The sequence below is a fragment of the Triticum aestivum genome, chromosome 6D (genome assembly GCF_018294505.1).
Source record: "Triticum aestivum cultivar Chinese Spring chromosome 6D, IWGSC CS RefSeq v2.1, whole genome shotgun sequence".
In the NCBI taxonomy this organism is placed as follows: domain Eukaryota; kingdom Viridiplantae; phylum Streptophyta; class Magnoliopsida; order Poales; family Poaceae; genus Triticum; species Triticum aestivum.
The window spans coordinates 369,965,374-370,037,117 of NC_057811.1; the positions used below are offsets into that span (position 1 = coordinate 369,965,374).

General features: G+C 45.2%; 3 protein-coding genes across 6 annotated transcripts; all 3 read right to left on the minus strand.

The window, feature by feature from the left end:
* Positions 1–6,431: 6,431 nt before the first annotated feature.
* On the minus strand, positions 6,432–13,383 carry LOC123145153 (C2 and GRAM domain-containing protein At1g03370). The gene is made up of 9 exons (XM_044564487.1): positions 12,279–13,383; positions 10,671–12,038; positions 10,177–10,359; positions 9,743–10,026; positions 9,541–9,657; positions 8,533–8,789; positions 8,158–8,335; positions 7,788–8,060; positions 6,432–7,077 (listed from the first exon to the last, which is right to left on the minus strand). Exons 1-9 carry the CDS (start codon positions 12,625–12,627, stop codon positions 6,883–6,885), a joined length of 3,204 nt encoding a protein of 1,067 aa, XP_044420422.1. The 5' UTR covers positions 12,628–13,383; the 3' UTR covers positions 6,432–6,882.
* Positions 13,384–44,295: 30,912 nt separating this feature from the next.
* LOC123145154 (uncharacterized) lies at positions 44,296–47,887 on the minus strand. 4 transcript variants are annotated; one of them, XR_006472135.1, is made up of 12 exons: positions 47,605–47,887; positions 46,779–46,907; positions 46,631–46,688; positions 46,173–46,253; positions 45,991–46,062; positions 45,684–45,919; positions 45,519–45,590; positions 45,329–45,439; positions 45,147–45,253; positions 45,002–45,048; positions 44,734–44,815; positions 44,296–44,573 (listed from the first exon to the last, which is right to left on the minus strand). XR_006472135.1 is itself a non-coding variant. In XM_044564489.1 (12 exons), the coding sequence occupies exons 1-12, from the start codon at positions 47,772–47,774 to the stop codon at positions 44,490–44,492; spliced, it is 1,224 nt and encodes a 407-aa protein (XP_044420424.1). In that variant the 5' UTR covers positions 47,775–47,887; the 3' UTR covers positions 44,296–44,489. The 4 variants fall into 4 exon arrangements, 2 of the variants coding, with proteins under 2 accessions (XP_044420424.1, XP_044420423.1); XR_006472136.1 differs by having other exon boundaries at positions 44,978–45,048; XM_044564489.1 differs by having other exon boundaries at positions 45,172–45,253.
* A 2,802-nt stretch (positions 47,888–50,689) lies between these two features.
* Positions 50,690–52,371, minus strand: LOC123141667 (myb-related protein Zm1). The gene is made up of 2 exons (XM_044560755.1): positions 52,035–52,371; positions 50,690–51,941 (listed from the first exon to the last, which is right to left on the minus strand). The coding sequence occupies exons 1-2, from the start codon at positions 52,301–52,303 to the stop codon at positions 51,200–51,202; spliced, it is 1,011 nt and encodes a 336-aa protein (XP_044416690.1). The 5' UTR covers positions 52,304–52,371; the 3' UTR covers positions 50,690–51,199.
* Between the last annotated feature and the right edge of the window lie 19,373 nt (positions 52,372–71,744).

Sequence of the window (71,744 nt, forward strand, 5' to 3'; positions counted from 1 at the left end):
AAGAGTCAAGACCTTGGAGACCACAAGAGCGGGACTTGAGTCTTCGTCACAAAAGATGTGATCATCTTCTTCTTCCTTGTTCACTTGTCGGTGCATGGCCACGTGCTCAAGAGCTTCCATTTCTCCTTCACTCATGGAGTCGTAGGTGCCGTCGTTGTTGAGGATCATGGTGCGCTTGTTTGTGCACTCGAAGGACTTGTGGCCTCGGCCTCCGCATGTGAAACATTTGATGGAACTTGTCTTGATGGTCTCATCGGTTGGAGTAGATGATGATGAAGCTTTCGGCTTGAAGTTTCTTGTAGTAGGAGGACGACTTGAGCTTGTCGAAGCTTTCTTGTAACTTGACTTGTCGCCATTTCTCGTGGTGGGAGTCGTCGAAGCTTGATTGTTGGAGAGGCCATAGGACTTGGATGAGAACTTGGCATACTTGAAGTCGTCTTGTACTTGCCGTTCCGCTTTGGTAGCTTGATGCACTAGCTCGATGAGGTTCGAGTATGGTTGGAAGTCGGCAATCTTCTTGATAGGGTGATTGAGTCCATTCAAGAAACGTGCCATAGTTTGCTCATCATCTTCTTTGACATTGGCTCGTATCATGGCAATCTCCATTTCCTTGTAGTACTCTTCAACGCTCTTGGTTCCTTGCTTGAGTTGTTGGAGTTTCTTGAAGAGGTCGCGGTTGTAGTAGTTTGGCACGAATCGTGCTCTCATGACATCCTTCATTTGTGCCCAAGTGGTGATGGGTGGTTCACCTCTTGCCGCATGGCGCTCAATGACTTGTTCCCACCAAATGAGGACGTAGTCTTGGAATTCGAGGGATGCCATTGCAATCTTCTTCTCTTCTTCGTAGTTGTGCAAGCGGAAGATTTTGTCAACCTTCAATGCCCATGATATGTACTCTTCGGGGTCATTGCTTCCGGTAAACTTGGGCATGGTGAACTTTAGCTTGCCATATCGTTGCTCTTCATTGCGTTGGGGTCGGGGATGATGACGCCCATGTCGTTGAGGATTGGCAATCTCATGTCGCTCTTGGCGAGGAGGGTTGTCTTCCTCATGTTGCTCTTGGTGAGGAGGGTTGTCTATCTCATGTTGCTCTTGGCGAGGAGGTTTGTCTTCCTCATGATGCTCTTGGCGAGGAGGTGGTCCATTGTCTTCTTGCTCTCGATGGACTTGACGTTCTTGTCTCGCATGAGGAGGAGCTTGTCGATCTTGACGAGGAACTTGTCGATCATGTCGAGGAGCTTGTCGATGCACACGTGCTTCGTAAATCCTTTCTTGAGCTTCGTCGCGAAGTGCTTCTTGATGTAGTCGAGCTTGTCGGCCTCGATTGGCTATGGCACGACTTGAGTCTTGAAGAGCACGTTGCGCCTCAAGTGCTTGAGCTTCACGTAGTTGTCGTTCTTGACGTTGCGCCTCGGCGTCTTGTGCATCTTGATGTTGTCGCGCTCGCTCCTCTTGTTCTTGTTGTCGTTGGCGTTGCCGTTCTTGTGCTTGTGCGAAAGCAGCTTGGTTGTGACGATGTCGATGCTCTTGAGAGTCGCTGTCGTGTAGAGGATTGCGGTTAGCTTGACGGTCTTGACGCGCGGCACGACGAAGAGTGTTCGATGTCGGTGTACTTGAACCGGAGATGGTGTCATCGTAGTGTCGACTTGAGCGGCTCCGTCTTGACGAGGACGAAGTTGTAGAAGAGCGGACCATCATGGTTCGGATATCTTCTTTGAGGGAACTCATGGATGTGTCGAAGTAGTCTCTTGTATGTTGCTCAGATTGTCGTAGATCGGTGGTGAGGTTGTCGATGCGATCGCCCAAAGCAAGTTGTTCTTGATGCAAAGCTCGGTGTGCACCAAATAGTTGAGTCTTGGTGACGTAGGATGACATGTCGTCGTCTTGCTCCAAGAAGAGTGGATTGGTAGAAGTACTTGGCCTATCCATCATTTCAAACAAAGATATGTGAGTGGGAGAAAGAGAAGAACCAATACCAAATGTACCTTGACCGATGTTGAAAATGGATCAAAGATCACTCCAATGTGTATCAAGGGAATAGCACAATTGGTACCGTTTCTTGTCGGTTCTCACACCTACACAAGTAAAAGCTTATGGTGGAGCTTGGTTAGGATGGTGGCACAAAATTTGATGCAATTGTAAGTGAGACTCAATAATGTTGGAAAAGATTCACAAATTTGCAAATGCAACAAGTAGACCAATAGCAAGATATGGTACACGGAAACACACACGCAAATAGATAAGTGGGGTTGGGCAACCAAGGGTGAGCCAAAATGTGGAATCCACCAAGATGCTCTTGTTGCACAACACTAGAGAGACGCTAGCACGATTGCACAATAGGCGGATACGAACTTGTGCACAACCTACTAAGCCAAAAATGCAACGACTTCTATCCCAAGTATGCTATATGTATGATGTTTCTATGCTTTGATCCAAGATGATGGAGTATGACAATCTTAATGTTGTATGATGCTATGGTTCTTGCTTAAACTCTTTGCTTATCTTTCCCTTTTGCTTAAAAGCTTGTTTGGCTCTTTGTTGTTTGAGCTCTTTTCTTATGCAATGCTTCACGAACCAAGATAGCAATTGTGTATGCGAAGACAACTTTGTGACACAAGAGATGATACCAAGATATGCAACACGATGATGGTATGTATGCTATGGGAAGTATGAACACTAATGTGCACAAGTCACGTTGCCGGCAATACTCAAAGGCTAGTCTCGATGGGTAAGCTACGCGAAAGTGAGGCTATGGGGTTATCAATGCAAATGCAAGAGAGTATGATAATATCACGATACCAAGATGATATGAAGGTGAAGGTGATACCAAAGTAATGTAGCCGTTCGTAGTAGTCCTTGGCGAAGATGAGCGGTGGTGATGTTGTTGCCGAACCGTACCTAGATAGCCGAAACACAATAGGATACGGAAACCACAACTCAAATTCTCAAAACAAAATGGGTCAAAATTGTCGGAGTTGGTAGCGGGAAAGGCTATGGTGGTGCTATGCGGAAGTGTATGTGGGCTCCGGAACAAAATTGGACGAAAGTTAGGCGGTAAACGGAGTGGAGGATGGAGTTGATGCTGTCAGAGGCCGGATGTCCGGGCCGGGCTGGATGTCCGGGCTGGTCGGGCCGGATGTCCGGGCTCGGGATCCGTGGATGAACACCGCGTGGAGAGGTCAAATCCGGGGCGAAATTCGGAAGATTTTGTGGATGGAAATTGGGGAAAAGACGGGGAAAAGTTAGATCTACCTGCAACACACGAAATCCGTGGATCAAATCCAACAAAACTTCATCACACCAACAAATCACAAAAAAAAATTGGGGCTATTTTTGTGGGGCAATTTTCGGGTTAGGACGAAAAACAAAAAAATCAAGCTAGAAAACAAAGAGAGGGGGCTCCGAAATCGTGATCAACGTGGCTCATGATACCAAGATATCATGAGACAAGCTGGCTCTGATCCAAGATGATGTAGGGTGGAACCCTAGATGGCCGATCTTTCACGAAAGGAGCGGATCCCTACAAGGAACGTGATGAACACGAGGGGAAACACGAGAGGAACACGAGAGAAATCACACAACCAACAAGAATAGATCACACATGCGCTAGATCGATGAACACAAAGGTAAGATACAAGATCCAAAGTCAACAACGGACGATACAAACGGTAACCGGTTCTTCTCCGTGAGGAGGCCTTGAATCCACGAGGGGATCTTCCCGTGAGGGGTCTTGAATCTAAGGTGGATCTTCTCCGTAGAGGGGCCGCAGTCTTTCTCGTGGAGTAGATCCGATATGGATGAGCAAAGCTCTATCTCTAAATGAGCTAATCCTTTGCTAACCCTAGAAAGATGGAGGAGAAGGAGTATATATAGTCTAGGGGGTCGAAGGGGTACACGGGCCTCGGCCCTTACTGTGCGCAGACAGGGGTGGCCGGATGTCCGGGCGACGGGCCCGATGTCCGGGGCTTCAGGAGGGGCCGGATGTCCGGGCTGGGGACCGAATGTCCGGGCTGGAGGGCAAAACTTCTGGATGTTCAGTAGCGTGGCGCCGGATGTCCGGGCTTTTGGCCAGATTTCCGGGCTGGGGCCGGATGTCCGGGCTGGACGCCGGATGTCCGGGCCCTGTAGGCTTGGGCGTCTGGGCTGCTGCTGCTGTGGTTGCTCCAGGGGCCGGATGTCCGGGACCTTGGCCGGATGTCCGGGGCCTGGAAGGTGAACTTGCCCGTTTCCGTTGGTTCTCTTCATCCGTGAACTTGGCGGCTTGTCCGTCTTCATGTGCATCCTCGGGAGGCTCCTCTTGACACCTAATCATGCATAGCATATCAGACTTAGGTAGTAGCCATGTCTCGAGTGGATCATATATGATATCACTAAGGAAGGAAGTCACCTCGTTCTCGAGAGCTCTAGCCCGTGCTCGTGTCATAGGTCCTCTTGGCTCTTGATGAGACGATGGTAGGTCCATGGGGATGACCGTAGGATGCTCCGCATCATCGAGAAGAACCGGTTACCGTTTGTATCGTCCGTTGTTGACTTTGGATCTTGTATCTTACCTTTGTGTTCATCGATCTAGCGCATGTGTGATCTATTCTTGTTGGTTGTGTGATTTCTCTCGTGTTCCTCTCGTGTTTCCCTCGTGTTTCCCCTCGTGTTCATCACGTTCCTCGTAGGGATCCGCTCCTTTCGTGAAAAATCGGCCATCTAGGGTTCCTCCCTACATCATCTTGGATCAGAGCATTGGTTTAGCTCATAGTTGAGATAGAGCTTTGCTCATCCATTACGGAGCTTCATCTTGCCTGGAAATTTTGTCGCTACCAGCTTCTCAGCCATGAACGCAGATACATATATATTAAAGGCAATCACTTTTGTGTATCTGTGATTGTATCATGAATAATTGATCATGTACTGTAGCACTATGGCAATGATGAAGGTGGCAATCGGGATCAAGTTGAGGAAGATGGAAGAGTGTGCCGTGCTGGTAGCCTGAAGCCCATAGAAGTACAAGCCTATAGCAAGGACGTCTCTGCAATACAACAAGACACAACATTACTATCTAATTAAAACAGATACTAGATATGTATATGCAAATGAAGCCGTAACATGTTTGTATAGAAAGGGATGGATGTCTCACAATAAATGAAAATATACAATCGATTATCAATTGTATATAATTGAAACAAAAACTAAGAGAGGCAGTGCATCCTTGTAATGCACGAGTGAAATCTAAAATCAGCTAATAATGAAACTGATTCATTATTAAAGATGGTATAAAGTATGGAAGATAACAAAGAATACAATCATATGGATTAACAAGCCAAGGGTTACATGTATATAAGCCTATACTAGATTTGGATAGCAAGCAAACCGAGGAAAGTCACCTTCTCAGCCCGAGCTCAAATGAGGGGTGAACAGTAAAATAATAATAAAAATTCTTTTTTGTGACAAACATTGACAAATGTTCTAAGATCTTGCAAAATTTTATCATGAAATCACATTTGTGAAAGTGTGGCAAAAAAGAAACAAAATCAGTGCTCCAAAATGCTTTCGAAAGTAGCATTCTCAGAGTAGTAGCATAACATTTATTATGACACGGTATCTACCTATATGGCCGAAGACACCGATTGTACATGCAACAATGATCTCATAATTAGTATGTCACTACGTACAACGAACTAACAATTAAAAGTTTACATCCATTACATAACGTATTACACAAATAGGACCATCATGGCCAAGTCTTGCATAAATAAAGCCATGGAGGCTAGTCTTCAACAAAACATAAGCAGCGGAAATCATCTTGATGCACTCTGTCCAAAACCTGATCCAGAAGACCGCGGACATATGTCGTTTCTATGTGACCGGGCAACGGAGGTGTGGACCGCCCTTGGCCTGGGAGAAATGGTGGCGTCCGTTGCCACTTTGCACCTTTCTCGCACGGCTGTGTTGGAGGAGCTTCTGTGCTCCGATAGAGCTTTGCCACACCTACGTGAGATTACGGGGTCAAGGGGGTTAGGGGGTGGTTTGATTAGTGGGAAAGGTAATTACGTAGGTTTATGTATAAATAAACCTTTCGTAAGCCTAGCATTTTTGGCTCCGATATACCTGGAGGAATTCCACTCCCGAGAGAGGACCCAGTTGAGCTTGTAATGGTTGCAGCACATGGTTTATTTGGTAGGAACGTAGGAAGGTCACACATGATCACCTCAGCGTGCCACAATGAGCATCAGGGCCATGGTAGCCAATAGTTTGGCCAGAAGATTACAAGTTTACAACCGCCAATTACTCCCTCTGTACCGAAATACTTGTCGTCGGGGAAAACCAGTACAGGTTCCCCTAACGACAAGTATTGTGGTACAGAGGGGATAGAGAGCAACCATGGTCATACGGCTAGTGTCACATAAAAATGTATGAAAAACTTTTGGCCATACGTCTAGTGTCATATAAAAATCCAATTTTATTTATCACCGGATCACTTTTTATTTTCCTTCTGTATCAACATGTGTGTGATCAATGAAACAGGGAGTTGAAGTGGCCCAATTCCAACGTACAGAGAACAACACTGCTATCCTATGTATACAAGACAAACACTACTGTCTACAGATCAACAAATTGCAGGCCATGGCTTCAGTGTAAATCATAACTGGTTGTATGATGCTGCTATCATATGTCTGGTCCAAATTGTCCTGAGTTCAGAAAATGCTGCACCACAATTGCTCACAGCTACAGAAAAATCTGCAAAGCTCGCCCTAAAATAGTCTAACGAATGAATCAGTCTGCCCGCGCGTCCCTTCAATCAAGCAATGTATGTACAGGGGACCATAGTGCTGGTCAGTAAATCTTTGGTCATTCAGTATTATGCACATGGGTTGTCACGGATGAATGATCCTATCTGGTGTGCGAGAGTTGCTTGGATGCAAGGCTGAACATCTCCTTTAGGCGAGCAGATGAACTGGAAAGAACATTCTTCTCGATTCTCTTCTGATGCCTGGTGGTCTTTGACCATTCAATTCCAAGATAGACTTGGACACTGCACGCCTTTTGTTTAGGAGCAAGGTCTTCTATTTGATACTTTATATGAAGCTGCACACGCAAGTTAGGTGAACAGATCATTACAGTGATTATTCTGATTTTATTCAGAAAGTTAGCAGGAACACAACTGATTTCTTTGAAATATGCAAAGGAGGAACTTAGTGCAATGGGCTGCGTTAAGATGGAGGAAGAGATGCCGTGCCTGGTTTCATCTTTAATCAGGACATGGACAAAGGGACAAGCTACAATAATATTTCATATTTGGCTCTGCATATAAACCCCAGAATAAAGATTGCTCACGAAATTATGCAATGCATGTCACATATACCTCACGGTAAACCTATACTCACATTGTTTAGATCATTCACTGAAGCCGTTTCGTCTTTCGAACCAGCAGAGGATATTTTTTATTAAAAGATGCCTGTAGTTTAGTACTAACCTTTTCAATCAAACAAATCCTCCATACAGGGATTTCAACAACAACAACAAAGCGTTTAGTCCCAAACAAGTTGGGGTAGGCTCATACAGGGATTTCAACAAACTAGTGAAAATAAAATGATGCAACTTTAGTACAATAACCCACTTAAAATTTAAAAACAAATGGCAAGCAAGTGAGGGATGCAACTAGTTTTCAATGGCAGATGTTTCTTGAAGTGGTATCCCATTTAAATAGGTGACTCTAAAGTCAAACTGGCTCACTAGTAAACACATGGTTTTATTTTTCTGAGATGTGAGCAGAAGTTTCAAGTATATCGACATACCGTGAAGAAGTCACCAAGAAGGACGCCTTGAAGTTCCATCACCTCTTCAATAATCCACCCTTTCTTATTGGGCATAGGAGATTTCAGCTGGGTCCCAGTCACTTCTCCTCCAACAGGAGACAACTTCCTGCTAAACTTGTAATGAATTTGTCTTTGATATTCGTCGGGTTTATCTGATTCCCATTGTGTAGCCGAGTATTTGAGGCATCCAACTTTTTCCATGACTTTCATCTCCAACGAACCACCCTCGAACACCTCCAGAAGTGAATTCATCTGGCAAAAGGCACATATACTTCAGTTAACCATCTGGCGATTAAAGTTCAACATAAGCAGTTCCAAAAGTTGCAGCTGCAAATTTTACTGAACTTACATTAGCAGAAATGGTTGACGAGAAAACTTCACTCATCTGAAGGCTCTTGGAATCGTCAACACCAACAAAAATTCCACTGTCCTCACTCTGAAGTGTATTATTTTGAGATTGTTCCTCAGCAATCTGTACTTTAGACTCGGAGCTCAATGATCTTGCTTTCCATAACGCCATTATTGTCCTGTAAAGCACCAAAAAAATAAGGGCAAGGGTAAAATAACAAGAACAATAATGTCATACAAATAGTCCAAGGTGCTATGTGTATCAATGCAGATATGTATTGATGGTCTAGGCTGGCAGTTGCTATAGGTAAACCTTTAAGTAGTTTGGTGTTAGTGGAGCTAAAGCACTTCATTATTTAAGGAAGGCGGAGATTACCTATTGGCCACACTAAATGATGCAAAAGATTGCAGAGAAAACTTCAGCTTTCCACTCTCTACGCTCTTCGCTCCATGCTTTGCATCCATGCCTCTACCTCTGTGAAGAGTTATTGCAAGGGATGGACTCCATGTCGATAGTGATGGGGGAATTGCCTGTATGTCTTCAATATCCTCCCATAGAAAGAAAAACTTTGTTTTCCGGCCAAACATGCTTGAATAAAATCCAATTATTCTTGGAGACAAGAAAAGATGGCCCTGAAATGAATATTGGCTGAACCCTTAGCAAGCTATTTATGTGATATTCGTGTACTATTTGAAATCGCACATGTAATAACATGAAAATAATCTGAACTTTTATTTTCAATCCACATGTTAGAACTTGACAATCTGAGATGTTCATAGTTGATAAAAGGTGCCACATCCACAAGTTAGCAGCATGCAAACCAATGAATCACATATCAGGCCAGCATCCTTTTAAGATTTTTTTTTCCAAAAGGCATTTATGAGAGTAACTGAATAAGGAGTTCAAAATTAACAACTCTGCAAGTTAAGCTTATGAGTTTCGTGCTTCCTGGGTAAGATATGAATCAGAGAAGTTCGAGCCTTACGGGACAGTCGTGTCAGGCCTATATATACGTTGTGCGCTCAAGCAAAAAAGAATCAATAAAATCTCCCCATGATACTCTATATATGTTCCACTTCCAACCACCCCCCCCCCCCCCCCCCCCCCCTTCCAAAACCCCAATTTCCCTTCAAGTCATGCCTTTTGGCCTTCCTCTACACTATAGTAATCTACTTGTGAACTACTCCCCCCATTCCTAAATATTTGTCTTTTTAGAGATTTCAAATGGACTACCACATACGGATGTATATAGACATATTTTAGAGTGTAGATTCACTCATTTTGCTTCGTATGTAGTCATTTGTTGAAATCTCTAGAAAGACAAATATTTAGGAACGGAGGGAGTAAGTTCAAAACAGTGTTAAGTCGCAATTCGAGAAGTACCTGTGTAGGCAATTTCCGCTTCAAGTAGCAGGTAAAACTGCTGATTAGAAATTCTTCTGCAGGCAGAGAGAAGAGCTCCTGGAATGCAGTATTAGTTCGAGGAGACCGCAACGTCATCTGTCAGCAGTAACCCAGATCAGACAAGGGGAAAAATCACAAATTAACAGTATGCTTCGGCGAATATGGGAAGGAAAGCACTCACCTTCTTACCAACTTCTTTCTCCATTTTGCTCAGATACTCAGTGACCATACCAGTGCCCTTTGAGTTGTTCAAGAAGATTCTTAGGTGTAACTTAGACTGCCTGGACTTAGCCAAGTTACCTTGAAGAGGAATCCATACATCCGCTAGCTCTGACAGATTTGATTTGACAAAGTTGATTTCAGCATGTCCAAGAGAGGTAACTTCGTCAAATGGTCCATCAAAATCATATACATGTACATTCATAACAGATGGAGGATCATCCATGGCATCAAACTCAAAGATGTCTGCAACATTTATCAAAATTTATTTAGTTTCCAGATGCAGGTGTATCACATGGCTCCATCTTTTCTACTAAAATCAGGAGTTCCCAAGTTAATCTTCCTCAGTGATATGTTTCGGAAGAAAAATCAGAAACTCTTCAACAGAACACATACCGTTCCACTGAGGTTCAAGTGTTTGGAACTTGATTGAGCTTGTTTTGGTTTTACCATTGCAAGTAAATACCACATAAGGATCAGAGAAACCAGTAGCGTCGACTGGTGCCAAATTGGTTCCCTCAATTAAGGCAACAGTTAGCAACCATCCGTCGCCTTGTGCTTTCACACCATGATCACCAACTGCATGAGGGAAACTATTAGCCTAACATAATCACATTCATGTCTAAAAGATTCAATAGTGTACATAAAAATAATCAAATTACTATGGTATTTACCCATAAGTTTCCTTGAGAAAAAAAATGTCAGAAGTTCCATATTTCTTTTGCATCAAGAAAAATAAAAGCTCCAAAAAAAAGTGTATAACATGTTATTTTATTATCAAAAATATAGCCATGGTTTGTTAATAATGAGAATCTTGTATTTCCAAAGAGGTTCAGGTACATGCACGCTGGAGATGCAAAATGATGAGAAGATAAAAACTGGGAAAGTACCTTTTTGTTCTCTTGCCTGAAAAAAACACATGATTTTCTTAAATATGTGTTGCGCCTGAAGAAACAATAGCCCACCCATGACAATCTCACTGATAGAATCTGGCAAATCTAATCCAGGAAACTCAAGTCCCTGAACTGCACCTGAATTCACTAGCGAAACATGAACACCAATGTACAAGGCAACAAAAAGAGAGGACAAGACACCAAAGTTGCAGAAGTATAGGAATGCTATCTTCCAATCAGACTCCTGCCCCCCTTGCAATGAAGCTAAAACCTGCTCCTTATCTGATCCAGCATCGTCTACATCAATAGGCTTGATCTTCTCTGACAGTAGATCAGAGAACTGTGAATAATTTTGCTCCAAGCCTTGTCTTGCTCCATTTTCTATAATACTTTTCATCATAGTACTCTGAAGAAAATTCATGCGCCAAGAAATTACCAAATGTGAAGTCTGTTGCTCAGAATCAAGTTCAGGGCCTGGCATAATACGGAAAAGAACCTCTGTCCGAAAATAAGTACCACAAGGAACATCAGGAGTGCTAGCACTCAATAAAACTGAATACTCTTTTCCATCAGCCTTCAAATAAGATTGATCCTCTGTTGCCTTTACAGCTTTAACCAATTTGGATGGTGCAGTTGTATAACTTATCACCCTCTTCAGGGACTCCCCATCATTATCAATTCTCCAGGGTTCAGTTTTGAAATCAGTACAACCCTGAAGCTGAACCAATGTTTGCCGAAAATCTGAATCTGGTGAGAAGAGAAGGTTATTCAAATCACTAGGTGACGTAAAATATGACTGGTTAACAAGAATTCCTTGTAAATTCACAGGCATTTCGACTTCTTCGTGCCTTGATTCAAAAGATCTCAATAGTTCAGCAAATGTAATCTCTGAACAAATGTCACTATTTTGGCTTAAAGGAGCCTCACATACTGCTGGTGCTTGTTGAACTTCTTCTAAAGCCTCGGTCTTTGTCAATGATGTTGACGAAATATCATCATTTTTCTTGGCAAACATTTGATAGACACGATCAACAAGCGAGGGCTTGTCAAGCTTTTCTGTTTTAGAAGTTTCGGCTTCATTAGAAATTTCAGTAGTAATCCCATTAAACCTGTCCTCTGAATCTCTCACTTCACCACATTTGTCCTCTTCAGGGATTTCAGTTCCATCAGAAAAATACTCATTAACATTATCTTCTTTAGAAGCTTCATTTTCTTCATAAGCTAATGCAGCCGATGATGCTCCTGCGCTTTGACTGGATTGCAATGAATACTCTTTCTGTGTACCAGTTAGTTCAGTTGCAAGATCATCAGACCATGATCGTGTGGCCCCAGCTGTTTCTAAAGATATTGCAAGAGAAATCTCCCCTGCAGGATGCAATTAAATAATAAATAACAGCAAAGTGACCAGCATATTTCGCACAATTATATAGCAAGTAGAATTCATGCCCTTGTAGATCTTACAGTTAGCAATAGATAAATGAATACGTGCTGTAATGTCACAAAGTCAAATACTGAATCCATATGCAAAAGGACAAAAAAAAACATTACTTGACATAGCAAACGTCCATGAGCAAATAGAGAAAAATTGGAAGTTGAAACAATTACCACAATCAACTGCCTTGTCACTCTTGGTCTTGGGAAGAAGCTGGTACCAGCGCGTGCCGAGCGAGAAGTTCTCCGCGGCCAGAAGATCCTCCAGTGTCACCCTCACCTGGCCCAGGAAGTCATCAGTCCCGATCATGTCTTCATCATAGACATCTAACTTGAGCACCTCCCGGACATCGGCGACGACGAAGCTGAACTCCTGATCCCACTCCGGGTTCAGGTTCATCTTGACCACCTTGGTCTTGAACCGCTGCTTCCCGACCTGCAGTTTCACATACGGGTCGCTGAACCCGTTGAAATCCATGGCGCGCAGGTTGCGCGCTCCGATCACACGCACAGTCAGCCTCATCTTCGCCGACGAACCTGCCTCAGCCCGCGCGAATCCCCCGGCGAGAACCGCCCGGAAATGGCTTGCTGCTCTCCCGATCCCAAACAAACTCCGCCCTAAAAGAACCAAGAAACGGGCCAACTACCGCCGCCTCCCAAGAACCAATCCCAAGATCAAAGTGGCAAATCAAACTCCCATCACTTCTTTCTTGCCCGCCCGCCCGTTACCAATCCCGGCAAAACAACAAGACTGGCGGGCACATCGGCCACTTTCCAGGTGCCAATCTCCGTCTCCAAATCCAGGACCCCCCCTGGATGTGGACGGACACGGGAGGAGAACCAGATCAGACTTTGCACGCTCCGGGACGGACAGGGGAGGGGGGCAAGAAGAAGAAGAAGCAAGCAAGCAGACGAGAAATGGCAAGAAGAGGAGGAAACCAAGTGATGGGAGCAACCAGCAGACCGCCAATATACTAGCTTCGCACGGCTCGAAGTCTTCTTCCTGGTTGGATCAAGTCAAAGGAAAAGAACCCCGGCCACATGGACGCGAGATCTCGTCAACGACACACAGAGCGAAATGGGAAGGAAGCGAGGGGTGGGAGGGGGGGGAAAGGCATCGTGTTCTTGATGGTGCGCACTGTTAAATTATTGGCGGCGCATCTCCGTTTTTGGTGTGCTCCCGAGTCGGCGGTTCGGGGTTTCTTCGTCTTGTCTTTTCTCCGGCTCTCGTCTCCCCGCGTTTCTCGTTGGTCGCCGTCGCGGCGTCGCTGTTGAGGAACTCGGGATTCCGGTGTGAAGTGGTGAGATTTCCCGTGATGGATTTTCATGGGCTCGAGTACAGCTGCAGCTATCTTGATTGAATATGGTAAGAGACATGTCAGACAATGGATTCGCAACGGGTGGTCATGATTGAGTTGGATCCCGGCTTTGCCCCCTCCTGCAATTTAGGCAATAGAGTCCTTTTATGTCCAGAAGTGGAAACCTTTCCCCTCTTGTTATGTTGTAGACTGTGGTTTTCACTCAGTGAGATTTCAATGGAATTCACTGGATTTTGATAATTTCAGTAGACATTGAATATTTATGTTTCGATCAAAAAATTTCAGCAATTTCATGAATTCAAATGGTCCGCAAAAAATCGAATATTTAATTGAATTCAAGTGAATATTTCTGCCCTTTGGCCTAAATGCAAACCAAAGTTAATGAAATTCACTGAATATCGGTGAGGTCGGTTGGTGCTAATTTTTTTTTCTGAAACTAAAAGTAAAAAACCCATAGTCGTACAACGTTTGCAATCTTATACATTTGTGCATGCATATGGTGATGTCATTTCCTTGCATTTTACCCGAAAAAGGAAATCCCTACTTTGCTACAATTGAGCCTTTCTTATGAACAATTTGCACTGTTTGCCTTCTTTGGTCCACTGACTTCGCTTACAGGACCGGCCACCGGTTTGGTCAAAGTATATTTCATACAAATCCGATAAGAATTGAGTCTTGTAAAAACTTTGGGGGTATTCGATTTTTATGATTCTAAAAATGCGGGACATCAAAAATACATGATTGCGATATCATATCCACTCAAATTTCATAGGATTTTGCCTGCACCACATTTGTTTGGTTAGGGCATCTCCAACGCTATCCCATAAAGTAAACACACTATCTACCCGCGTGCCGCATCCGAACGTGTTTGTGGACATGATACGGGAGCCGGTCATCCAACTGTAGTCATTAAATTTTCCCTATTTGTCTGACCCTGCTCGTGTACGTATTTCATCAAACACTTTGTGTGCATTTGAGCACGGACGCACGGACACACGCCGCCGATGGCAACGACGACCATGATGAGACAAGCAACAACTTGTGATTGAGTGTTGGTTCCTGTGATTGAGAGATTTGTTCCTAGTGATTGAGTGAGTTCTTTTTTACTCTTTTGAATCATTTTTCTCTCTGCGAGTTGTTCCTTGTGGTTCTAAGAGTTGTTCCCTGTGATTGAGAGATTTATTCTTGAAGATTGTGAGAGTTGTTCCCTGTGAGCTACTATCCCTACGGACATACACCGCGTCCGAGAAGGGCAGCTCCGGAATTTTCTTTCCAGCCCCACACGTCGTGGCCAGGAGAATTCCGGGGATCCTTCTATGTAGGTTTCGGTTTTTGAGTCCATGGCCGCTACAGAGGACTAGCTCAAGCCACGCGTGGTGCTCTCCGTTCGTCGTGCTTGCAGGAGAGATAGGAGAGAGAGGAGAGGAGGAGCACATGGTTGCTTTTGGTTGGACATGCAGATGTCTGGACGTCCACAAAAGGTCCTCAAGTTTGTGGCCAGTATACCGAAATTCGGACATGCGGATTGGTCCATGAACATTTAAGGAACCTTGTTGGATGGCAAAAATGGTCTGAACACCGCGATTCAAACATACACGGGCGCTTTTACGGGTCTGCTTTTGAGATGCCCTTACACCATATGAAAAGCAAATGTTTCTTTGCCAGAGGTTTAAGACACAAATCCTACGAAATGTATTGGATTCCGCATGAAAAAATCTTATAGGTTACAACCTTACAAATCAAATAGCCCATGTACGGGAAATTCACATGAATTCTTGTAAATCAAACGGGCACAATACTACGTTGTCTTTTCCGTCATAAGATTAACATTTAAAATTCCTACTCTTCCTTTCAAACTCCATGTTTCACTTTATTTGAGATGTCCAATCGAGTATGTATATTTATCTCTTTTCTTCCCTGTATAGGAGTGTCTATTCACTATGTTATACACCCTATGTTCTTAAATATAAGACGTTTTGGCAGTTTAGTTTAAACTGCCAAAACCTTTTATATTTAGAAGCAGAGGTAGTATGTTCCTTTTTTTCAAGGACACTATGGTATACATTCATGGGAGCCGGATCCTCTACCGTGCCTTTGAGCACGGCACGGCTGCCGTGCCTTCTTCGGACGCTCGCGGGCGCATTGGAATGGGCCAGAAACTAGCCAAAACTAATCAGCCCAGCCCAGCCGTTAGTTGTACATACGCCTGAATTATTAACTGTTTAGTTTTAAAAGTCGAAACAATAATTCCGAAGCTCACAATGCCCCGCTAGGGATTCACTCTCTTAGCTACTACAGTTAAACACCACATGATGTAGGAATCCCTTGCTCGATGAGGGTGTTGGTGAAGATGATGGAGGCCGAAAAGGGATTTAGAACGTCGGTCCTTGACGACGGAGGGATCCAGGGTGGCGATCCTCGCTGAGGGCCTAGTGCATGCCTAGATCATTTTCATTTTATAGTGTTGGTCATGCATTAATTATACTCCCTCCGTTCCTAAATACTATAAGGCTTTTAAAATATTCCAATATAGACTATATATGAAGCAAAATGAGTGAATCTACACTCTAAAATGTGTTTATATACATTTGTGTGTAGTCTGTATTGAAATCTCTGTCTTATATTTACAACAGATTATAGTTAACTGTTTTTAAGTTAATTATTTAATTAGTTCCGCTAAAATGGCACATTTTCTTTAGCATATTTTTTTAGTAAATTTTGAGCATAGTTTTTTTTGGCAAAACGAAAATTTTGAGCATAGTTTTTTTTCAAGACAAGAGCATAATTAATCAGTTCAGGCGTGTATACATCTAACAGTTGGCTGGGCTGATTAGTTTTTAGTAAATTTCTGGCCCATGTCAATGCATCCGCGAGCGTCGAAGAAGGGTGTGCCGTGCTGAGAGGCACGGTAGAGGAGCCGCCTCCACATTCATGTGGGTATCCACAAAATATGGCATCTAATTCCAGCATATTTAGACTCCTGTGTTTTTCATCGACCATGTGGGTATACCAATGAGGCCTTCTTTGACTCAAAGGAAAAGTGAAAGAAATACATAGGAATAGAAAGAAAAAAAATCTATTGGACAAAGTTTTTGATTCAAAGAAGGCCTCAAAATCAAGCCTTTGATTCAAAGAATTGTACAAAAGAAAAATGAAGAAAAGTTTCCTTTAGTTTTAGTTTCGAAGAAAAAAACACGGAAATCTTATAATCTATTGGACAACTTTTCCAAATTCCCACACACGAAGAATAAGATTGAGATTCTTAGTGCATAATAACATGCTAATTATACCTTTTCATTTGGTTTACTTTGATATGACTTTGTTTATTATGATTTCTATATGTTACTTTGGTATGTGGCTCGGCTGGGGCTTCCGGCTTTTGATGTTAGGCTTAGGTGAGTGGTTTGGGTAGTGGCCCAACTAGCACCCCTTCATCTTATGAATAGGAGTAGCGGCATATGTTGCCAAGATGGTGGATTCAGGTATATTGTTTGTAATACTTTGTAAGGTCCTCGAGAATAATCAATAAAGTGGCCGTATGCATCTTCCAGATGTAGAGGCCGGGGGTCATCCTCCTTTTCTAAAAAAAAAGTATAACCAAACACTCAAGTATGTAAAATTCTTGCGTTTTTCAATCCTCTATTTTACACATGTATTCCTATTCTACTCCTACGGTTTTTATCTTTCATGTAAGTCGCCGGTTGGGCTTCTCACCTTAGTCATCAACTTTGATAATTAAATATTTCCATTCCAGTAGGTAAATATTCTCACGTGATTGGAATGCATATGATGGTGTCCGAGGTATGCACGGTCAATTAAAAAGGCATGAAATTCACTCATTGACTTTGACTAGTCATAAGAACAGCTCTCTGTGGATAACCAACATGGACAATGTCAAGGCATACCTTTTCAAAAGAAAATTAAAGATTCAAACGTATTTGTCAGTGATGTCTCGGTATCGTGGTTGCTTCCCTTTTGCAGCTTTGACATGTTTAATGATAATCATGGTTGTGTATAGGACGTCATTTTTTACTTGCAGTGTCACATCAAATCCTGTTATATCTTTGTTTATCCGGGTAAACATTTTTCTACACCCCACCAAGGCCGCGAGGAAGTTTCCCGGTAATGGCCGTAGGTAACGGCTACATTATCATAACTAGAGGATCAGTTGCGTACTTGGTGTAAAGACCGATTACATCTAGGGTGGTAAAGAAGATTATGATGTGTGTAACAACCGTGGCAAACAGATTTAAGGTGAATGGGGAAATGTATGGATGTGTTTATTCCCCAAAAAGGCCTCCTGCAAGGTGATCCCCTATCACCTTACCTTTTTCTGATCTGTGCTGAAGACTTTTCTTCCCTGCTAAATATGGCTGAGGTGAATGGTAATCTGAGGGGGATTTGTATATGTAATGCAGCCCGAGTTTAAACCACTTATTGTTTGTGGATGATGCATTGGTATTGATTAAATGTAACATCCCAAATTTTCAATTTGGAATGTTTTACAATTATTAGCTAAGCATCTATGCATTTTGATTGAAATTGAGTGGCATTTAAAAATTTCAGAGGCAGTTGAGTTTGTGTTGTGAATTTGAACTTGATTTGGCATTGAAATTTATTTCAAATATCCCTGACAAATACTTGATCAAAAGTATGAGAGGAGCTAACATGACACTCCAAAAATGTCAGAAGAAATGTATTGCCAAAAAGTTTGAATTCGAATCTGAATTTTATTTGGGATTTCTAGAAATTGTTTTTTTTAGTTTGAGTTTTACCTCTGGAAAAATGTCCACGTTGTAGGATTAATTCCCCTGAGAATTTTGATATATATATGTCCTATAAAATATATATATATATATATATTTATATTTATATTTTTCCTTCCCTCTATTTCAAAAAAAAGGGAAAGCCTCAGGCGCCAGCCAGGCCAACCGGCCCAGCCAGCGCCGAGCGCGGCCCACCAGCGGGCCAGGCGCAGCCCACCGACGCCGAGCCGGCCTGCCCCAGCGCGCCCGCACGCCCGAACCCTCTCCCGATCGGTCGCCCGATCCCCTCTCCCTCTCTCTCTCTCACTGACGCGCTGGCCCCACCTTTTTCTTTCCCCTCGCGCACGGCACGCCGCACCGGAGCACGCGCAGAGCGCGCCCGACACCGCGATCTTCTCGGGATCGCGATCCCGCGTCGCCCCCTCGTCCAAGTCCATGTCCTATAAGTTCCCGATGCCCGGGACGAAGTAGTTTATTTTGCTATGCTCGTAGACGGGGTTGGTTGAGTGATTCATAAGGGAGATGCGAGAGTCGAGATGATGACAACCCCATGACGTCAAGCTCAAGATGGACTTCAAAATTCACTACTGGGTGGAGGACGGTTGACGGGCACCCTGGAGAAACCAGCGGATGGCCGGGATGCATGGAGAAGCGCCATGACATCTTGCGGAAAGCTTCACCCAGCCACGAAGAGACGGATGGATACCCCATTGACCGGAAGCTTACCTGTGCAGCCGCAAGCCATTATGGGCTCTGGCTTGGTCGACCCTAGGCGTGACTCTGGCCGGACGGTGCTACGAGATGTAGAAGAACGGTAGGATTGGATGGGCACCGGCAGTGGCCCAGAGGAACTCTTCGGAAGACCCTGTTTCGTTCGTCCCGTCTTCAAACACCAGGCAGTGCGAAGACTTAAAGGAGGGAACGATTCTTGCGGGTAAAGTGCACAAACCTCTGCAGAGTAACAACCTAATCGATTAGTCGTGTCCCCGGTTACGGACAAATGAGCCTCTGGAATTGGAGTATTTCGGATATCTCAACACTGAACTTAATAAATTAATTGAGGGGGTTATTTAATAATTGGGAACGAGACATTGGTTGGCGGAACCATCTCAATAACTACCAACATTTTGTAGTAATTGCAAACAAGTCTGTGTTGTAGGAAAAAACCGGCTTTTTCGCAAAACAATGAAACTTAGAGCCCCACAGCCAAATTGCATATAGTATTAGTAATTTTATTGTTGTTCTCTCTTCATGACTTGCCGGCATATTCAAAATGCTGACCTACACGGCTGCAACGTCTTATGTTGCAGAGGAGTTTTCCGATCAGGAGTGAGGCTACGATCCACGCTTGGCGATTGCCCTATGGAGTCGGATGGACTCGCTATTCGTCTACGCTTCCGCAGCTTTATTTAGTTTATTTCTCATGAGTTGGCCTTCGGCCGAATTTATTATGATGTAATAAAGACTCGATATGAGAATCGTGTAATAAATTTAGGTGTGATTGAACTTTGAATCTTTGCATCAATGTACTGTGTGTGCCAGCATGATCTTGGGATGGTACAGCTACACAGAGACTTGACCGATTTCGGGTCGGGTCGTTATAGAGATGGTATCAGAGCACACGCTGACCGTAGGACGTAACCCCTAGGATCGGAAAGCCATAGGAAGAGACTATTTTATTTTATGTCCTTATCATTCCGTAATTCTCCCCTGCTCATTTCTGACTTCTCTCCGATTTTCAACATTCTAGATGGCCGCCGAGTTCACCCCAGTTCTGCTACCGGAGTTTTGCCAGCCAGATGAGACGATGCTTCTCGGCAAGAAGCTGGTTCAGATCGTGAAAAAGCTGAAGATTGCCCTGCCCTCAATCACCGGGAAGCCTATCAATGCACTTCCGACGGATACCCGCTACAGGATTATGGTGCACATTCCAGGGAGGACCTTCGGAGGACATTCAGAGCCCATTGACTTTGAGTTTACCGATTTCACTTGGATCCTCGGAAGAGACATGGTGATTTATCGTGCACTTGGACATCTCCGAGAAGAGTACAGGGCCGAGCTCGACCCATCAGACCTCGCCATGATTTCTCGCAGAGCTAGGAATGGAGATATCATCCGTACCGTAGAGGACGACTCCATTCTTTCATATGTCCAAGACTTGGAGAGTCTCATCAGGAACCGGGAAATCCAGACGCGCCGAAACTCGAAGGTACACAGTCGTTGTTCCGTGAACTGGAACTGGAGGAGAAAGCACGCGCGGACTTCCTTGAACATGAAGAAGAAGTCAAGGATTTTATGGAGAGAATCGAGGTCCGGGATAAATATATTGCCACACTGGAGGAGAAGATAGACCTGGGAGAAGACCTTTTTCCGAGTGGAGATGATGGACCTCTCGTGAGCAATGACCAGGATTATGAAGAGAGCTCCACCGAAGGAAGCCGCAAGAGGAGACGCCGCACCAGAGGACGCCGCACCGGAGGACGCAAGAATAATTGATGAAGACATTTAGCCGACCGCCATGTTATTTTAGTTTTTTTCGTCGATCAGTTAGGCCGTTATTTTCGATTAGTCGTGAGATTTTTGTAATCCCAGATTGAACCTTGTTTGAGATGAATGAATAAATGATTGGTGTGATTATGATTGTGCATTCATATGGGTAGTGCTATTTTCTCATTAGACCCTTGTTCTATTCTAATTTCTCATCCACTCCAAAACACCAGATGCCTCCGAGATGTGACCCCGGTTTCAACTTTCCGCCGGAGCTCACCCAGCTGATCCAGCAGCAGAATGCCCTGATGCAGATGCTCATCCAGAACCAGAACAACAACAACAACAACAATCCACCGCCACCACCCCTGTTGACAACTTGACCCGCTTCCTAAGGCTGAATCCGCCAGTGTTCTCTAGCAGCACTGAGCCGATTGTGGCCGATGATTGGCTCTGCAAGGTCGGAAGGGAGTTAGCCACTGCTGGATGCACAGATGCAGAGAAGGTGCGCTTTGCCGCACATCAGCTTGATGGACCTGCAGCTTCTTGGTGGGAGAACTACACCGCCACTTATCCGGCCGCCACCGTGACATGGGCTGAGTTCCAGCAGGCCTTCCGCACCGCTCATGTCTCAGCTGGAGCCATGAGTCTGAAGAAGCGTGAGTTCCGCAACTTACGCCAGGGGAACCGTACTGTGGGGCAGTACGTGGATGAGTTCAGCAAATTATCTAGCTATGCCCCAGATGATGTGGCCACAGATGCCGCAAAGCAGGAGAAGTTTCTCGAGGGACTCAATGATGAGCTAGGAATGCAGCTAATGGTGGCTACCTTCAACAACTACCAGGAGCTGGTAGACAAGGCCACAATACTTGAAGGCAAGCAGCAACAGATTGATAGCCGCAAGCGGAAATATGGCCAGGGAAAGTACAACTCCGGAGCTCAGCAGAAGCCCCGCTATACCCCATACTCGGGAGGACATACCCATCACACCCATGGAGGACATAATCATGGAGGGAATGGGAACAATCGCAACCACGACAACAACTCCAAGACAGGCAATGGAGGCAATGGCAACCAGCACCGTCCTGCTCCGGCTCAAAAGGATCTGAGTCATATCACTTGTTTCAAGTGCCAGAAGACAGGACACTATGCCACCGATTGTCCGAAGGCCAAGCAGAGGAATGGAAACGGCAACGGCAATGGAAGCTCAGCAAAGAAGCCCAACCCTTTTTCTCGTGCTCAGGTGAATCACCTTGACGTGGAGGACATCTATGATCAGCCAGACACTGTGGTTGGTAAGTTTTTATTAAGTTCACATCCAGTATTGGTACTCTTTGATTCCGGTGCAACGCATTCATTCATATCAAGGGTAGTTGTGGAAAAGTACGGGTTGCCCACTAGAACCCTTAGAACCCCGCTTCAGGTCACTTCCCCAGGAGGAGAGATGATGGCAGGCTTAGGCTGTCATTCAACCCTCAGCATCGGAAACCATGATTTTCCCGCAGACCTCATAGTATTGGAATCCCAGAGTTTGGATGTAATTCTAGGCATGGATTGGTTGACCAAGTTTGAAGGAAACATCGACTGTGCCCGCAAGACGATTTTGCTCACCACCCCGGAGCAGAAGAGGATCAAGTATGTATCCAGACGCACACCGATGAAGAATCGGGTGAATTCCCTCACGGGTGTTGTTCAGGAGGAAGTGCCCGTAGTGCAAGATTTTCCCGATGTGTTTCCAGAGGAATTACCAGGAATGCCACCGGACAGAGACATTGAATTTTTGATTGAGTTATTGCCCGGCATAGCCCCAATATCCAAGAGACCCTATCGGATGCCCCCGAATGATTTGGAAGAGATCAAGAAGCAAATTAAGGAGCTATTGGAGAAGGGATATATTCGGCCAAGCTCGTCACCTTGGGGAGCCCCAGTTCTTTTGGTAGAGAAGAAGGATGGAACCCTGAGAATGGTTGTGGATTGTCGTTCATTGAACGATGTGACCATCAAGAACAAGTACCCTCTGCCGATGATTAATGATTTATTTGATCAACTAGTTGGAGCCAAGGTATTCTCCAAGATCGATCTTCGATCAGGGTATCATCAGTTGAAGATTCGTGAATAGGATATACCCAAAACAGCTTTCACCACCAGGTATGGTTTATATGAGTATACCGTCATGTCATTCGGATTAACTAAAGCCCCTGCGTATTTCATGAGCATGACGAACAAGGTATTTATGGAATATCTGGACAAGTTTGTCGTGGTGTTCATCGATGACATATTGGTTTTCTCCAAGAGCGAGGAAGAGCATAAGGAACATCTGCGTCTAGTTCTGGAGAAACTCCGGGAACATCAGTTATATGCCAAGTTCAGCAAATGTGAATTTTGGCTGAAGGAAGTCGGATTCCTTGGACATGTTATTTCAGGAGAAGGAATAGCAGTCGACCCCACCAAGGTCGAATCGGTCACCAACTGGCAGTCCCCCACCTCAGTCAAGGAGATCCGCAGTTTTCTCGGACTCGCAGGATATTATCGGAGGTTTATTGAGAATTTCTCCAAGATTGCCAAGCCCATGACTGAGCTGTTGAAGAAGGAAGCCAAGTACATTTGGACCGAGGATTGTGAAGCCAGTTTTCAGGAGCTGAAAAAACGTTTGGTTACCGCCCCGGTGCTAATTTTGCCGGACATACAGAAGGATTACCAGGTATATTGTGACGCTTCTCGTCAAGGACTCGGAGGAGTGCTCATGCAGGAAGGAAAAGTTGTAGCTTATACCTCCAGACAGCTACGACCTCACGAGATGAATTATGCCACACACGATTTGGAGTTAGCAGCCGTAGTGCACGCACTCAAGACCTGGAGACATTTCCTCGTCGGAAACAGTTGTGATGTTTACACGGATCATAAGAGCCTGAAGTATATTTTCACGCAGAAGGAATTGAACCTCAGGCAAAGGAGATGGCTTGAATTGATAAGGACTATGACATGAGATTGCATTATCACCCAGGGAAGGCAAATGTTGTAGCAGATGCCTTGAGCCGTAAAAGTTATGTGAACACCCTCCTAGTTGGAGGATTACCTCAGGAATTAGCCGACGATCTCAGAGAGCTCCGACTAGAGATAGTACCGGGAGGATTTGTCGCCACCTTGGATATACAGTCCACTCTGACCGAAAGAATCCGTGAAGCCCAGAAGACAGACAAGGAAATTGCAGAGATAAAGGAAAAGATGTGTAACGGAAAGGCGAAAGGTTTTCGTGAAGATGAGCACGGAACTTTATGGTTTGAGGATCGTATCTATGTGCCTAATGACCCAGAGGTCAGGAAGTTAATTCTTCAGGAGGCCCATGATTCACCGTACTCGATTCACCCAGGCAACACCAAGATGTATCTGGATTTGAAGGAAAGTTTCTGGTGGACAGGTATGAAGAAGGATATTGCCGAGTACGTAGCAGTATGCGATGTTTGTCAGCGAGTAAAGGTGGAACATCAAAAGCCAGCAGGGTTACTTCAACCTTTGCCGATACCCGAGTGGAAATGGGAAAAACATGGAATGGATTTTATCACAGGATTACCGAGGACCCGTTCAGGTTATGATTCTATCTGGGTAGTGGTTGATCGCTTGACCAAGGTAGCTCATTTCATTCCCGTGAAGACCACATATACCAGCGCTAAGTTAGCCAAGATATACATGACCAGGATCATATGTCTGCATGGAGTTCCGAGGAGTATCGTGTCAGATAGAGGAACACAATTTACCTCAAAGTTTTGGAATCAGTTGCATGAAACTTTGGGTACGAGGCTGGAGTTCAGTACAGCTTTTCATCCGCAGACAGATGGACAGACCGAGAGAGTCAACCAGATTTTGGAGGACATGTTGAGAGCCTGTGCGCTAGACTATGGGTCTAGCTGGGATGACAACTTGCCATATGCAGAGTTCTCGTACAACAACAGCTATCAGACCAGTTTGAAGATGGCCCCTTTCGAAGCTCTATACGGAAGGAGGTGTAGAACACCATTGCTGTGGGATGGTGTTGGAGACCGAAAACTTTTTGGTCCCGATCTTATCAGAGACTCCGAAGAGAAGGTCAAGCTGATTCAAGATAGACTCAAGATAGCCCAGTCGAGACAGAAGAGTTATGCCGACAGTAAACGCAAGGAGATAACGTATGAAGTTGGAGATCGAGCATATCTCCGTGTGTCCCCACTTCGTGGAATCAAGAGGTTTGGTGTTAAAGGAAAGTTGGCACCCAGGTTCATTGGCCCCTACAAAATCCTCGAATGCAGAGGAGAAGTTGCATACAAGCTGGAATTGCCGGAAGGATTGTCCGGAGTTCACGATGTCTTCCATGTTTCTCAACTGAAGAAATGCCATGCTGAGATGGCCGAAATTCCGTTGAGAGACACAGTGCCCCTAGTTGCCATACAGCTCGACAGTGATCTGACTTATAAGGAGAAATGTGACACCCCCGATTTGACCGTACACTATTCATGCATGCAAATGTGTACGACCAAGATCAGGGACTCACGGGAAGATATCACAACACAACTCTAAAACATAAATAAGTCATACAAGCATCATAATACAAGCCAGGGGCCTCGAGGGCTCGAATACAAGTGCTCGATCACAGACGAGTCAGCGGAAGCAACAATATCTGAGCACAGACATAAGTTAAACAAGTTTGCCTTAAGAAGGCTAGCACAAACTGGGATACAGATCGAACGAGGCGCAGGCCTCCTGCCTGGGATCCTCCTAACTACTCCTGGTCGTCGTCAGCGGCCTGCACGTAGTAGTAGGCACCTCCAGCGTCGTAGGTGTCGTCGTCGAGGGTGGCGTCGGGCTCCTGGACTCCAACATCTGGTTGCGACAACCAGATAGAAAGGGAAGGGGGAAAAGAGGGAGAGAAGCAACCGTGAGTACTCATCCAAAGTACTCGCAAGCAAGGAGCTATACTACATATGCATGGGTATATGTGTAAAGGGGCATATCAGTGGACTGAACTGCAGAATGCCAGAATAAAAGGGGGATAGCTAGTCCTGTCGAAGACTACGCTTCTGGTCATCTCCATCTTGCAGCAGGTAGAAGAGAGTAGATTGAAGTCCTCCAAGTAGCATCGCATAGCATAATCCTACCCGGCGATCCCCTCCTCGTCGCCCTGTTAGAGAGCGATCACCGGGTTGTATCTGGCACTTGGAAGGGTGGATTTTATTCAGTATCCAGTTCTAGTTGTCATAAGGTCAAGGTACAACTCCGGGTCGTCCTTTTACCGAGGGACACGGCTATTCGAATAGATAAACTTCCCTGCAGGGGTGCACCACATAACCCAACACGCTCGATCCCATTTGGCCGGACACACTTTTCTGGGTCATGCCCGGCCTCGTAAGATCAACACGTCGCAGCCCCACCTAGGCCCAACAGAGAGGTCAGCACGCCGGTCTAAACCTATGTGCGCAGGGGTCTGGGCCCATCGCCCTATGCACACCTGCACGTTGCATACGCGGCAGGAAGCAGACCTAGCCCCCTTAATACAAGCGCGAGCTTACGGTCCAATGCGGCGCGCGCCACTCAGTTGCTGACGTCAAAAGAGCTTCGGCTGATACCACGACGTCGGGATACCCATAACTACTCCCACGTAGATGGTTAGTGCGTATAGACCAAATGGCCAGACTCAGATCAAATACCAAGATCTCGTTAAGCGTGTTAAGTAACCGCGAACGCCGACCAGGGCCAGGCCCACCTCTCACCTAGGCGGTCTCAACCTGCCCTGTCGCTCCGCCACAAGGATCCACTCGCGGGTACTCCTACGAGCCGACCCGACTTTAGTCATCACATGTGTCATGTATGTAGTATATAAGTATATATCCGTGATCACCGCCCAGGTGATCACGGCCCGATAGTATAGCACAGCAGACGGACAAGAATGTAGGGCCACTGATGGAAATCTAGCATCCTATACTAAGCATGTAGGATTGCAGGTAAAGGTATCAACAGTAGTAGCAAGGATAGGCTATGCATCAGGATAGGATATCGAAAAGCAGTAACATGCTACACTACTCTAATGCAAGCAGTATAGAGAAGAATAGGCGATATCTGGTGATCAAGGGGGGGGGGCTTGCCTGGTTGCTCTGGCAAGTAGGAGGGGTCGTCGACTCCGTAGTCGAACTGGGCAGCAGCAGTGTCGGTCTCGTAGTCTACCGGAGAGAAGAGGGGGGAAGAAACAGTAAATACAATGCAAACATAAGCATGACGATGCGTGACATGAAAATGAGCGGTGCTAGGTGTGTCCTAACGCGACAGTAGGTGGTACCGGCGAAGGGGGGGAACATCCGGGAGGTATCCCCGATGTTTCGCGTTTTCGGACAGATGGACCGGAGGGGGAAAGTTGCGAGTTCGATAGGTTAGGGAGGTGTGGTGGACGAACGGACTGCGTATCCGGATTCGTCTCGTCGTTCTGAGCAACTTTCATGTTGAAAATATTTTAATCCGAGTTACGGATTAAAAGATATGATTTTCTAAAGATTTTATTAATTTTTGGAATTTAATTAATTATTTAATTTAATTCGAAATTTGGGTTTATGACATCAGCATGATGTCATGCTGACATCAGCAGTCAACAGGGGTTGACTAAGTCAAACTGACATGTGGGTCCAGTGGGACCCACCTGTCATTCACTGTTTAGGTTAATTAGTGTTTAATTAAATAATTATTATTTAATTAATTTAAACAGGATTAATTAATTTAGTTAGTTAATTAATTAACTAATTAAAATTATTTTTATTTTTATTTTCTTTATTTATTAATTAATTTTTATTAATTAATTTATTAATATTATTATTATTTATTTAATTATTTATTAATTAGTTTATTGTTTTATTATTATTATTTATTTATATTTCTTTTTTTTAAGTTAGTAAACGTTCTGGGGCGTTGGGGCCCATTTGTCATTGGGCCAGGGGGTCGGGCCCAGTGGCCAGTGGCTCAGGTGGGGCGAGGCCCACCATGCATGCAGTAGGAGAATTTTGTTAAGTTATGTTCTTGAGTAGTATCATGAGGTAGGATGAACCCTTCTCCCTTGTTACCGATGCCCGGGACGATGTAGTTTATTTTGCTATGCTCGTAGACGGGTTGGTTGAGTGATTCATAAGGGAGATGCGAGAGTCGAGATGATGACAACCCCATGACGTCAAGCTCAAGATGGACTTCAAAATTCACTACTGGGTGGAGGACGGTTGACGGGCACCCTGGAGAAACCAGCGGATGGCCGGGATGCATGGAGAAGCGCCATGACATCTTGCGGAAAGCTTCACCCAGCCACGAAGAGACGGATGGATACCCCATTGACCGGAAGCTTACCTGTGCAGCCGCAAGCCATTATGGGCTCTGGCTTGGTCGACCCTAGGCGTGACTCTGGCCGGACGGTGCTACGAGATGTAGAAGAACGGTAGGATTGGATGGGCACCGGCAGTGGCCCAGAGGAACTCTTCGGAAGACCCTGTTTCGTTCGTCCCGTCTTCAAACACCAGGCAGTGCGAAGACTTAAAGGAGGGAACGATTCTTGCGGGTAAAGTGCACAAACCTCTGCAGAGTAACAACCTAATCGATTAGCCGTGTCCCCGGTTACGGACAAATGAGCCTCTGGAATTGGAGTATTTCGGATATCTCAACACTGAACTTAATAAATTAATTGAGGGGGTTATTTAATAATTGGGAACGAGACATTGGTTGGCGGAACCATCTCAATAACTACCAACATTTTGTAGTAATTGCAAACAAGTCCGTGTTGTAGGAAAAAACCGGCTTTTTCGCAAAACAATGAAACTTAGAGCCCCACAGCCAAATTGCATATAGTATTAGTAATTTTATTGTTGTTCTCTCTTCATGACTTGCCGGCATATTCAAAATGCTGACCTATACGGCTGCAACGTCTTATGTTGCAGAGGAGTTTTTCGATCAGGAGTGAGGCTACGATCCACGCTTGGCGATTGCCCTATGGAGTCGGATGGACTCGCTATTCGTCTACGCTTCCGCAGCTTTATTTAGTTTATTTCTCATGAGTTGGCCTTCGGCCGAATTTATTATGATGTAATAAAGACTCGATATGAGAATCGTATAATAAATTCAGGTGTGATTGAACTTTGAATCTTTGCATCAATGTACTGTGTGTGCCAGCATGATCTTGGGATGGTACAGCTACACAGAGACTTGACCGATTTCGGGTCGGGTCGTTACATTAAAGCTTCGCGTGAAAGTGCCAGGTATCTGCATAATATTCAACAACTATATGAGGTTTGCTCCGGGCAGATTGTTAACTATGACAAATCCTCTGTGATGTTCAGTAGTAACACGAGCATGGAATGCAGAAGAGGGGTGCTGGCCGAGCTTCATATCAATACAGAAGCTAGATCTAAGCGGTATTTGGGTTTGTCTGTGTATGTAGGCCAAGCAAGATCGAAAACCTTCGAGTATCTAAAAGATAGGATATGACAAAGGATACAGGAGTGGGTGGAAAGGCTCCTATCCAAGATGGGAAAAGATGTTCTAATTAAGGCATGTGCTCAAGCAATTCCAACGACCTTTGCTATGTCGTGTTTTGATATTACTAAAACTTTATGTGAGCAGGTGGGTGCTATGATTTGCCGGTTCTGGTGGGCAAAGCACGATAAGCAAAACACTATGCCCATGCTAAGTTCGGAGACTCTGACAAAGCCAAAGAAGGAGGGTGGGTTGGGTCTCTTGTTGTTTGCTCTTTTGCTCCCCGTGAATGTAATAAATTAGCCCATTCGTTCCCGGTAAATTGGCAATGGCTCCTAGGTGCATATGCACCCATTGTTTAAATACACATTTTGAAAAGTTGAAAAATTCCAAACAAAAATCCCGTGTGTATTTCCGGACATTCTATGTGCGTGCACAAAGTTTTCGGTGAAAAACAAGGTTTTTTGTGGCTTGTGTAAAAAAGACAAATTCTGATGCTTCATTACAACTATTTATTTTGTATTTCTTTATCTTTTTTACACAAGCCACAAAAAACGTCGTTTTTCACCCAAAATTTGTACATGCATATAGAATGTCCGGATATACCGCAGGATTTTTGTTCTGAATTTTTCAACTTTTCAAAATGTGTATTTAGACAATGGGTGCATATGCACCTAGGAGCCAAAACACCGCGTTGTTCCGGCTCCTGTCTACTACGGGTTCTGAACGGCCAGTTGTGAGAGAACTATGGGCCGAGGGGTTACCGAACGATATAAATGTAATGAGGGCCAGCCATATTGCTTGGCCGGTGTGATGCATGGAATCACTGTGTTTCATTTTTTAAAGGACCAGTTACATCTAAGAAGCAATTGATTTATGAACAACATGTTTTATGAATGATCTGCAAGGGGGCAAAAAACAAATGCAAACGAGAATGTAGGTAACTATTTGAAAGATGTTTTTTTATAATTGTCTGCAGAGTGCCAGACTGTGTTGCGCTTCTCAAGCCGCCCTATTTTTTGCCCTCTCCAGATCCTCCATCAAACCCACAATCTCCTGGTCCGAGGTTGCCCCCCCTCCTCCCCGAGAATCCATGAGTGGATCTCACGAGAGTCGAAGGTTCAACCACCGAACCTCTAGATCTCACGGGCGATGTTCCTAGCGCCAGACCAATCCCCGCCCCTGATAGCGGGTATTGAACCAGGAGGGGCAGTGGACGGTCTGCACAAGGACGAATAGCCGAGGGCCTCGCCGGAGTGGATGTGGTTGTGGACATCTAAGCGTTGGTGCGGCAGGGTGTGTGGTGGTGCGAGCTCTGCCGCGAGAGCGGACATGGGCTGCGTTGGTTTACACAAATCCAGGATTAATCCACTGCTACTACATTGCTATAGTAGTTTCGCAATCTAGTGTTCTATGGATGGTTAGATCCAAGGAATTCACGGTACAAATATTCGACACGCTTATGCAGTAAAGCCGGATTGTGGCTCAGGTGCTCATCAAACATAATATCCAGTGAGTTCTGGTAGACAGGACAAATATGGTAGACACGAAAGTCTGAACGTTTGAAAGTTGAATGTTCCAAAAGTTTTAGAATTTTGAAAGTTGATATTTTCTTTGAAAATTTGAAATCCTAAAAGTTTAGAATTCTAAAAGTCGAAAGTTACCAAAGATGAAAATTTGGATTTCTGAAAGTTGGAGGGCTGGACTTTAAAACATGATGGCACGATCTCCCAAAAAGTGGAGGTTTTTTGAAATGCTAGAGAGAGCATGTGCGGACAAAGGTTTGTGGAGATGTTGGAATCTAACCGCACAGAGCATCTCCAGCCGCGCACCCTACAGGCCCTCTTCAGGCATTTTTTCCACGCCGGCGTCCAAAAATCGGCCCAGTTGCGTCCCCAGGAGCCCGTTTTTCGCCGGTTTGGGCCGAAACTGGCGTCGGCGGACCCAGGCCGAACCCGGCGCACTGGGGGGCGCCGGGGCGAGCGGTTTTGGCGCGAAAGCGGATGGGCCCGCCGAGTCAGCGAGACGCCGCTTCGTCGCCCTCATCGCCTCGGTTCCCGTGGGAATCAATGCGAAGGCTGCCGCGCCGGCCAGCCTCCATTGATGCCTCATGGGCGGCGCAGTGAACGCGCCGCGACGCGCGTCCAGCCACGCGTCGGCATGCAGCCCGTCGCCACCCCGCGATGGCTATAAAAGGCGACCTCCCCGCCGGTGGACGCCACAGCTCTCATTCCCCCCCCCTCTCCGGCGTAGATAGAAACACTCCCCTCTTCCCGCCGACAAGAAAGATGGCCGAGAGGTACCCAGGCGCGGCGGTGAACGGCTTCGGCCGCCGCCACCTCCAAGAGCCGGGGGCGTGCCTGCTCTACGAGGCCGAGTACCCGGCGCCCCCGGACATGCGGGTGTCGGGGACGTGGAGGCTAAGCGCCGATGGCGTCCCGGTGCCACCGGTGCACGAAGGGGCGGCGCGGCGGGCCGAGATCGCTCGCATCCGCTCGTCCCTGACAGAGGAACATCGGAACGAGCCGCGCTACGCCGCCGACAGCCACGGCCTCTGGACCATGTACTTCTAGCGCCGTCGCGACGAGCAGATCGCCTCCACCAACGGCGTCATCCCGCGGGGCCGCCTCAACGCCGACGGGCGGCGCGAGTGGTGGGGCGTGCCAGGCCGCACCCTCGAGACCGTCCTCGACAACATCGAGACCGGCAACGTGTCGCGCCTCGAGTACCCGCCGCGGCCGTCGTTCTCTCGCCGCCGTGGTAGCTCCTGGACGCCGCGGCAGATGGAGCTGGGGTCGTCCTCGTCGTCGGGCTCCGGCTCGCCGGCCGCGCTCCGCCCCGTCAAGCCCGAGCCGGAGGAGACGCCGCTCGGGCGCCGCACCCGCAGCAACGCCCTCGTCATCAACGAGGGTGCCCGGCGCTCCCTGCCTGGTCCGGCTCCGGGGAGGCGCTACCTCCGCCTGGTCCGGCCGAAGCCCGAGCCGGGGATGCTCCCGGTGAAGCCGGAGCACGTCGAGATGGCAGCCCCCGACGACGAGTCCGCCCTCAAATGGGCGAAGGAGGACTACGTCCGGGAGCAGGTCTGCCGCTAGCGTCGGGCGTACGCGGAGCTCCAGGCCCGGCGCCGCGGGCGCAAGGTGTTGGAAATATGCCCTAGAGGCAATAATAAATGGTTATTATTATATTTCTTTGTTCATGGTAATTGTCTATTGTTCATGCTATAATTGTATTGTCCGGAAATCGTAATACATGTGTGAATACATAGACCACAACGTGTCCCTAGTAAGCCTCTAGTTGACTAGCTCGTTGATCAACAGATAGTCATGGTTTCCTGACTATGGACATTGGATGTCATTGATAACGGGATCACATCATTAGGAGAATGATGTGATGGACAAGACCCAATCCTAAGCATAGCATAAAAGATCGTGTAGTTTCGTTTGCTAGAAGCTTTTCCAATGTCAAGTATCTTTTCCTTAGACCATGAGATCGTGCAACTCCCGGATACCGTAGGAGTGCTTTGGGTGTGCCAAACATCACAACGTAACTGGGTGACTATAAAGGTGCACTACGGGTATCTCCGAAAGTGTCTGTTGGGTTGGCACGGATCGAGACTGGGATTTGTCACTCCGTGTGACGGAGAGGTATCTCTGGGCCCACTCGGTAATGCATCATCATAATGAGCTCAATGTGACTATGGCGTTAGTCACGGGATCATGCATTGCGGTACGAGTAAAGAGACTTGCCGGTAACGAGATTGAACAAGGTATTGGGATACCGACGATCGAATCTCGGGCAAGTAACATATCGATTGACAAAGGGAATTGTATACGGGATTGATTGAATCCTCGACATCGTGGTTCATCCGATGAGATCATCGTGGAACATGTGGGAGCCAACATGGGTATCCAGATCCCGCTGTTGGTTATTGACCGGAGAGGCGTCTCGGTCATGTCTGCATGTCTCCCGAACCCGTAGGGTCTACACACTTAAGGTTCGGTGACGCTAGGGTTATAGAGATATGTGTATGCGGAAACCCGAAAGTTGTCGGAGTCCCGGATGAGATCCCGGACGTCACGAGGAGTTCCGGAATGGTCCGGAGGTAAAGAATTATATATAGGAAGTCAAGTTTCGGCCACCGGGAAAGTTTCGGGGGTTACCGATATTGTACCGGGACCACCGGAAGGGTCCCGGGGGTCCACCGGGTGGGGCCACCTATCCCGTAGGGCCCCGTGGGCTGAAGTGGGAAGGGAACCAGCCCCTAGTGGGCTGGGCGCCCCCCCATGGCCCTCCCCCCATGCGCCTAGGGTTGGGAACCCTAGGGTGGGGGGGCTTCCCACTTGCCTTGGGGGGCAAGGCACCCCCCTTGGCCGCCGCCCCCACCCTAGATGGGTTTGGCCGGCGCCCCCCCTCCCAAGGGGGCCTATATAAAGGGGGGGGGAGGGAGGGCAAGAGAACACAGCCTTGGGCGCCTCCCTCTCCCCCTGCAACACCTCTCTCTCTCTCTCTCGTGTATGCTCGGCGAAGCCCTGCCGGCATCCCGCTACATCCACCACCACGCCGTCGTGCTGCTGGATCTCCATCAACCTCTCCTTCCCCCTTGCTGGATCAAGAAGGAGGAGACATCGCTGCACCGTACGTGTGTTGAACGCGGAGGTGCCGTCCGTTCGGCACTCGGTCATCGGTGATTTGGATCACGGCGAGTACGACTCCGTCATCCACGTTCATTGGAACGCTTCCGCTCGCGATCTACAAGGGTATGTAGATGCACTCCTTTCCCCTCGTTGCTAGTATACTCCATAGATGCATCTTGGTGAGCGTAGGAAAATTTTAAAATTATGCTACGATTCCCAACAGTGGCATCATGAGCCAGGCCTATGCGTAGTTACTATGCACGAGTAGAACACAAAGCAGTTGTGGGCGTTGAGTTTGCCAATTCTTCTTGCCGCTACTAGTCTTTTCTTGTTTCGGCGGCATTGTAGGATGAAGCGGCCCGGACCGACCTTACACGTACGCTTACGTGAGACAGGTTCCACCGACTGACATGCACTAGTTGCATAAGGTGGCTAGCGGGTGTCTGTCTCTCCTACTTTAGTCGGAACGGATTCGATGAAAAGGGTCCTTATGAAGGGTAAATAGAAATTGGCAAATCACGTTGTGGTCATACGTAGGTAAGAAAACGTTCTTGCTAGAAACCTACAAACCACGTAAAAACTTGCAACAACAATTAGAGGACGTCTAACTTGTTTTTGCAGCATGTGTTATGTGATGTGATATGGCCAGAAGATGTGATGAATGATATATGTGATGTATGAGATTGATCATATTCTTGTAATAGGAATCACGACTTGCATGTCGATGAGTATGACAACCGGCAGGAGCCATAGGAGTTGTCTTTATTATTTTGCATGACCTGCGTGTCATTGAATAACGCCATGTAAATTACTTTACTTTGTTGCTAAACGCGTTAGCCATAGAAGTAGAAGTAATCGTTGGCGTGACGACTTCATGAAGACACGATGATGGAGATCATGATGATGGAGATCATGGTGTCATGCCGGTGACGAAGATGATCATGGTGCCCCGAAGATGGAGATCAAAGGAGCATGATGATATTGGCCATATCATGTCACTATTTGATTGCATGTGATGTTTATCATGTTTTTGCATCTTATTTGCTTAGAACGACGGTAGTAAGTAAGATGATCCCTTATGATAATTTCAAGAAAAGTGTTTCCCCTAACTGTGCACCGTTGCGAAGGTTTGTTGTTTCGAAGCACCACGTGATGATCGGGTGTGATAGATTCTAACGTTCGCATACAACGGGTGTTGACGAGCCTAGCATGTACAGACATGGCCTCGGAACACACGCAATACACTTAGGTTGACTTGACGAGCCTAGCATGTACAGACATGGCCTCGGAACACGGAGGACCGAAAGGTCGAGCATGAGTCATATAGAAGATACGATCAACATGGAGATGTTCACCGATCTTGACTAGTCCATCTCACGTGATGATCGGACACGGCCTAGTTAACTCGGATTATGTTTCACTTAGATGACTAGAGGGATGTCTATCTATGTATTGTAGATCAAATGGCCAACGTTGTCCTCAATTTCAACGCGTTCCTAGAGAAAACCAAGCTGAAAGATGATGGCAGCAACTATACGGACTGGGTCCGGAACCTGAGGATCATCCTCATAGTAGCCAAGAAAGATTATGTCTTAGAAGCACCGCTAGGTGAAGCACCAATCCCAGAGAACCAAGACGTTATGAACGCTTGGCAATCACGTGCTGATGATTACTCCCTCGTTCAGTGCGGCATGCTTTACAGCTTAGAACCAGGTCTCCAAAAGCGTTTTGAGAAACATGGAGCATATGAGATGTTCGAGGAGCTGATATTGGTTTTCCAAGCTCATGCCCGGGTCGAGAGATATGAAGTCTCCGACAAGTTCTTCAGCTGTAAAATGGAGGAGAATAGTTCTGTTAGTGAGCACATACTCAGAATGTCTGGGTTACACAACCGCTTATCCCAGCTGGGAGTTAATCTCCCGGATGACGCGGTCATTGACAGAATCCTCCAGTCGCTTCCACCAAGCTACAAGAGCTTTGTGATGAACTACAATATGCAGGGGATGGAAAAGACCATTCCTGAGGTATATTCAATGCTGAAATCAGCGGAAGGGGAGATCAGAAAAGAACATCAAGTGTTGATGGTGAATAAAACCACTAAGTTCAAGAAGGGCAAGGGTAAGAAGAACTTCAAGAAGGACGGCAAGGGAGTTGCCGCGCCCGGTAAGCAAGTTACTGGGAAGAAGTCGAAGAATGGACCCAAGCCTGAAACTGAGTGCTTTTATTGCAAGGGAAGTGGTCACTGGAAGCGGAACTGCCCCAAATACTTAGCGGACAAGAAGGCCGGCAACACCAAAGGTATATGTGATATACATGTAATTGATGTGTACCTTACCAGTACTCGTAGTAGCTCCTGGGTATTTGATACCGGTGCGGTTGCTCATATTTGTAACTCAAAACAGGAACTACGGAATAAACGGAGACTGGCGAAGGACGAGGTGACGATGCGCGTCGGGAATGGTTCCAAGGTCGATGTGATCGCCGTCGGCACGCTGCCTCTGCATCTACCCACGGGATTAGTTTTAAACCTCAATAATTGTTATTTAGTGCCAGCTTTGAGCATGAACATTGTATCTGGATCTCGTTTAATTCGAGATGGCTACTCATTTAAATCAGAGAATAATGGTTGTTCTATTTATTTGAGAGATATGTTTTATGGTCATGCCCCGCTGGTCAATGGTTTCTTTTTGATGAATCTCGAACGTGATGTTACACATGTTCATAGTGTGAATACCAAAAGATGTAAAGTTGATAACGATAGTCCCACATACTTGTGGCACTGCCGCCTTGGTCACATTGGTGTCAAGCGCATGAAGAAGCTCCATGCAGATGGACTTTTGGAGTCTCTTGATTACGAATCATTTGACACGTGTGAACCATGCCTCATGGGTAAGATGACCAAGACTCCGTTCTCCGGAACAATGGAGCGAGCAACCAACTTATTGGAAATCATACATACCGATGTGTGTGGTCCAATGAGTGTTGAGGCTCGCGGAGGATATCGTTATGTTCTCACTCTCACTGATGATTTAAGTAGATATGGGTATGTCTACCTAATGAAACACAAGTCTGAAACCTTTGAAAAGTTCAAGGAATTTCAGAGTGAAGTTGAGAATCAACGTGACAGGAAAATAAAATTCTTACGATCAGATCATGGTGGAGAATATTTAAGTCACGAATTTGGTACACACTTAAGAAAATGTGGAATAGTTTCACAACTCACGCCGCCTGGAACACCTCAGAGAAATGGTGTGTCCGAACGTCGTAATCGCACTCTATTGGATATGGTGCTGAAAGAACATGCGGTGCCCCCATGTTTGGTTTTGGTAATTGATGACAATCTCTATGGACTAATGGTTGCCTTGAGTTATATTTGAAGGATTTGTCCATAGGCATTTCTTGAAGTCCATGTGTTGGTTTCAAGGAGTTTATGTGGTGACCAAGGTGTTATTAAGGAATTATCCAAAGATTGGTCATGTGAGAGTAGAACTTATTGCAAGCATGTCTTGAAGAAGAAGATTGTGTGATCATTCATGTTTACCTTCAAGACATCATCCAAATGAAGAGAGTTGGAAAGAGTCAAGGTTGATCAAGACTAAATCAAGAGTGAATCAAGTTGATCAACACACAAAGCGCACAAGATGTACCGAGAGGGATCAAGCGATCCCATGGTGTGGTAAGCATTGTTAATTACGCTTTGTGTACTAACCCATGATCTTCGTGAGAGTTCTTTGTGGGGTTAGGTTGCGGTGTGCAAGTTCAAGTGAAGCATCATGAAGAGATCAAATGCTTGAAGCTTGCCGTCCATTGTGGTGACAATGGACTTGTGAAGATGTGCGGAAGAGTGGCTCACCCATAGTGGAGTATGGGGGAGCAATCGACTAGTCTTCATCGAGCCAACACAACCAAGAAAGGTGGTCCATCTTGAGGGAGTCAAGATCGTCATCATCTAGCTCAAGTGGACTATGTGCAAGGCAAAGGTTTGCTCTTGATAGGTTTTCTATTTTACCGGTCTCATGATGGTAGTTGGGAGACCGGGTTATAGGATCGATTGTCGTACTATCAAGGGGGGCTCTCGATGAGTAGCTTGATCGTATCGTTCATAGAGAGCTCAAACCATTGCATCCTTGCATCATCTTTGTTGGTTCTTGTTTGGTTCTTCTCTTTGTGAGTTTTGGAGCTTATGGTCATCTTGATGACAAGCTCGAGTTCATCGAAAACGGAGTTCACTCGCATCTTCTATGATGTTTTCGATGTTGGAGGTTATGCCGGTTCTTCTCGGTTGGAGGTTTCACTCCTCTATTTGTTGGCATACCTCCCCTGCCTCTTCTTACTATAACCAGTCGCTGTTTTGATGCTACTCGTCTTTCTCAATCCAACAAGCCTGAGTTTGCTCAATTCGGAGCTCATATGCAGAAGTTATGGCAGTTTTGGTTTCCTAGCGGTAGTACCGCGGCCAGAGCGGCAGTACCGCTTATCGCCCCAAGCGGTAGTACCGCTGTCCAAAGCGGTAGTACCGCCTATGGCCATAAGCGGTAGTATGGCTACGGTTCCGCGCTGGTACCGCCTCGATTTTGGGTCTTGCATTTTTCGTGTCGAGTTTTGCAGTAGTTGCACGGCAGTAAGGCACGGCAGTTCCGCCTATAAGCGGTAGTACCGCCCCGATGGGCGGTAGTACCGCCTGTAAGCGGTAGTACCGCTCCGGTCGGGCGGTAGTACCACCCCGGTCGGGCGGTAGTACCGCTACTGCATTTTTGGTCCCATGTTCTGCTCCTCCAGCGGTAGTACCGCTGGGGTGCGCGGTAGTACCTCTTATAAGCGGTACTACCGCCCCAAGGTTCATGTTTAGTTGCTCCTTTTCCCTGCTTCTTCCGCCAGAGCGGTAGTACCGCTCGTGGAGCGGTAGTACCGCTCGTGTGCGGGCTGAGCACATAACGGTTGGATTTTTCCCCTTCTATAAAAGGGGGTCTTCTTCCCATTGAACCTTATCTCTTGAGCTCGTGTTCTTCCACCATTGTTGACCTTCTTCGAGCTTGCTAACTCTCAATCCCTCCATGGATTCTTGCTAGTTTTTGAGGGAAAAGAGAGAGGAGATCTAGATCCACATTTCCACCAATCACTTTCTCCTCTATGTGAGGGGAACCCCTTGGATCTAGATCTTGGAGTTCTTGGTGTTCTCCTTCTTGTTCTTCCTCTCATTTTCCTCCCTAGCATTAGTTGCTTCGGTGGGATTTGAGAGAAAAGGACTTGGGCACTCCGTGTGCCCTTGCCATTGCATTTGGTGCATCGGTTTGAGTTCTCCACGGTGATACGTGGAAGTTACAAGTTGAGAAGCTTATTACTCTTGGGTGCTTGGTGCCCTTGAGCTTGTTCCTCTTGGGTGCTTGGGCGCCCTAGACGGTTGGTGGTGTTCGGAGCTCAATCATTGTGGTGTAAAGCTCCGGGCAAGCGTCGGGGTCTCCAATTAGGTTGTGGAGATCGCCCCGAGCAATTTGACGGGTACCGGTGACCGCCCCCAAGGGTTGCCAAAGTGTACGGGTTCGGTGACCGCCCCCAAGGGTTGCCATTTGTACGGGTTCGGTGACCGCCCTCAAGGGTCCCTTAGTGGAATCACGACATCTTGCATTGTGCGAGGGCGTGGGGAGATTACGGTGGCCCTAGTGGCTTCTTGGGGAGCATTGTGCCTCCACACCGCTCCAAACGGAGATTAGCATCCGCAAGGGTGTGAACTTCGGGATACATCGTCGTCTCCGCGTGCCTCGGTTATCTCTTAACCGAACCCTTTACTTATGCACTTTACTTTGTGATAGCCATATTGTTTCTTGTCATATATCTTGCTATCTCTTAGTTGTTTATCTTGCTTAGCATAAGTTGTTGGTGCACATAGGTGAGCCTAGTTGTTGTAGGTTTTGTGCTTGTCAAATTAACCGCTAGGTTTATTCCGCATTTGTTCAAGCCTAAACCGTAATTATTTTAAAGCGCCTATTCACCCCCCCCTCTAGGCGACATCCAAGATCTTTCAGGTGCGATCTATGATGTCTCTTACCGATTTGCCGCTCTCATTTTGGGGCTATGCTTTAGAGACTGCCGCATTCACTTTAAATAGGGCTCCGTCGAAATCCGTTGAGACGACACCGTATGAATTATGGTTTGGGAAGAAACCTAAGCTGTCGTTTCTAAAAGTTTGGGGATGCGATGCTTATGTCAAGAAACTTCAACCTGAAAAGCTCGAACCCAAGTCGGAAAAATGCGTCTTCATAGGATACCCTAAGGAAACTATTGGGTATACCTTCTACCTCAGATCCGAAGGCAAGATCATCGTTGCCAAGAACGGGTCCTTTCTGGAGAAGGAGTTTCTCTCGAAAGAATTGAGTGGGAGGAAAGTGGAACTTGATGAGGTGATAGTCACCCCTTCCGAACCGGAAAGTAGCACAGCGCGGGAAAATGTTCCTGTGGTGCCTACACCGACTGGGGAGGAAGTTAATGATGATGATCATGAAGCTTCAGATCAAGTTACTGAACTTCGTAGGTCCACAAGGACACGTTCCGCACCAGAGTGGTACGGCAACCCTGTCCTGGAAATCATGTTGTTAGACAACGGTGAACCTTCGAACTATGAAGAAGCGATGGCGGGCCCGGATTCCGACAAATGGCTAGAAGCCATGAAATCCGAGATAGGATCCATGTATGAAAACGAAGTATGGACTTTGACTGACTTGCCCGATGATCGGCGAGCCATAGAAAATAAATGGATCTTTAAGAAGAAGACGGACGCGGATGATAATGTGACCATCTACAAAGCTCGACTTGTCGCTAAGGGTTATCGACAAGTTCAAGGGGTTGACTACGATGAGACTTTCTCACCCGTAGCGAAGCTGAAGTCCGTCCGAATCATGTTAGCAATTGCCGCATACTATGATTATGAGATATGGCAGATGGACGTCAAAACAGCATTCCTTAACGGCTTCCTTAAGGAAGAGTTGTATATGATGCAGCCGGAAGGTTTTGTCGATCCTAAGAATGCTAACAAAGTATGCAAGCTCCAGCGCTCAATCTATGGGCTGGTGCAAGCATCTCGGAGTTGGAACATTCGCTTTGATGAGATGATCAAAGCGTTTGGGTTTACACAGACTTATGGAGAAGCCTGTGTTTACAAGAAAGTGAGTGGGAGCTCTGTAGCATTTCTCTTATTATATGTGGATGACATATTACTGATGGGAAATGATATAGAATTCTTGGAAAGTATAAATGCCTATTTGAATAGGTGTTTTTCAATGAAGGACCTTGGAGAAGCTGCTTATATATTAGGCATCAAGATCTATAAAGATAGATCAAGACGCCTCATTGGTCTTTCACAAAGTACATACCTTGACAAGATATTAAAGAAGTTCAATATGGATCAGTCCAAGAAGGGGTTCTTGCCTGTATTGCAAGGTGTGCAATTGAGCACGGCTCAATGCCCGACCACGGCAGAAGATAGAGAAAAGATGAGTGTCATCCCCTATGCCTCGGCCATAGGGTCTATTATGTATGCCATGTTGTGTACCAGACCTGATGTAAACCTTGCCGTAAGTTTGGTAGGAAGGTACCAAAGTAATCCCGGCATGGAACACTGGACAGCGGTCAAGAATATCCTGAAGTACCTGAAAAGGACTAAGGATATGTTTCTCGTTTATGGAGGTGACGAAGAGCTCGTCGTAAAGGGTTACGTCGACGCTAGCTTCGACACAGATCTGGATGACTCGAAGTCACAAACCGGATACGTGTATATTTTGAATGGAGGAGCAGTAAGCTGGTGCAGTTGCAAGCAAAGCGTCGTGGCGGGATCTACATGTGAAGCGGAGTACATGGCAGCCTCGGAGGCAGCACAGGAAGCAGTCTGGATGAAGGAGTTCATTACCGACCTAGGGGTGATTCCCAATGCGTCGGGCCCGATGACTCTCTTCTGTGACAACACTGGAGCTATTGCCCTTGCGAAGGAGCCCAGGTTTCACAGGAAGACCAGGCATATCAAGCGTCGCTTCAACTCCATTCGTGAAAGTGTTCAAAATGGAGACATAGATATTTGTAAAGTACATACGGACCTGAATGTAGCAGATCCGTTGACTAAACCTCTCCCTAGGGCAAAACATGATCAACACCAGGACGCAATGGGTGTTCGATTCATCACAATGTAACTAGATTATTGACTCTAGTGCAAGTGGGAGACTGTTGGAAATATGCCCTAGAGGCAATAATAAATGGTTATTATTATTATATTTCTTTGTTCATGGTAATTGCCTATTGTTCATGCTATAATTGTATTGTCCGGAAATCGTAATACATGTGTGAATACATAGACCACAACATGTCCCTAGTAAGCCTCTAGTTGACTAGCTCGTTGATCAACAGATAGTCATGGTTTCCTGACTATGGACATTGGATGTCATTGATAACGGGATCACATCATTAGGAGAATGATGTGATGGACAAGACCCAATCCTAAGCATAGCATAAAAGATCGTGTAGTTTCGTTTGCTAGAAGCTTTTCCAATGTCAAGTATCTTTTCCTTAGACCATGAGATCGTGCAACTCCCGGATACCGTAGGAGTGCTTTGGGTGTGCCAAACGTCACAACGTAACTGGGTGACTATAAAGGTGCACTACGGGTATCTCCGAAAGTGTCTGTTGGGTTGGCACGGATCGAGACTGGGATTTGTCACTCCGTGTGACGGAGAGGTATCTCTGGGCCCACTCGGTAATGCATCATCATAATGAGCTCAATGTGACTAAGGCGTTAGTCACGGGATCATGCATTGCGGTACGAGTAAAGAGACTTGCCGGTAACGAGATTGAACAAGGTATTGGGATACCGACGATCGAATCTCGGGCAAGTAACATATCGATTGACAAAGGGAATTGTATACGGGATTGATTGAATCCTCGACATCGTGGTTCATCCGATGAGATCATCGTGGAACATGTGGGAGCCAACATGGGTATCCAGATCCCGCTGTTGGTTATTGACCAGAGAGGCATCTCGGTCATGTCTGCATGTCTCCCGAACCCGTAGGGTCTACACACTTAAGGTTCGGTGACGCTAGGGTTATAGAGATATGTGTATGCGGAAACCCGAAAGTTGTCGGAGTCCCGGATGAGATCCCGGACGTCACGAGGAGTTCCGGAATGGTCCGGAGGTAAAGAATTATATATAGGAAGTCAAGTTTCGGCCACCGGGAAAGTTTCGGGGGTTACCGATATTGTACCGGGACCACCGGAAGGGTCCCGGGGGTCCACCGGGTGGGGCCACCTATCCCGGAGGGCCCCGTGGGCTGAAGTGGGAAGGGAACCAGCCCCTAGTGGGCTGGGCGCCCCCCCATGGCCCTCCCCCCATGCGCCTAGGGTTGGGAACCCTAGGGTGGGGGGGCTTCCCACTTGCCTTGGGGGGCAAGGCACCCCCCTTGGCCGCCGCCCCCACCCTAGATGGGTTTGACCGGCGCCCCCCCTCCCAAGGGGGCCTATATAAAGGGGGGAGGGAGGGCAAGAGAACACAGCCTTGGGCGCCTCCCTCTCCCCCTGCAACACCTCTCTCTCTCTCTCTCGTGTATGCTCGGCGAAGCCCTGCCGGCATCCCGCTACATCCACCACCACACCGTCGTGCTGCTGGATCTCCATCAACCTCTCCTTCCCCCTTGCTGGATCAAGAAGGAGGAGACGTCGCTGCACCGTACGTGTGTTGAACGCGGAGGTGCCGTCCGTTCGGCACTCGGTCATCGGTGATTTGGATCACGGCGAGTACGACTCCGTCATCCACGTTCATTGGAACGCTTCCGCTCGCGATCTACAAGGGTATGTAGATGCACTCCTTTCCCCTCGTTGCTAGTATACTCCATAGATGCATCTTGGTGAGCGTAGGAAAATTTTAAAATTATGCTACGATTCCCAACACAAGGAGGGCGCCGTCATCGTCCTCGACAGCGACGAGGAGGACGAGGGCGGGCGTCCAACGCGCCACCGCGCCTCGGCGACCCTGGCCAGGGCTGCAGCATGGACGGCGCCGGCCCAAGCCAGCCGCGCGACGACGACGACGGCGATGACTACACCCGCTTCTACAGGCTCCTAGGCATGTAGACGGCGGCGGCGGCGGCGGTGGCTAGGCGTAGTTTGGCGTAGTTCAGGCGTAGTTTGCATGTTTTAGTCTTTTCTGTACAAATTTCAATGAAGTTTCGCCGAGTTCGTGCAAAAGTCGCCGAGTTTGCATATATTTTGTACGCAACGTCGCCAAACCCGGGGCGACCTATGGGCCGACGACTGGGAGCTAGGTCGCCCCCACGCACCAATCTAGCGCCGGCTCGCCCCCAGGCGGCTCTTTTTCGGCGCCCTGGGGGGCCGAACGGCTGGAGATGCTCTCAGTGCTTGCCCAGAGGGTGACCGCCATGTAGCCTCCCTCGAATTAGTGTCTCTGAAATACCTCTATGTCCAGAAAACGTTATAAGTCTGATAACTCAAAAACATGTCTATCCATCGAAAAAAAAACTAAAAAACATGTCTAGCAGTATTTGCCAAAAATGATGTTCATGCATATATTTACAATGTTCCTCTAGTTTAGGTACACTATTTAAGTACCTGATCACAACATGTCTTTAGATTTGAACATATTTTTCACACAATGGGACCTGCCTCCACCATCTATTGTACAAATTTATAAGCGCATCTAGTTGATGATTACTTCTACAATAGAGCCCCTGTAATAAACCTATGGTTCAGTACAGCCTCAGCAATTGGTCTTTTACGGTAATCCGGATTAAGCATTGCCTACAGAAAAGAAATCAGTGTAAGACCCTTTGTTAAAGATGAAGGAATCGAAAGTAGATTCACTGAGTCCACAGTTAATATAGTAAGTATACATAAGTATCATCTGCAGCAGCAGAAGGTTTGTGAACAGACAAATTTAACTATAATCGTAGAGGCAAACCTGCAGCAACTCCCAGCCGGCACCATCACCTAAATCTAGAAAGTTTACAGCTTCCGACAATTTATCATCTTCCAGGCAATACCTATGTGAGTTCATAAACATAGATAAGCATGCATATTGATTCTGAATATCACAAATCACAACTAACGATCAGGTAAAAAATAAGCGAGAGCAGATTTTATCAAATGAATTTGGAAAGCAGAATTATTCAAACATTGGAATGTTTAAACTTTAAACCATGTACATGTTTTGTTCTAGCGATTCATACTCTCTTGCAGCATAAATGTCGAGACGGAAAGTGTTCTCCAAGAGCCTCTGCAGAATAAATAAGTACTTTGTTAGATATCACAGTGTTTAAAGGAAAATAATATTTTTCCTATGAACTTTTCTTTCCAGGAATTTCTCTTACGAACTTAAATCCAAATTATAATCAAGAACCTGCAAGGAAATGCCATCCATAATGCCTGCTTCGCAAAACGGAATAAATGCCATGTATGCAATAAGCAACCCAGCTCCATATCTGTGTTTTTCCAATCACACGTATATGTGAGAGACTTGCATTTTGTAACTCGAAAAAAGAAAAAGAAATACTTGCATGTCATCAGCTACTCCAAAAGCTCGCTTCTCCAAAGGAGTTGATGCTCCAGCAGCAGATGCTCGACGCCAAAGACCATCTGACAAAGCTCCAACCCCCATAGACGAATACCTGTCATTATAAAAGTATATCTATTCTCTAAAGCGTTTTCTCATTGGTAAAAGAAAATGCAGAAAGGATGGAGCTATACCCGATATCTACAGAAAATGCCAAATCACGGAGCTGTGGAAGTAAATAGTATCCATTTTTCTCTGCAACAGTGCTAAATAAGAGAAAGTTACACTAAGTAGTAACAGAACTGAGAATGAGTCATAAGCTGTAGAATGGGAAGTAAAACAAGGAAGATGCAGAATACTTGAGAACAACAGAAGAGGGGCCAAGGCTTTGGTGCAGTCTATCATGATTATGCATGTGGACAAGGCCACACATAGCTCCATTAAGCAGCCTAAGGACAAAATATTTCCTCAGTTCCAATTTGTATGCACGATCATAGGGATTCCAAAAATTAGGCCGTTCCTTCAACTGCCTTTCACTGGTTATTTTTGCATAGTCTGCAGCACTGTATCTCCCATCATCGCGGAAAGCAAGCCACTGTAGAAAAATTACATCAGTCTAAAAGCATTACAGGATCGTCTATGACCTGATAAAGTTATGTGGTAGACCTGCTCTCCAGTAGCTGTCTCAAATGCTCCTAACAGAAACTGAATGTTCTCACAGATATCCCTTGCATCACTCTGAAAGTAGAAGGCAAGGAATAGAAATTATTTTTTGGAAATGTCATGTCTGACATACTCATTCAGATCGGCAAGTTCAATCTCTGTTAATTTTTCACGATTTTCCTAACCTGAAGAAAAGCATGAGTCCTCAGCTCATTCAGTGCCATCAAATTAGCTTCAGAAGCACCAGCAATAGCTCCAGGGTATACCTTGTAGCATAAACCTATGTCTTAGCACATATAAGATCATAAATGAACTCATATGTCTGGGAAAGCTAATAACTAACACCATCAGATAAACCAACAAAATTGAATGGCTGGAAAATCGAAGTGAAAAAAGAAGAAAAACTTGGAACTATTGGCCCTGCCCCTACCACAAATAATCTTCACAAGGCACTGTTGAATCAAAGGGTGCTATCTGCATACGATTACGTAAGACTGGCCTTACTAGTATTATGTGTCATGTGATACAATTGAAACACTATGAGCATGTACATTTTAAAATGCATGGATGACCCATATCACACTTATTAGCATTACAGGACCGTGTGTAACTATACATGGTAGATTGAAAATCCGAGCTATACCTTAAATACAGTTTGTGTGCCCTTCAATGGACCTTGCACCACTCTTCCCTCGTACAGTCTGCAATAGACTATGATACATGTATAGTATCAGTAGACCTTTTCTAAAAAGTTACACATCGAAACAACATCTTAGATAGAAGGAAATAACCTAATTTTCACTTGTCCTTCTCCAACATCTTGGACTCTTAATCGCTCAATCTCTTCCGGTGAATATCCAAGACTAAGGTCTTGATTAACAGCATCGTTTGGAAACCCTCCAGACTGAGAAGATGAATAGCTGTTTCACATGACAAGAGTGTTGGAACTCGTGGTGGTTACATAAATAGAAATATATGTCCTTACGTTTACCACTCAAAATATCCGATGGTCCTTTTAACAACTCGAAATATAAGAGTAAAAACAGACACAGCATCCATGGCCCCATAACATAATACTGGTACTGGTACAAAGTTCTGTGGAAATTTTCTTGTAGGAAATCAGCAACATCGACATCTGAATAGGCATATTGAACCTCCTTGTCATTTACTGTAGCTCTGATGGATACATTACATATTTCCTAAAATTGAACCACATGATGTTCCTATTTGTTGCACGATACTGCTGGTAATCTCTGGTGAATTTATCTGAAGTGTCCTAAGCTAACTAAGCAAAGGGAAATGTCAAAACCAGACAGTATCCTGAACAATTTCAACATATTCTGTCAATCTCACCACAGTATCCTGAATAATTTCACCCCAAGAAAAACACACAGACTTGCCATTTCCAGTGATTTCTGCTGGAAATAACTAATTAAAATAACCTAAGCAACATGCCAGTGAACGGCACGAATGCTCGAACCAATTCCACCCCCGCACACAGCCCTACCGTCCTAAGTTTTGAATCAACTCAGAACGTAAGCACACATCTCCCCGTAGGTACTACAACTCTAAGCTCTGTAGGGAAACGCAAAGGGGAGAGGACCCAAACATGCTGACCTTGTGATGTTCATGAAGCCATAGCTACCCAATAATCTGCCGACCTCGAAGTACGCGGGGTTGGTCATCAGCGCCGCCGAAATCGGCCGTAGAGATCGTGGGCGAGGGCTCCGGCGCCGCCCCCCGGGCTCCGGCGAGACGAGGAAGCGCGCGGGGAGAGCCTTCAGCATCGTAACAGACGGAGTCCGTCGCCACTGCGCTGCGCACAAGCCTGAAACTGACTGGTGTTTCTGGGGATAGACAGCTCAAGCCTCCCAGCCGCAGAAACGAAAAAGCTACTGGGAGGATGTATCGCCGATAACGGGCCGCGAGGATCGCCTGTCGCACCATTATCGGCCCATCAGAAGTTTCCTTGCCCTTTTTATTTTGCGTGTTTATTTTCGCTTTTCGCTTTTCTGATTTTTTTATTTTTATTTACATTAATATTTCGATTTTATTTTATTTCCATTATTATATCATTCAAAATTCAGTTATTAATAGAACGAATCACACTTTTACCACTAAACTATACCCGCTACATTGTGGATTATGGTATAAATGCCGTTGGTACTTCTACTTCAATCGCTCGCCTTTACTTTAGGATTTAGATAGCCCCTTTGGTCTGTAAAATAAATATTTTCTTACCATGCTAATAGCGCCTCAACTAAATGTATTTATTTTTATTAGGATCCTATTCTCCTTTTAGTTTTATGTTAAATTTATTTTCTGCTTTCTGTTTTTTTTCTTTTGCCACACATTCATGCACTTTTTTCAGACAAACTTTTTTTCAAAGTCATGAACATCTATTTGAAAATACATGAAATTTTTTTCTGAAAATACACAAACATTCTATTCTAGGAATGGTTAATTTTATCTGGCCAAGTCCTACATAACATTTATGTGGCAAATCGTCATCTTCATGTCAATACAAGTCTAAGCAACTGATCATGGCCAACAAAGGCATGAGACAAGATTATAAGAAAAAATTATTTATTTAAATTTGGTCAATGAATATTTTTGAATAGAAAGTCAATGTAAGGATGAAGACTATGAGGGAAAGAAGTTGTTAATCGGATGGATGAGCTCCTAGTCCATGGATATTTTACCACCTTAGAGCATCTCCAACAGACGCGCCAAATAAAGCGCGTGCGCGAAAAACAGGGCTCTTAGCGAGCGCGCCGGCGCGGGAAAAAGTGGCGTGCAAAAAAAAATTGGCGCACGCGGCAGTTTTGGCGCGTGTCGACGTGCGCACGCTATAAAAGCAGCGCCACTCCACGCGCCCTCTCCACCGCTCTGCCTCGCCACGCGCCCCTACTTTCTCGCCTCGCCGCCACCGCGCCGCCATGCTGCCACACCGCCGGGGAAGTTCGGGCTACGGCGACGTCCGTGCGCGCCCCTCCGGCGCCTTCTATGCTGAGATGCGCCTCGGCCTAGGCATGTTCGACACCTCCCACGAGGGCGCCCGCGCGTACGACGCGACAGCGTTGCGCCTCTGGCGGCCTCGTAGGGAGATGAACTTCCTCGAGGTGGCGACGCGGGAGCGGGCGCAGAAGCTCGCACCTCCCCGGCTTGTCACCGACGAGGACCGTCACGACAACCGGAGGCGGGAGCGGCGCCTCAGCATCACTGAGATGGATGAGGAGGCCATGGCGGTGTGGGGCCAACGCTTCCCGGAGGACGTCGTCAACAAGCGCGAATTCTACACGCAAAGGAGGGTGGAGAGGTGGGCGGAGCGAGCAGCCTATCACGAGGACATGCATACGAGGAAGGCGGCCGCGCTCTTCAACATCGAGCTCAAAGAAGCGTCGACCTGGGACTCCGACGATGAACGGTGGATTGTCGCCTTCATTCCGACGTCGGAGTGGGAGGAGGACACCACCGAGTCATAGTCGGAGGAGGAGGACGACGAGTAGTTTAGCCGCCGGCTTTCGTATCGTCTTTTTTTACTATCTATGATGTGAATTATGTTGGTTGAAATATGCTATGACTATGTTGGTTGAAATATGACTGTCTTGTTTAAATTTTTGTGTACGTATGTGTATCTTTCAAACAGCGCGTTGTATTTTAGCTCGCCTGCTGAAGCGCTACAGCGGCGCGCTAAAATTTGCAGCGCCTGGTGAAGCAACTGCCTACTCGGGCGCAAAAACAGCCGTTGCGCGCGCTGTAAAAAAAGTTAGCATGCCGCGCGCAGGCGCCGTTGGAAATGCTCTTACCCCACCTATCTACCACCTCAAGGTTGCTTGGTCATTTGTCAAGGCCCCCTGGCGTACATAAATTCCCACATGGGTGCATGTAGCCGTTTCACTCCCACTGAAAACAACTCAAGGAAAGAGGCATTCCATATAGTGTACTCGTCATTTTTTGGAGTTTAGTCCTGATACTCTTGAGTTTAACTTGAAATATCTCATCAATTGTTACAATTTAGTGTTGTTTTCTCTCTTATATGTTTTTAGGGCTACTAGGTGGCACTCCTACTGACTTTTCACGATAAACTGAGTCATACCAGGGCTATTCTGGCGAAGTTATGAGCAACGGATATATGGTTGTTTGAGAATTTTTTAATTAGAGTTCCCACAACATGCTTAAAAAAGATCCAACACATGTATGATGTGGGGTTCGTCGATATACAAATCCAACAAACCAAACATCAGACATTTTATGAAACACCGCACAACCCGTGAGTCCTAGCCAACCACCGGATCAATAACCCGTCCGAGTTGTTAGCGATTGCTAAGGCGCAACATCGTCGCATCACCAAAGTTGTTTCCACCCAAATTGACAAAGTGTTTTGTCATCGAAAGATTGAGGCATCAGTTGAATCGAATTTGTCGGTTTTCCTGAAAAGGAGTGGATCTCAAAAAAGGAAAAAGAAATTAACATGAACAATGAGTAACATGCCGCATGGTGTTTCTGAAAAGAAATGCAAGCCCTTAAAATTCAGAACTCAACACCACCAAAATATGGTCCCATTCCCAATTTCCCATGCTCCCATTTCACTGCTTAGGTGACCAACTTCTCTATCATCAAGTTTCATGTGATTTTGCTCACCCGAAGCAACATGCAATCAAATCTAAAGAAATAAAATAAAATAAAAGCCAGCTAAAGGAGAAGAAAAAGGTTACATCGCATTAGCAAAAGCAAGTTGCTTTAGAATGCATAATCAAAGCCCGGTGATGATTCTTCAAAAGGCACTAATGATGGTGGTAGTAGTGGTGGGCCATCGGATGATCCAGCTCTTACGTCACCATGACGCTGTGCAGCATATATATGCATGGTACAAATTAGTCGCAATTTTTTACTACGAACTACTAGTACGAAATTAATCAAATGACATACTACATCCGTACGCATGTTTGCATACCACTTCTCACTGGCTGTTGATCAGTGGAGTGCTGTTGCATACATGCCACAGTACATTTGGTTAAACTCTTAGATAGGATAGTAGAGGTACTCGTGCTACTTGGCCTTGTATCGACCTAACTTTTCATTCCTTCAATTTGTATGTGCATTGTAACAATGAAATCAAATATGCAACTCAAACGTTTCGTTAAAAACTTCTCCAAGTTGTAATGTTTGATCTCGGGCGTCCGATGGGACCACCGTGGATCTCAACCTTCTATTCAGAATTGGACGCCTCATGATCCGATCTGGACTGTGGGTGGGAGGATACCATCACCATGTCCCCCTCCGTTTCGGAGAGTTGGCCCGGGTAGCCTATCTGGTCGTGTGGGCCCGCCTGGGGCTGGGATTCCTCCGTGGGCCCCCACAGGCCGAGTTCCTTCTCCAGATCCTGCAACCACCACTCGTTTCCCTCCTCTTCTTGGCTGGCCTTGGTCGTACATGGCACTGTTGCATCGCCTTGTTGTAGGCGCGCGATATCGTCATCGATGATGCTCCAGATGTCAGCGTCCATGTCGATGTCCGGCAGCTCGAGCAGCTCCTCCACCCCGCCGCCGCCCCCGGCGCACGTCGTCAGGGAGGACGACGAGCACGAAGACGTTGGCATTGGCGCCGCCGTCGCGAGCGCCTCCGTGGGCGCGTCGGCCAGCATGTCCAGGATGTCCATGACTGGCTCGAGCTCCAGCTCGAGAGGGGATGGTACGTCCATCGTCTCGGGCTCGTTGCTCGTGCCGCACTGCTCCCCGGCGCCGCCGTTGGATCCCTCGCTGCTCGTCATCGACGAGGACGCCGAAGACAACGAAGGGACGGGCGTGTCGGGGTCTCCGTCGGCCGCCTCGCCCTTGCTCTCGCCAACGCCTGGCTTCTGCTCCGACGCCCTCTTCTTCAGGTGCGTGTTCCAGACGTTCTTGATCTCGTTGTCCGTCCTCCCGGGCAGGCACGCCGCGATCTTGGACCACCTGGACAAATAACAAAATCCGATCAGAACACACCAAAATCAATCAATCGATCAATCTCGGAACCGAATGCACGCAGATTAACGGCGAGCCTACTTGTTGCCGAGCAAGGCGTGCAGCTTGATGACGGTGGCCTCCTCCTCGGCGGTGAAGTTGCCGCGCCGGAGGTCGGGGCGCAGGTAGTTGATCCACCGGAGCCGGCAGCTCTTCCCGCAGCGCAGCAGGCCCGCCTGCCTCGGGAGGGCGCGCCAGTTGGCGTGGCCGTGCTTCTGGATGTAGGCGATGAGGCGCATGTCCTCCTGCGGCGTCCAGGAGCCCCTGTTGAGCCCGACCTTGGCGCAGCACGGTGCCCTGCCTCGCCCCATATCGGACACCTGACCAGACCACTCTGCTCGCCTGTTCTACTTCGACTTGCCCGAGTCCAGGAGGTGGTGGGACGGTGCAGAGCATGGATCGGGGGCGGGCACGGCCGGTATATATGTGCGCCGCGCACGCTCGCACTGACGCAACCACTCCTACTACTTACTGGTGGCAGGGCTGGCGCTGGGGCGACAGGTGACAAGCCCAGGAGTTGGGAGGCCCTACGTACCTCTATCCTCCTACCTCCGAGACTATTGCGTTTACCTACCAAACCCCTGTCCCAGGAGAGCAAAATGTCCTCCATCTCCTGGGGCCGGCCGCCCATCCGTTCGTGGCCCGGGTTTCCTCCGGGATCCATGATGCGATGCAGGGTCTACTCCTCCCTGCTGCTCCGTTGTTAATCAGGAAGGATGCGCACTCAGCACTGACGGGCAGCGCATGCGCCCAGCGAGAGAGCTTACACGTACACTTGCTTAAAAATCACTAAATCACGATGATGTTCTCTGCAGCCCTTTCTACCCGGGCCAGAAAAAAGTTTGAGGGCCCTTTTTTGAGTGGTTGGGGAAAACAAGAGATGATTGCGCTTTTCCGGGACTAAATGAAATGGATCTTTTTTGTTCGGAAAATCTAACGCCCACACGTGTGGGCATTTGTACATCGCCCACACGCCTCCATCACCACTCATTTTGCCACGTATGAACAGATGACATCAGCAGAAATCTTTCTGGTTTTTGGCTTAAAAATGTTTTATCTCCTAATTAAAAAAGCGAATTAAAAATCTGTTTTCACCATTAAATCCGTCTCGACGAGATCTTCAAAACTAGACCTCATGTTGATATGTTTCGACGAATTTTTTTTACCCAAAAGTTGCCATAATGTTTACACTGTAGTTGCCATAGTGCTTAAACTAAAGTTGCCATGTGGCAAATTTAGTTTGTAGATCATGGCAATTTCAGTTTTTCGATGATGGCAATTCCAGTACTTTGACCATGAAAATATTTTTTGTATGAACCATGACAATTTTAAGTGCATGTATCATGACAATTTTAATTTATGGTGCATGGCAAGTCTAGTTTCTTAATTCCCCATTTTATAATATATCAAAATTATTTTTAAATATAGAAGAAAATAGTTGAAACATATCATGGCAACTTCAGTATAAACATCATGGCAATTCATGTGCAATAGACACGGCAACTTTTAACAAAAAAAATTCGTCGAAATATATTGATATGAGATCTAGTTTCGAAGATCTCGTCGCGAGGGATTTAATGGTGAAAACGGATCTTCAATCGGATTTTTCATTTAAGAGATAAAACATTTTAAAAATAGAAAATCCAAAAAGATTTTCACATGCATGCATGCGGTGACATGGCGTAGTCTGTATGATACAGGACGTGTCGGCGGGTTTGGCTCCCACCACACGTGTGGGCGTTAGCGTTGTCCTTTTTGTTATAAACACATCCTTTTGTTTTAAATCATATCCGTCGATTTATTTAGAACTTAATTTAGCAGTACCTCTTTTTTCTCTTAGTGGGAGAGAATTATGAGCATAATTGGTTTGATGCCAACAATTGGCATTGCCAACATTTGGCAAAATCAAAAGTTGCCAAATGTTGGCAACTTTTTTGTGAGGTTGAGAAGAAAAGTTGGTAGCCAACCAATCACTAGCCAACATTTGGCATTTGCCAAATATTGGCATGCCAACTTTTGGCATTGAACCAATCATGCTTTATATCTCTGTCTCCATTAATTAATCTTTTCAGGACCTAATCAAACAATCTGAACTCTGGGTCCATCTGGTTGAACGGGTTAAATTTAGTGCGTGAAATGGGGTTCAACCTATCCTAAGTACAACTAGCAGCAACTATCGCCGATCAACTTTGTCGTTGGTTAAATAAGGTAGCTGAATTCATACTTTTGGTAATGAGTTCCTGGGTCTGCAGCGTGACCTCAGTGTTGTTTTCTCCTTTTTTAGTTGTGCAAGTAGGATCTGTAATGTCACATACGTTTGCTTAGGCTGTCTGATTTGTGTGTGTAAGCTCATTTGGTTTAGCTGCGAGCTGACTAAGCTCGTGTGAAACCAGGGTCTGCCTTTGGTGAAAGCTTGGAGCAAAAGGGAAAATTTGACTGTTGAACTATTATGGAGCTCTCGTGATCAACATGAGTTACGAAGAAGAGAGATCAACCCGTGAGCACTTTGCTTGAAAACAAATCTATTTCGATACCACGTACCGTGTTTCTTTTTGAGGAATTAGACATTCCATTGGCACTACAGTTCGTTCCAAGCCTCTTCGTTTGTGATTAGAACCTACGTCATGCCAAGCAATGTAGCCTCTTGAAAAGGTGTTATACATTTGTACGCTGACAGTGAGATTGGCATTTGTTGTTATTAGCAGAAGGATGATATAAACAATATTCTAACTGTTGAACTTGTCATTGTTGCTTCAGAGAAATCGCTACTGCCTACTTGGAAGTGTACATCTATTGATGCAGAGCTCATGAGACAAATATCTTCCAGTATGTACAAAAATCTAATGTACCATTACAAATATACTACTCACACACCATTCAAGCAAGTGGGAGAAAACAAACTGCCTACTCATGTTTTAAGTCATTTTAAGCAAGTTGATAAGATATTTTACAATACTTCAATGATCATTGACCCTCCCCTTTAGCGTTTAATAATATACATACTTTTGTAGGAGCTTGCATGCCTAATTCCACAACTCTAGCTAGCTACTGGCCTGTTGGGGTCACCACCACTCGAGCTCCACGTTTCTCCTGATTAATTATCTACAAAGATGAACTTGCAATAAACCAAACAAGTCGTAGAACTTTGTTCTTGTACTAGTAAATACAAAAAGGCTGGTAAAAAAATAAAAGAACATTTTTATAAAATGAAATAATCATAAAAGTATTGTCTATATATTTCTCAAGTTGTCTGGTTTCTTTTCTATATAGTTTTTAGTTTTTCTAAACCTTTGGATCAACATTCAACCATCCCCGTTCCAACATGTTACTTCAACATTGGAATTTGAGATTGATGAGCATAGAACTTTATGGGTCTAAGATAAAAAAGATACTCAAGGCAACTAAAATTAGCAAAAAAAAAAATCTGTAGATCTTTTATAATAAGAAATCACAACACACTAGAAGCAATAGAAATATGTTAGAAGTTCCCAATATAAGAAAAACATTTGCAGCTAATTTGTTTGGCTCTATTTTTACAAATGAATCACAACTAGTAAATTTTCCTAACAATTCATGAACGTATCATCATAATAGCACCTGAACAGGCCAAATGTTATCGTTATTATGGTAAAATGTCTGAAACATATCATAGCATATAAATCGTTATAAATGTACTTCAACATATCATATACTATAGGTCATCATAATTTAATTCTACACACGGAGATAGGTGATACTAGACACAATAAATGAGTTCACAGATGATACATATCAAGAACTTCATCTAAATAGTGAGCCTAGCTCACTAGGGTGGAAGAATGGATGCACTACCCAACACCTGGGTTCAAGTCATTATGGATGTGAATTTAGTTCCTATTTACACTATAGGGCTTCCCTTATGATTTTCTTTCAAAACGTAATATTTTACCTAAATAGTTCATAGCTAATAGATCATGATAACTGTAGCCAAACAAATCACCATCAGATCATAACATGTATACTTTGTAAATGCACTTGAAAAGCCGAACGATCGTTGTAATTGTGTGTATGCTTTCCACAACTCATAAATTACAACAAGCATAGACAAACAGATCATAACATATATACTTTGTAATTGTAGACAAACATGTCACTTGATAGATCTTCACAATTGTACTTAAGCATCACACAACCATTGACATAGTGAATCTATTAATGGGTCACAATCAATGGATCTTCACCGATGTACCTAAACAGTATTCATCCTTTTATATGAAAACACTAACTTTTCATGGTCTTAGAGCGTATATACCCATAATTTTGCGCCTCATACAAAAGTTACAAGAGTTTTTAGTCTACATATTTATCTAATAGCGCACTAATTTAACTTTGCTTGATCCATTATTGTAAGTAAACGGTATGCCAGATCACTTCCAAAGCTCAAAACCGTTGCTTTCTACATACAACCTACTAGTTCCGTGCGATGGCTGACTAACTGACTTGCAATCTGGACTTTAATTGCGAATATTGATCTGAAATCATATACTCCATCTGTTCACTTTTGTAAGACGTTTTGGACATTTAAGACAACACCTAGAAAGTTCAATTTCAGTTGTCTTAAACGACTTACAAAAGTGAACATAAGGAGTAAAAAAAACTGCCGGCCTAACATAGAAGCGAACATCAAGCTCACAAGCCAAACTTCAATTCCACATACCTACCCAGTATCACATATAAACGATTGGCTATCTCACGATCTAAACATTAGTTACATGCAGTGTAATGATCTGATACCATGCACAATTAGCTTGGAGGCCAAGACCAAGTACAAATGAGAAACAACTCGGCTCAATACACTTTTATACTTCTAGGTATTGTGTGCTTGACCAATTCCGCATATTCATTCAAATATCATGTGCAAATGACCAACCAACCTGCAATCCAAATTTTAATAATTCCATATACTAATGCACTTATTATTATTTTTCAAACGGATGCCACTTATGAACGACATGCCAAGTCATGTATAAACTATCGACGGTTGGCTCGCGCCTCAAATGTGTGCGCTATAATCTAATATCATGTACAACGACACATTGAATCGTAATATAATATCTTGTTTTCCGGGGGAAATGGGCTAGCTGTAAATGGCATAATTCAGGTAGGTCTAAACATTAAAATGATTAGAGATATTTCTTGCGCAATTGCACCGGACCCATCATTAAACCAAACTAAACCACATCTTTAAGAAGAGTATTCAGATAACTACGGAAAATTGCGTATTGTACAAACCACAACTCCAAAGGTAAAGAAGAGCTGCTGGAGAAGTCTAAGCATGATTGGTTCGATGCCAAAAGTTGGCATGCCAATATTTGGCAAATGCCAAATGTTGGCTAGTGATTGGTTGGCTACCAACTTTTCTTCTCAACCTCACAAAAAAGTTGCCAACATTTGGCAACTTTTGATTTTGGCAACTTTTGATTTTGCCAAATGTTGGCTTGCCAAATATTGGCAATGCCAATTGTTGGCATCAAACCAATTATGCTCTAAAGCCCAACCTTATTTCTATTGAGGCAGCAGTAGCTACGAAATGTGAGGCACATTTTTCCCCAACTACAGATTGCAATCTTTGTCCCACTCCCCATATCCCTCGTGTGTACATGGACGACTTTGCGTGCATCTGGGCAGGCGGCCGGTGATGGGGTGCTGATTTGGTGTGGCTTTCAACAACCGGCCGGTCCTTTTCCGGGCCAAAGGCTGCTTCCAAGTGTGGCACAAGGTCTCGGGTCATTGAGTTAAGAGTGTGTGAGTGAGTGGTGACCAGGACCTCGCCGGTTTTACTACTGCCTCCTTGGCACCTAACTCTTGACATGTTTTGGGTGGACCGGGCCCCGCGTTGGAATTAATCATGTGTCGAATAGGTAAGTACTCTTTTCGCTTTAGGTCACTGTGCGTATATGTTCAAGATGTTGCACTGTTGCACAGTTGATGAGGGAGACCAATCAGAGCTCTGGCCTTTAAGCAAAGCTCTCCGGCAAAGTTTGTTTGCGATCACCCTTACGTACCTACAGCCGATTGATGTTCCATCTAACCCCTCGTCGTCACCTGCACGTGCACCGAAGGAAAAAGTCCAAAATAAACTTTAAACTTATAGACGAAATTAAATCAAACCCTGAACTTGCAATCTCAGAAATCAGCACACCGAACTTTCTGATCCCGGTCTATTTTGAACCTTGAGCCTGTTTAGCTGGTATCATTGTTCGGAAATTCGGTAACTGGTAACTGCTCGGTCGACTACTGATTAGCGATTAATCGGTTAATCGGCCATTTAACTGAATTAATCGGTCGATCATTAATCGGCTGCACATAAGAATATATTGGCAACATGTAACTAGTTTTTCACGTATTGTACCATATAATCCAATGCTCACAACTATGTATTATACATTTATACTAAAATATAATGTCGTAGGCATATAAAAAGTATGGACAAGAGGTAGAATTGTTACCTGGATGGTTTGGTCATGATGCATCCAAACCGGAAGGCAACAAACCTACATAATTGATGATAGATATGCATTTGTATATGCTCTAAACGCTTCAGTTACCTGACCCATCACCGATTAACCGGTTTGACAACCAGTTAATTGTCTGACAACCGATTAAATGCCAGTTAGTCGGCTTGACCATTTAATGAACCGAGTATGTGCTATTCGCCTCAGTTAGGCATTGAGTAGCGATTAAATGGGCATTTAAATGGTAACTCGGCCGAGTTCTTGAACAATGGCTGGTATTCGCTGACGTGGCAAGTCAAATTCTGGGCGTTGACCGGCTGGCGGGACATTAAGACGAATCAGGCCGGCCCATTAGCGTAATCACTCGTGCTGCTATGTTTTTTTCTTTTCCATTTTTTGTTATTTATTTTCATAATGATAATAAATATTTAGTACATTTGTAATAACAACGAACTTTTTTCTTATATAACTACACAAAGCCAGTTGTCTTTTATAAGGAGCGACGTAAAATTACTAGGCGACAAAAGAAAAATACGCTATACAGCGTATTCACAGGACTGCAACTCTGGTTCTCGCATTCAGAGCGCAACCCCAGCTAGCCACTGGCCCTGAAGGCTGCACATGACGTTAGGTAGTCACATTTATAAGAACAGACAGGAGCGACCATATATCTAAACATGTTAGAAAATCAAACATTTCATGAATTTTTTTTGAACAATTTCGAAATACTCATTTTTAACGCAAATAATTTATGAAATTCCAAAAACATCTGTAAGGAAAATGCGACACAATTCCGAACATCTTTTGATAAATGTAAATAACTTTTAAAATCACGAACAGTTTTAAAAATTTAGACAGAACTTGAGAACTCCAAACAATTTTTGTTAAACACCAAACAGTTTTTAGTTTGTGACAAAATTAGAAAACATGAACATTTTTTTAACTATTCAACAATTTATGAAATGCTTTAACATTTTTGAATTTATGAACAAAATTATAGTAAACATTTTTTTGAAAGTTTGTGCATATTTTGTTTTCCGGATTCAAGAATTGTTCCCTCTTTATTGTTATTTTTATGTTTCGAAGAGTATTCGCTTTGTAAAAACTGATTGTGTTTTCAAAAAAATTGTTCCTTTCTTCAAAAGTATTCAGAATTAAAAAAGTGTTCGCACCTTAGAATAGCTTGGGGATTTCGAAAAAAATACGTTTTCAAAATTTGTTTGCTCCCAAAAAATGTTTCCAAATCTCGACGCTGGTGTCTGATTAATTATGTTGGCGCTTCAACTTGTTGCACTAATAGTAATCTACTCTTATGGCTAGCTAGTGGATATCGATAGGCCAAGGCACAAGTTCGACTCTGCCTGCTGTCTTATTTTTGGTTATTTTTACGTCGCACTTACGAAAAAGTAAAATGAAAAAAAAAATCTCCCTTCACGCCTGATGGGCCGGCCCAATCGCGTCTGTAGCCAACAATCCCGGGAGTTGGTCTGCCACGTGGACAATCCCTGTTTGGAAACGCCTTCAAGGTTGAAAATAGACAGGGATCAGTGAGTTCGGTGTGCTGATTTCCGGGATTGCAAGTTCAGGGTTTGATTTAGCTTTCATCTACATGTTTAAGGTTTATTTTGGACTTTTTCATGTACTGAATGAATCACTGAAGAGACGTGGCGACGGTCGAGTGCATTTGTTGCAATTTTATTGCGAAGTGCCCAAAGGGTTCTTCTCGGCAGTTGATTTGTTTTTGTCTTTTTGGTACAAATCATTCAGCCATGGCATATACATATGTTTTTGTTACTATTACGTTCTCATAATCATGTGTTGAAAAGAGCCCCTAAACGTATTGCATGACATTGGCGTGCACTCCCTTTTGCATATAGAACGGCAACCGACGACAAACAAATCCTACTTTAGCTACGGCGAATAACATCCAAGTATCCAACCAAGCATGGGACAAGGCAACGACGACGCGAAACAATTGTTATTTGGCAAAAGCTTTTGCACACCATGCACGGGAGCACTAGCTTGTTGGTGCAGAAAAGTGCTCTTAGTTTACAGTTACTTCCTCCGTTTTAAAATAGATGACCCAACATTATACTAATTTTAGAAGGAAGTATTTAATTCGTCATTATTTTTCATGCCGGCGTCTAACTGACCGGCCAGCGTACAGTAACGGGGGAATCATGCGCGCCGCGGGCATACGCGGTGTTGGGGTATCGACGTACTCCTTGTCCAGCATTCACAACTATAGCTAGCGCGCTCTTTGTATGATGATGATCGTGGAGTTGTTGCCTCGTTGGTGATCGACGACTCTGTAGGACGGGGACCGGCCGGCACGCTCACGACGGAGACGGAAGCTGGTCGGCGGCCGCAGTACAGTAACGGCGGACGGTGAAGTGAAGGGAGAAAGGCGACGGGCGCCGCGGCGATACAGGAACGTCGTACCACAACGCCATGCTTTGGGAAGTGAGGCTAGGTCAACTGGTTGGGGGAGTGGATGCACAGACCTAACACCTGGGTTTAAATCCTCACGGAGATGAATTTAGGTTCCTATTTATTTTTGAGGACCAGGTTTTCCTGATACTCACACATTTATTGAGGACTAGGCTCTGTGCATAACTGAGTTTAAAAATCATAGTACTTATACTTAAAAAGGCCGTATGCATTCCTAGTTGGTGCAGAGGCCGGGGAAGTGAAATTCTCCCCCAATTTTTAAGGAGAGTTGACCCCCGCGCAGCCCCAGGGGGCGGCTCGGGCGAACCCTAGCCGCCGCCGCCGCCAACCCACCCCGACCCACCCTCCCCCGCCGTCGTCGGAGTAAGCCGGCGAGCAAAGCTCGTCCGGCGGACGGCGGTGGCGGGCTCGCCCTTCTTCCTGGGGGCGGACTCGGGCTGCGCGCGGCGGCGACCCTGGGCGTTTGGTGTGGCGGCGGAGATAGGACGCTGGAGCGACGGCTCCAGGGCTTGTCGGCGGGGTTGCGCCTCCATGGCTATCGGGGCAGCGTGGTGGTCAACCATGGTCGCGGTGGCGGCAGATCTGGGCGCCCCCTGCCCAGATTCGTCCTGCTGTGGGTGGTGGCGGCCCGTGGTGTCGCCGGCGCTTGGCTGCGAGTCCGGGGTGGTTCTCCACTCCGGCGTGTGGAGGTGGTCGTCGGTGCGGCGGGTGCGTTGAATCTGGGTGTGGCCAGATCTGTGGCCGGCGTTGTCGGGGTCGGCTTGTTCGGCTGCCGATGTGCGCGGGCGGTGGGTTCTAGCGCCAGATCTGGCCGCAGTCATCCGGCCCTGATCAGTGGGCCTCTCTCCTGCGGGTTCCTGACGGTGCCGGCGTGGTTGCCGGGACCCTGGGCGCGGGTGAAGCTGGTGGAGGAGATCCAGATTGGGGGAAATCCCTTGGTCGGCCCGGGTCGGCCGCGCCGACGACGACGCTCAAGGGCGCCGCTTTTCTTCTTGGAGACGCGGTCTATGTCTGCTCCTGCATTTCCCCCCTCTCCGCCTCTCGGGTGAAAACCCTAACTCCGGTGGGCGGCGGCGGCGTCCTTGACGTCGTGACCTTCCTGAAGGCGTCGCCTTGAGGGCTGAGTGGTGGGTCTTTGACGGTTGCTGGTGATGGGCACTGCTTCGGGGGAAACCCTAGGATCTGGTTCTCCAGATCGAACGATGGCGGTATTGCGGTGCCGTTTCTCTTCTGGGAGCATCGTTTGTGGAGCAGCGCTAGAAGACACAGGCAGGAGGTGGAGCGGCTCCGTCTTGCACGGAGCTTCGGTGGAGTTGTCAAGTCATGCCTGCCCGACAGGTGCTACGCTGAGTCATGCCTGGTTGGCAGGTGCTACACACGACAGCTCTTCCGGAGTCTTCGCGTCTGGACGGACGAGCGCAGGGCGGTGGCGCCGTTGGGCGCCCTGGTGGCATCGATGGATGTCCGGACTGGCAAGGAGGATACGGATCTATCTCCTGAAGATGGGTCAGTGGTCTGATGAAGATGGCGGCTTCTAAAACGTGTGCAGGTGTAGTGCGCTTTAGGTCTGTTGCACCAGTTGTTAGTCCCGATACGTTATGTGGATGGATCGGTGACGACACTGGTTGTAGATATGGGGAGTGAGAGCACTCTTCATTATCAAATTTGTAGGTGTGAGTGATGGCTTCGGGCGATTTGATGTATGTTTCCTGTCAGACATTTGTGAAATAATTAATAAAGATAGCTGCATGTATCGATTGATGCAGAGGCCGGGTCCAACCTCCGTTTCTAAAAAGAACAACGCCATGCTAGCGACGCTGGTAATTCCTACTGTTTACGCTGGTACGTTTGGTCGCTGGCTCGCCCCCTCACCCTCAGGGCTCCGGCCTTCCGGGAGACCCACTCCTGCTGCTTCCACAACAGTGCTGTCTGCTGGTTGAACCCGCGGTCTGTTTCAGCGCGTACGTACCCTCTCCCGTCACCTTCTCCTGCAAGGAACTGCATCATGTGCGTCCGTCGTATACATGGTTATCCTAGTGTACCTTACCTGTCACGACTTCCTTGCCTGTCGCGCGCTGCGATCATCATCTCTCTATATATAACTAGGCACCATTTGTTCGCTTCCGATTACAAACCCACGGACACAAACAATCATTAGACTCCCGGTTAAGCTCCAAAGTCACCGAGGCAGACTGCACCTGTTTTTTCCTGGGCGGTGCTCCCTTGAGCTCTTGACGTGGGCTGCTAACCACTGCGAAGAACGGTCAGAGATGACGCGGTTCCTTTTCAACAGAGTTAAATAATTAGTCCGACGGGAGGACCCGACTGCATCTCCGTTCGGTGCATCTGGAGATTCTATAGGTGGCCGGGCTGCCCAACCCATAGACTCTTGTTTTTAACCGGAACTTGCGGCCATGGAGTGTCTCTTCTTGCTTCTGCTACTGCAGCCGCACTTTTTTTTCCTGGGGCTGTCCTTTGTTTACCCGTTTATCCCTGACTAAGTCCTGCATGGAGCGCTGGAACCACTGAAAACGTCGCGCTGCCGAGCCTGTATTTCCCCAGGGAAAACTGAAAGCCACGTGTGAACGCGCCTTTGAAAGATTCATGTTTTGACACTGGCATATCCTCGTTTTTTTATGGAATCAATTGCCTTTGTGTTCTCTGCGACCGATATTAATTGACTCGTTTGAATGGCAGCTTGTCTTGTGTAACTACCAGCCATATCTGTCTGTTTCTCGGTTTGACCAGTTAGTGTTCAGAAATTGTACTCTTGTGGAAGTCCCCTGTCATGGCCAGAATTTCAATAATATCATGCTTGGTTTGTTGAGCAATTCTGCGCAACGGATAGTGCATTTAACTTGGCACTGAAAACGAGATCCCGGGCTTTGAAGTGGTTGCCAATTTGGCTGCCCTTGGATCGAAACATCCACAAATAGAGCAGGATGTTGAAAGTCGAGATACACCTTTCGTTCACTCAACTATCACTCGGATTTATTTTCAGTCCTAATTTGAAAACATAGAAAATTCTTACCCTTAAATTTGAACGCCAAGATTGCGCTTTGACTCCTCTGTGTCTCTCCTCTCCGGGTCGACACATGTGGCAACGAAACCCTAGCCTGCAACCACAACCTCTCTGTGTCACCCTTCCATTGCCAGCATCAGAGATAGCCTCCGGGAAAGCCCGCGAGGTCGTAGAGGAAGGTGGTGTTGGGTTTTCACCGCTCGGCTCTCGCGTGGAGGGCTTTGAGCGCCAAGGTAGTGCCTTGGTGTGGAGAGGTGGCCCCGGCTCCGCGGCAAGTAGTTCACACGTGGTGTGGGGCTAGCATATCCTTGGTAGTATGGATGGCGAGGTACCAGAGCAGGTGCCAATTGTGGTGCGATGGGTCGTCTCGTCGGCCCAAGGCCTCTACTTACTCCCTATTTCTGCATGTCCCACCTCGCACGGATCTCTAACCAGATGGGGTGTTAGTGGTGCAAAGCAATGGACGAAAGAAATCCCTAGTCATGTGCCGGCCTCGACAGAGGCGACAACCTAGGGCATTGTCTTCCTCCCTGGGTGTGTCGTTCCCTCCCTCCTCTCTCTCTCTCTCTCTCTCTCTCCCTCTCTCTCTCCCTCTCTCTCTCTCTCTCTCTCTCTCTCTCTCTCTCTCTCTTGTCTTCCGGGTGAAAACCTAAATCCATTTAGATTGGATGTTGTCGATGCTACTAGCATGTCATCCTTCTTGGAGGCGTCGTCTTGGGAACAACATGGTTCAAAGGCATGTTGTTGTGTGGGGTTTGGTCAGAGTGTAGTCATCAATGTTGGTGGCTACAAATTTGGTTCCTTCAACTCTTTTCGGTGCTCTCAACCTCTATGTGTGTCTCAGCTGGCCGTCGACCAGCTTCCACGAGCCCAAACAACAAGGGTTCACCCCTTCAGATGTTAGCAGAGGGGCGGAGGATGCGAGTGCATGATGCTTCTTCCTATGGATTCCAACCATCTTTATGACATTTGATGTTGCTGCTCAGTAGCTTCCTCTTCTTCAACGATAATAGCTTTCTTTTCTTTGTGCGGAAAAATATGTGGATAACGGCTATGTTGTCCTCAATGTAATCGTGGTTCAACAAGGTATTAGTGCTTGAAAAAAAATTTCACCTCAAAGGTCATGGGGTCCAAGCTCCATGGTGAGAATCTCCATCGCCCAATGATGTGATGCCCATTGATACATGGCAAGGAGGCAAGGGGCCTCCTTCAACGAGGGAACATGATGGCGCTGTAATGCCCGACAATCAGGTGCATGAAATGGCATGTCCTTGATGTCTACTACGCAACTTTATTCTTGTAGACACGTGTTGGGCCTCCAAGCACAGAATTTTGTAGGATAGTAGCAATTTTCCCTCAAGTGGATGACCTAAGGTTTATCAATCCGTGAGAGGTGTAGGATGAAGATGGTCTCTCTCAAACGACCCTGCAACCAAATACAAGAAATCTCTTGTGTCCCCAACACACCCAATACAATGGCAAATTGTATAGGTGCACTAGTTCGGCGAAGAGATGGTGATAAAAGTGTAATATTGATGGTAGAAATATATTTTTATAATCTGAATAAATAAACACAGCAATGTAGCAATTAGTAAACGGGCACAAAAACGGTATTGCAATGCTTGAAAATGAGGCATAGGGTCCGTACTTTCACTAGTGCGACCTCTCAACAATGCTAACATAGTTGGATCATATGATTATCCCTCAAAGTGCAATAAAGAATCCCTCCCGAGTTTCTATTAGCGGAGAACAAAAGATAGAAATTGTTTGTAGGGTACGAAACCACCTCAAAGCTATTCTTTCCGATCGATCTATCCTAGAGTTCGTACTAAAATAACGCAAGCTATTCTGTCTGATCGATCTAATCAAGAGTTCGTACTAAGATAACACCAAAGCAAATTCATATTCATAATACTCAATCCACACAAAGAACTACAAAGAGACCCCAAAGTTCTTACCAAAGAAAAGATAATAAAAACGTGCATCAACCCCTATGCATAGATTACCCCAATATCACCGCGGGAATCCGCGAGTTGAATGCCAAGACACATATCAAGTGAATCAATATGATACCCCAATTGTCACCTCAAGTATTCATATCGCAAGACATACATCATGTGTTCTCATCTCTGAATATTCAATCCGACAAGACAAAACTTCAAAGGGTAAAGACTCAATTCATCACGACAAGAGTATAGCGGGGAGAAACATCATAGGATCTGACTATATTAACAAAGCCCATGATATAGATCACGAGAGAGAGAGATTAAACACATAGCTACTGGTACAAACCCTCAGCCCCGAGGGTGGACTACTCCCTCCTCATCGTGGTGGCCGCCAGGATGATGAAGATAGCCACCAGAGATGATTCCCCCCTCCGGCAAGGTGCCGGAATGGGGTCTAGATTGGTTTTCGCGAATACAGAGACCTTGCGGGGACGGAACTTCTAATCTAGGTTAACCCCGATGGGTTTCGGAATATTTGGGAATTTATAGTGCAAAGAGGGGGTGCGAGAGGCCATCGAGGTGGGCACAACCCACCTGGGTGCGCCAGGGGGCCTGGCGCGCCATGGTGGGTTGTGCCCACCTTGGGGAACCCCCCAGGTGCTACTCTGGCCCAATGGATGTGTTCTGGGCCATAAAAAAATCATCGTGGAGTTTCGCGGTGTTTGGACTCCGTTTGATATTGATTTCCTGCGATGTAAAAAACAAGCAAAAAACAGCAACTGGCACTGGGCACTGGGTCAATAGGTTAGTCCCAAGAAATGATATAAAGTTGCTATAAAATGATTGTAAAACATCCAAGAATGATAAAATAACAACATGAATACTTCATAAATTATAGATACGTTGGAGACGTATCAGCATCCCCAAGCTTAATTCCTACTCGTCCTCGAGTAGGTAAATGATAAAAGAAATAATTTATGAAGTGTGAATGCTAGCAAAGTGCACAAGTTTGATCAATGACAATTTCAATCACTTTTCCTAGCATCATAACAACAATTCTTTCTTATAAAACTTCTCATGTTATAGTAGCAACCAATTCACATGTTAAGGTTCAAACAATGAATTCTCTTGAAACTCAACAACCTATGTTCTTAGTCACCAAGCAATTGCAATTCAACTTATTCAACAGAGTATAAGTAAGAGCTCCACATACTCAACCATCATATAGTTTTGTATAATTGATAACACTCACCGTGTACACATGAGCAAAACGTTTCAACCAGACACATAGAAAGATAGGGGCTTATTGCTTTGCCTCCCAACGTATTCACCTCAAGGGTGATGTCAACAATAATAACTCATGCTACCCATATTCAACTGGACATATGTGCCTAGATCTTTCCTCACCACATGATGCTTGCCAAAAGAGAAAAATAAAAAGGAATAGAGAGAATAACTTTGACTCTTTGCATAAAAATAAATACTGAAAAGTAAAAGATAGGCCCTTCGCAGAGGGAAGCAGAGGTTGCCATGCGCTTATTTGTTTGTATGGTCAATCCCTTAGTGCAAGAGAACGTCACGTTGTATTTCCCCTTAAGATGACAACCTTTATTATGCAGTCTGTCGCTTTTATTCTTTGCCATCCAAGTTCGTACAACGCTCAATTTTCTCTTACACTAAATGATCTCACACTTTTAGAAGCAATTTTTATTGCCTTATTGCACCGATGACAACTTACTTGAAGGATCTTGCTCAATCCTTAGGTAGGTATGGTGGACTCTTGAAAATAAGATTTGGGTTTAAGGGTTTTTGGATGCACAAGTAGTATCTCTACTTAGTGCGGAATTTTTGGCTAGCAAAGATGGGGGGGCAAGCACCACATGTTGAAGGATCTATGACAATATGACTTCTATGTGAATATGAACAAACATAAATCATTACGTTGTCTTCCTTGTCCAACGTCAACGATTTTGGCATATAATATTTTGATGGGGGCTTACAATCACAAAAGATTTCTAGGATAGTGTATTTGCATGTGAAAGTTCTCTTCCTTATACTAATTATTCGTGAATTGCTTGTATGACCAATATTGTGATTGTCAAGCCTCAAAAGGTTTCACTTTCTAAACCCAAATGTGAAGCTACCACTAGGCATGATATGATTTCAACTTCATGACATTCAGTTTATTCAACAATTTACTCATAGGATATAAGTGAAGCACAAGAGCAATTCCAGAGAAAAGAGCTTCGTTGACAGGATGTGAATGCCGCTTACTTAGCCTCCTTAGCAACAATTTGAGGACTCTATTTTATTTAAAAAACTTTCAAATCTAAGTATTTTATTAAAATAGCAAGCAAAATAAAATGACATTCCAAGGATAGCACACATCATGTGAAGAAGCTAAAACTTAGGCTCAACCGATACTAACCGATAATTGTTGAAGGAAGAAAGGTGGGATGTCTACCGGGGCATCCCCAAGCTTAGATGCTTGAGACTTCTTGAAATATTATCTTGGGATGCCTTGGGAATCCCCAAGCTTGAGCTTTTGTGTCTCCTTAATTCGTCTCATATCACGGTTTTCCTAAATCTCAAAAGCTTCATCCACACAAAACTCAACAAGAACTCGTGAGATAAGTTAGTATAAACCAATGCAAAAACCTTATCATTCTCTACTGTAGCAAATCACTAAATTTATTATTCAACATTGCATACTAAACGCCTCTGCATATTTAATACTCCTATCCTCAAATAGATTCATTAAACAAGCAAGCATATGCAAACAATGCAAACATAACAACAATCTGCCAAAACAGTACAATCTGTAAAGAATTCAAGAGTATCAATACTTCCCTAACTCCAAACATTATGAAATTCTACCACACTGTAGAAAATTTATCAGAGCTTATTTTGCAAAAAGTTTCAACATTTTATCACATTCTGACTTTTCTAGGGATTTTTGCAACATCGAAAAACTTTCTGTTTTCAAACAGCAACATGTATACTTGCAAGATAAGCATGAAAAAGGCTATCAATGCCACTTTTATTGAAATAAAATATGCAAAACATTATTCTAAATAACAGCAAGCGAATTCTTAACAAAATAAATTGACGCTCCAAGCAAAACACATATCATGTGACGAATGAAAACATAGCTCCAAGTGAGGTTACCGATAATGTTGAAGACGAAAGAGGGGATGCCTTCCGGGGCATCCCCAAGCTTAGTTGCTTGGATATTCCTTGGATATTAACTTGGGGTGCCTTGGGCATCCCCAAGCTTAGGGTCTTGGCACTCCTTATTCTCCTCATATCGTCATCTCACCCAAAACTTGAAAACTTCAATCACACAAAACTTAACGGAACTTTGTGAGATAGGTTAGTATGATAAAGAGCAAACCATTTCACTTTGGTACTGTCAAAGACAAGATTAATAATTGTTTCCACACAATGCCTACTGTAGCATATAATTTCCACAATTTATATTGAGCAATATAAGCCATAGAAACTAGAAAACAAGCAAACTATGCATTGAAAATAGCATCTGTCAAAAACAGAACAGTCTGTAGTAATCTGCACTCAAACCATACTTCTGCTACTCAAAAAAAATTATGAAAAAATTAGGACCACATGTGAAATTTGTATATTAAACTTCTGCAAAAATAATCAACTCAAAATCACTCTTTTGTTAAAATGAGACTTATTTTCGTGAGCGCAAAAGTTTCTGTTTTTCAGCAGGGTCAAATCAAGTATCACCCAACATGATCCAAAGGCTTTACTTGGCACTTTATTGAAACAAAAGCAATAAAAAATGATTGCTACAGTAGCATAATCATGTGAACACACAAGAACAGTAGGTAGAAGTGTTGGGTTGCCTCCCAACAAGCGCTTTTCTTTAATGCCTTTTAGCTAGGCATGATGATTTCAATGATGCTCGCATACAAGATAAGAATTGAAACATAAAGAGAGCATCATGAGTCATAAGTTCCTCTCTCATAATAATTTTCAGTAGCTCATGAAGATATTCATCAATATAACCATTACATAAAGAATTCTTTTCATGATCCACAAGCATAGAAAATTTATTACTCTCTATGGCATACATGTCATCATAATAATCATCATAGATAGCAACTTCATTATCATAATCAATTGAAACCTCTTCCAAAATAGTGGATGTATCACTAAATAAAGTCATGACCTCTCCAAATCCACTTTCATCAATATTATAATAAGATTCAACACCCTCCAAAATAGTGGGATCACTACTACCTAGAGTTGACACTCTTCCAAACCCACTTTTATCAATGTAATCATCATAAATAGGAGGCATGCTTTCATCATATAAGTTTGATTATTCAAAGTAGGGGGACTAAAAAGATCATCTTCATTAAACATAGCATCCCAAGCTCGGGACAAACATTAATTTTAGCAAATAAATTCTCAAACATGTCATTCTCATCAAACATAGCATCCCCAAGCTTGTGGCTTGGCATATCATAAGCATAATCATTCTCATAATTAATAGTATGAATAGCACCAATGGTATAACAATTGCTATCATCATAATTTCCCAAGTTGGTGCCAAAAAGATTTCCAAGATTATAAGAAGCATCATTATCCTCCCAATCATAATCATCACAACAAGCAATAGGCATAACAAAATCATCATCAAGTGCATCATCTTCCACAATTATTTTTGATTCATTTTCATGAGGCACAACAATAATAGGAGCAACATTATTTGGGAGAGATACCTTTTTACCTCTTCTCTTTCTTCTTTTCTTCTTCTTCACCACATCATGTGTGGGTTTAATTAATATTTTCAAGCTTCTTATTGATGAGATTGGTCGGATAGGAAGCTCCTCCTCGTTACCTGATTCATCATAATAAACACTAGGAGGGTATTGGGAAATATGTTCCCTTTCATTAGTACTCTCTTCATATTCTATTTGTTTTCTTGACTTTAGATAGTTGGCAATATAAGGATAATCAATGCAATTTACCGCACAAAACATATAAATTTCCTCTAGATCAAAATCAAGAAATCTCTCGAGATTAAATTTTGGAATACCTTACGTTTAATTTCTTCATACCCTAAGAGAAGACTAAGCTCTTTATGATGCTCAAGGGTAATTAGGTTATCACAATTTTTGGACACGATTTGATCATGAAATAATTTGCATTGGAGATTTAAATGACCACATTCATTGCAAAGTTCACAAGGATGGCGAAAAAAATTACATCTTTCAGCACAATCATCTAGCCTCTCTTGCAACTTTTTCGTTTCCAAATATTTATGCTTCTTACAAAATCTATCTTCCCTTTTTGGTGTGCAAAGGCACTCCCAATTCACTCCACAAAAAGTGACATGCTTATAAGAACCATTTTTGTCATGAATTGTGCAATCATTTTTTTTAGCATTTTGGATATTCAATGAATTCACACTAACAACATTGCAATCATGCTCATCATTCAAATATTTTGTGCCAAGCATTTTATTGACTTCTTCTTCTAACAATTGAGCACAATTTTCCGAACCATCATTTTCAAGAAAGATATTATAAAGATGATCAATAATATGATGCAACCTAAATTCCATATTTTTATGTAGTTTTCTTTTATAAACCAAACTAGTGATAAAACAAGAAACTAAAAGATTCAATTGCAAGATCTAAAGATATACCTTCATGCACTCACCTCTCCGGCAACGGTGCCAGAAAAGAGCTTGATGTCTACTATGCAACTTTATTCTTGTAGACACATGTTGGGCCTCCAAGCGCAGAGTTTTGTAGGACAGTAGCAATTCTCCCTCAAGTGGATGACTTAAGGTTTATCAATCCAT

What these genes read in the sequence shown, in the direction of transcription:
- LOC123145153 (XM_044564487.1), bottom strand. Translation starts at nt 12,627, where the DNA reads ATGAGGCTGACTGTGCGTGTGATCGGAGCGCGCAACCTGCGCGCCATG. An exon ending in TGACAAGGCAGTTGATTGTG is followed by an intron (nt 12,039 to 12,278) that starts GTAATTGTTTCA and finishes TGCATCCTGCAG; the next exon opens with GGGAGATTTCTCTTGCAATA. An exon ending in CGTCAACCATTTCTGCTAAT is followed by an intron (nt 8,061 to 8,157) that starts GTAAGTTCAGTA and finishes GCCTTTTGCCAG; the next exon opens with ATGAATTCACTTCTGGAGGT.
- LOC123145154 (XM_044564488.1), bottom strand. Translation starts at nt 47,774, where the DNA reads ATGCTGAAGGCTCTCCCCGCGCGCTTCCTCGTCTCGCCGGAGCCCGGG. An exon ending in AGACAGCTACTGGAGAGCAG is followed by an intron (nt 45,920 to 45,990) that starts GTCTACCACATA and finishes ATTTTTCTACAG; the next exon opens with TGGCTTGCTTTCCGCGATGA. An exon ending in TGGATGGCATTTCCTTGCAG is followed by an intron (nt 45,049 to 45,171) that starts GTTCTTGATTAT and finishes TTTATTCTGCAG; the next exon opens with AGGCTCTTGGAGAACACTTT.
- LOC123141667 (XM_044560755.1), bottom strand. Translation starts at nt 52,303, where the DNA reads ATGGGGCGAGGCAGGGCACCGTGCTGCGCCAAGGTCGGGCTCAACAGG. An exon ending in CACGCCTTGCTCGGCAACAA is followed by an intron (nt 51,942 to 52,034) that starts GTAGGCTCGCCG and finishes TTATTTGTCCAG; the next exon opens with GTGGTCCAAGATCGCGGCGT.